The sequence below is a fragment of the Nomascus leucogenys genome, chromosome 12, assembly GCF_006542625.1.
Source record: "Nomascus leucogenys isolate Asia chromosome 12, Asia_NLE_v1, whole genome shotgun sequence".
In the NCBI taxonomy this organism is placed as follows: domain Eukaryota; kingdom Metazoa; phylum Chordata; class Mammalia; order Primates; family Hylobatidae; genus Nomascus; species Nomascus leucogenys.
The window spans coordinates 52005845-52077933 of record NC_044392.1 but is presented as its reverse complement, the minus strand read 5'-3'; the positions used below and the strand labels follow the sequence as shown (position 1 = coordinate 52077933).

Below are 72089 nucleotides of genomic sequence, written 5' to 3'. Positions count from 1 at the left end.
GCAGATAATTTTCATAGCTTCCTGTTAAAATTATATTTTAATGCCCTTACAAATTGTGACTATTTTTAAATAAAGTTCACTAACTAAAATTTTGTATATGACATATGATAAATTCCCCTTCAAGTCACCTTAAATTTACTTAATTTTTATTAGGCAGTGTCTGTCTACCACCCAATATTATTTGGGGATTCTCCCTCCATTTGCACAGGCATCATAGCTGGGGAAATAGGGATTCACAAGACACAGGCTCTTTCCTGCATATTTTTCCTCCTCAGACATCAATTCATCAGTCAATCAAGTCATGCGAGAGGGGAGGCCATGTATTTCCTATTATTCCTGGGCACTCTCTTCCAAGGAGGAAAAGGCCAGGAGGTCCTGTTAGAGGATGCACTCTGAGAGGCCAAGCTCCCTAAGGTGTGAGAGCTCTAACCAGCAGGTGTGGACTTTTCAGGAGGGGGAAATGAGGCAGACATTCCAAACCTGGAGCTTCATCACCTTTTGTTTCATCTCAATTCTGAGGGGCTGTTTTGGAACGTGTCTGGAAGGTGAACGTTGAAGAAGAGTATGGGCCTTGATGTGACTCAGATGAGGTCGTTCATGGGGAAGCAGGAATTCAATGCCCAGAATCTGGGCTGGTGTCTTTGAGGTCAGTAGGTTGCCTCCTTGTATCCAAGTCCATTGTTACTAGGGAAGAGGCTGGAGATTCTAAACGGCTTCCAGACCCCCTCTCTGATTCTCTTTGGGAGATGGGGTCTGAAAAATACAAAGTCAGTATTTTTTTGAGAAATTCTAGAAAGTCTAATTGGAAACCTGGGAAGATCTCTTGCCTAGTGCCTAAATGCTCAATTTGCAGCTCTAGCCACATAGATGCTTGATAGGCATAGAGCTGGGTTTGCATTTATATCAGCAAAACCTGTCAGAGTTGAAGAAGTAGTCAGGACAAAATGTCTTGGTCGCAGGCTGGGGAACATCTTAAAAGCAAACTTCTAGCCTGCTGACTCTTGGCAATGAGTGTTGGGTCCTGGCCAAAGTGTTTGAATGCAGCATAAGGCCAATTCATAAATCCACTTTTTAATGGAGAAATGTTTATATTTTTTCAGTTTCATGCAATCAGGGTGAAATTTCCATGCTATTCGTTTGTTTACTTTTTATTTAATATAAAATCTAAGACAAAATACATTAAATGCTTTTTTTTTTGAGACAGAGTCTCACTCAGTCGCCCAGGCTGGAGTGCAGTGGCATGATCTCAGCTCACTGCAAGCTCCACCTCCCAGGTTCACACCATTCTCCTGCCTCAGCCTCCCGAGTAGCTGGAACTGCAGGTGCCTGCCATCAAGCCTGGCTAATTTTTTGTATTTTTAGTAGGGACGGGGTTTCACCATGTTAGCCAGGATGGTCTCGATCTCCTAACATTGTGACCCACCCACCTTGGCCTCCCAAAGTGCTAGGATTACAGGCATGAGCCACCGCACCCGGCCACATTAAATGCTTATTGACATATGTATTTATTCTTCACCAGGCTCATAGTATCTGCCTAATTTTAAACTTTCTTTCATTTTGTAGGCTTCAACCTATTTTATTGTAAGATATTTAATACAGGAATTGTCACTTTTAGATATAATTTTCTTTTATTTCATATATTTCCTATTGGAATTTTACATTTAAATTATGGACAATTTCATCATATAAATGTCTTCATTTCTATTTAAAAAATAAAAGTCTTTGGGGTTTTTTTGTCTTGTAATTTCCATATTACATAGTAATGAGATAAACATTAATGTTTTCAGGGTATTTAAAATTTTAGATAATTACTCTTTGTATCCATGTGAAGTTTGTTTTTACTGCATGTATGGTTTGGAGAACTCTTTTCACTTCTGCTTCATCTTTACTGTGATCTCCTCAGAACTCACAGCTCTTGCAGTTGGGGGATTGCAGTTTATCATTCTAATAAATGGGGCAAATTCAGTGATAACATACTACAAATGAGTTTGAAAGCAGGACATGTTTTCAAAGCATACACAACAGGGGCCTACATATGTACAACAATAATAATATATAGTTACAGTTTGGATGGAAAATAAAAGTACAGAAAATTTGTTAAAGTAAATTAAAATGGATATCATGTCTCAATAATCTCTGAGCAGACAAAATTAGTTAGATCTCATAAGTGATCTCAAACTTGCTTGATTTGCAAATACAAACAAAACATAAATTATTTCTTGTAGTTGCCTATTTAAAAAACAGAAATGAAGCTCAAGCTTCCTGATTAGGAGTAGCCAACAACCTTGTATAAATAGAAACTGTCCAACAAGGTAAACAAAAAAAAAAATTAAAAAATTGTGCTACCACCAATCAAATGATTTGTTTCTACATTTTTCCAATAAATACTTCCTTCTTACACTGTCAATGAAACACTAAATATCTTTCAGTCTGATATTTTATAATTTATCAATAGCTCTTACTCAAATAAACATTTACAATTTCATTGTGTCTTAAATTACTTTTTAGCAGATTAAAGTAAACTAGGAATAAATATTACCAAAATGTGTACAGAATATGAGAAAAAACATAGAAAGTTTATGAAATAGTGAATGTAGACATAAGCAAATAGAAAATTTGTATCATATTCTTAGGCAGAAAAACTCAATATTATCAACATCAATTGTCCTTAAGGTAATTTGTAAATTCAATTTTGCTCCTATACTGATACCATTAAATATTGGAAGTACACGTTACTATAAAATATTATATAGATGAAAACACAAATAAGAATAGACAAGAAAACTCTGAAGAAAAAACAAGACTGGCAAGCCCTGTGAAAAGTCTTGATTGATTAAAAAACTCATAGGTCACTGAAACTAAAAATTCAGAAATAGACCAAAATGCCTAAGAAGGATAGTGCATTCAGGCTGCTGTAACAAAATATCATAGACTGGGTAAAGGATAAACAACAGAAATGTGTTTTTCACAGTTATGGAGGCTGGAAAGTGCAAGAATGAGGAATCAGCAAATTTAGTATTTGGTGAGAGCCCTGTTCCCCATAGATGGTACCATCTTGCACAAGGGGAAAGGGCATTCCCTTCAACCTCCTTTGAAAGGGAACTGATTCCATTCATGAAGATGAAGAACCCTTGGCTTCATCACTTCCCCAAAGGTCACATGCTTAAAATTATCCACATATGAATCTGAAAGGGGACATAAACATTCAGGCCATAGCAATAATTTAGCAAGCAATAAAAACTACATGGAGGATGGCATCGCTAATACTTGAGGTGTGAAAATGTGATGTTCTTATCACAAAGGAAATAAATGATTTATTATTCATGGCATATAACAAAATGAACGTCCAATGAAAATAGTTTTTATAAAGATAACTCTATATGGCAAAAAACTAAGTGTTGATAAGGTTAATTCTACAGGTTGCATCAGGATTTTTGAGGTTTCCAGGGATGAGCAAGGCCCCGGAGTTTCCTCCTGTGACATATTCCTGGAAGTTGCTCATGCTCTTATTCACTTCAAAAGTAGATAAAATGTTTGTTTCTGTTCCAATATTTGCTAAATTCAAAATAATAAAGGGTTACTTATGTGTAATTCTCAAACAATCATTCAGTCAGTGCTGCTCTGCTGAGGAAGAGCACAGACACTCACATCCACACATGTACAATGTTCCTCAAATAGAAGACTTCTGCCTGTGCCAGACCCACATATGTTGCACATGTTCAGAGGCTTTCTCAGGCGAGTATTTCTCTGTAGCCTACCACAGACTTAACCCTGAAAATCTGACTCGGAAGGTGATGGATGAACACCCACCCTAGCGTTCTAATCTAAAAGATCCTCTCTTAATAATCCCTTCCAGAGATCTGGTATCTTTCCTGGATTCATCAGCCACACAGAACTAGACCCAAAATTTGGACAGAAGTTTTGATCCTCACTGGCCCTCCTGCCCTGTCCTACCAGTTTCTCTAGAAGTATGCTTCTCTAATTGCTCCTGAGAGACCCCATCTAAGGGTATCTCTCTGTGGCAATATAATTGATCTCACAAAGTGAGAAGAGAAATAGGCAAAAGTCCAGCTATGCTAGAAGCTGTATCTAGGGTTCCTTACTTGATTTATGTCTCTGATTTACCTGAATATTGACAAATACAGATTCATCTCTAGATAGTAGAAAAACAGAAGGAGAAATCCTAGTTCATAGAGGAAGAAGAAAATGCAATCAAGCTGCCTAGAGTCCCGCTTAAGCTCAGCCATGGGGTACTAAGTCTCTTCAGGAAAAAGCATTGGTTGTCCATCATCTGAAAAACTGTGGCCTTGAACCATGGGCACTGAGAGTGCACACTGCCCACTAGGGTTCCATGCCTACATCACAGAGAGATAGAACAGTCTCAAAGGATTCTTAAGGGTAATGTGGGGGACCAAAAGGAGATGAATCCACAGCCTCTGCCTTACCGTCTGGTCTAATACTATTCCGACTCTTTTCAGGGCTGCATAACCTCTTTTCAAGGTTATTCAGAAAGAAAAAAAGTTGTTAATGCCCCAAGATTCCCCATAGCTTCTGAGGTCTTAGTTGTTCATTCCCCAGGTTCCAGGTTGTTGTTCTCCTTCTACCTCCACAGAATTAGTGTGTCTCATTCCAGTACCTATAATCTCACTTTTATACTAGTCGCCCTCTACTTTTTTCTAGACATTTTATCTAGTAGAGCCAGGTAAAATAGACACAAGAATATTTACATAAAACTTAACCAGAACTAAGTTGGAGTCCCATAACTGCTACTAGGCTAGGATGCAACTCAGAGGGTACAAAAACCAGGCTGGCCTAGAATTGCAGTTATGGGAAAGAAAGACACATTTCACCTAGGAATGATCAGCATGAAATCTCAAATTTGTGAAATAGATTTTTAGAGCCCCCAACCATTTCATCCTTATCTTGGAGGCAATCAGGAAGAGATAATCCCCTTTTAGAGAAAACCATACCTAATCAAAAAATTATCTAACCAACATGTGTGGGAAAGGAGGTAACATCATAGAGTTGGCCCGTTTTAGTAGATGTGGTGATAAATGCCACGAAGTCAGAGCTCAAGCAGTCTCAAAAGCCTAAAAGGTGGCACAGATTAACTTCAATGGACATATGGTATGGCTGGAGTCAGCTGACTATTATGCTGAAGATGTCAACGGTGGTGACTGATATCTTAAGAAGTGGGCCAAAAGTCCACTTCTGGTTATTCTGCTAGGTATGGTCTAGGAATTGTTCAACCATGAGACAAATAGATCAACTTTCATCAGCAACCCCAAGTCTGGCTTACAGTATTAGACTCTGCATTAGACACAGATTTAAGCATCTGCATCTGAGATTGTTTCCGGTTTGCAGCCCAAAAGACAATTCGACAGCCTACAGTTTCCACTGTAGATAACCAAACAGATAGAATATGGGCAATTACCCCAAACCCTGAGTTCTGACCATTGAGAGGAGCAACCACTCATTTCAGGTTCTGTATGGCTGGCACAGGTTAAACAGCCACAGCAGCCCAGTGGACGTCATGAGGTATAAGCTTCCCTGACTCATCAGTGAACCAGGACCAGTCATATAGGGAATACTCAGTAAACTGGGGGCCCCACAGAGACAGAAGCTTTGCTTCAGAGGATAGAAGAAGGCACAAAGTTTCTACCAGCTGGGGATGCCCTAGCCCTCTATGGGTCAAACTTAGTTTGGCAGGAATTCTGTAGCAAGCTCTTAGCTGACTTTCAAATCGGTGTAACTAGTAGTAGTGTCAAGATGGCTCTGAGTCCAAAAGCCCAAAGTACACCTCTAGCTGGAGGCTAATGCGTTACTGGAGGCTCCAAATATCAAAATCAAGATTTTCTTGACCTCAGGATGAATTGATCAATGCAAATCTCCCCAAATATTTTCACTAAACCTTAATTGAAAATAAGACTCTAGATTTTTCAACCCTCACACACACACACAGATCTCTGATTTTTTCACCTGAGATCTATGCATGTATGTTGGAGCATGCCTTTACCAATCAGCATGAAGTTGCAACTGTCCTTGTGCCTCTACTTTCTACTTGTGCAGAGTTTAAAATACAGAGGTGAGAGCTTAGAGTTTTCTGGGTCTTTTGCTAAGTATGTGCCTGACCCTGAGCATCCCCATTTCCTTCTCGATCCCCAAGACTATTATCACGGTCCTAATTCCCAGCAGTTTTTCCTCCTACAGCTTTTCAGCATGATTATTTTTAGACCCAGCTGATATCCTTGTTCCTGGTGGACTGGATAGTTCATTTCCATTTAAATGCTTTTACAAAAATTAAGCTATCGATTTAAGATTTCTGTCCTTTTTAAATTAAGTAATTCTGCTGTTAGCTTTCCACAGGATATGGGGGTTACAAAAAAAAGGAAGAAAATAATTATTTAATACAAATAGTATGAAAAAGAGACTGGGGATGACTATATTTATAGCAGAAAAAATAGACTTTTAAAAGTTACAAGGAACAATAAGACATTATATAGTCATAAAGTGTCAATTTGGCAAGAAGATAGAAATATTTTAAACACTTACATACCTAATAATAAAACATTTAGATATAGAAAGCATAAGTTGACAGAATTAAAGGGACAAATAGGCAATTCTAAAATAATAGTTGAAGATGTTAATACTCCACTCTGAGTAATGAATAGAATAATGAGATAGATGATAAATTAGAAAATAGAGGACTTGACTAACACAATGAACCAAATTGATCTAACAGATATAGACAATGTACTCCACCCAGCAAAAGAGAGTACACACTCTTCTTAAATTCACATGGGGAATTCTCCAGGATGGGCTGTACAGTAGATCTCAAATTAAATCAATAACAAAATAAAAGCTAGAAAATTTACAGACTTGAATAAATTAAACAACATACTCTTAAACAACCAATAAGTAAAAGAAGAAATCACAGAGAAAGTAGAAAAATACAGAGGAAGAAAAATGAAAACAAAACATATCAAAAGTTATGGGAAACAGCAAAATCAGTGCTAAGATGAAAAGTTTGCAGCTAAAAAACATTTAAAAAGAACAAAGATCTCAAATCAGTAATAACTTTATCACCTAGCAAATTAGGAAAACAAGACCAAATTAGATGCAAAGCAAAGAGAAAGAAGAAAATAATAAAGATTTTAGCAGAGATAAGTGAAATGGAGATTATACAATCAACAGAATTCCAAAAAAAAAAGTTGATTCTCTGTTCTTCATAAAAATTAACAATTGGCAAACCTTCAGCTACACTAAAAAAAACCCAGCATATTCACATACTAAAATGAGAAATGAAAATGGGACATTACTACTAATTCTAAAGAAATAGAATGTTTAAAAAAGTGTTCTATGAACTATGATAGGATAATAAATTGGAAAACCTAGATAAAATGGGTAGATTCCTAGGTATACAAGACTGGATTACAAAGAACTACAAAATCTGAACGATAAACAACTACTAAGGAAATGGAATCAGTAATTAAAAACATCTTGATGAAGAAAAGCCCTTGTTTTGTTGGCTTCACTAGTGATTTAGATCAAGCATTTACAGAACAAAAATCCTTTCCAAACTCTACCAAATAACTGAAGAAAGCAGTTTCAAACTTATTCCATGATGCCAGCATTATCTCATACCAAAGCCAGACAAAGAGACTACAAAAACCCACAGACTAATATCCCTTATGAACACGGATGCAAAACTACTCAGCAAAATGCTAGCTAACTACATTCAGCAGCATACTAGCAAGATTACACCCATAACCAAGGGGAATTTATTATTGGAATGCAAGGAAGTCTTAGCTTATGGTTGGTTTCAGTGCAGTGGTGTTTACAACTAATTGATCACAACCAGTATAGATTTCTTTATTCCTTTTCCACTCCCACTGGTTCACTTAGCTAGCCTTTCTTAACAAAAGTTCTAGCATATGAAAATTAATCAATGCATATGCCACGTTAACAAAACTTTTTAAAAACATTATCTCATTAATACAGAAAAAGTATTTTACAAAATTCAAAATATTTTATAATAAAAACAATAAATTCAGAATAAAAGGAAACCACCTTTGTAAAATTCACATATAAAAACCCACAGCAAACAACATATTCTAGAGGAAAAGGCCAAAAGTCTTTCCTCTAAGCTCAGAAGACAGAATGTTTGCTCTTGCCACTTTTATTCAACACAGTATTAGAAGCTCCAGTCAGAGAAAATAAAAAAAAGAATGAAATAAACTGCATCAAAGTGTGTTGAGAAAATATATTCTTATATGTAGAAAATCTTATAGATTCCACACAAAAAATGTTATAACTAATAAATTCAGCAGAGTAGTAGCATACAAACTCAACATAGAAAAATAAACTGTATTTTGTGGCCTGCCGTGGTGGTTCACTCCTGTAATCTCAGCACTTTGGGAGGCCAAGGTGGCTTGTTCACAAGGTCAGGAGACCGAGACCATCCTGGCTAACACAGTGAAACCCCGTCTCTACTAAAAATATGAAAAATTAGCCGGGCATAGTGGCGGGAGCCTGTAGTCCCAGCTACTTGGGAGGCTGAGGCAGGAGAATGGTGTGAACTCGGGAGGTGGAGCTTGCAGTGAGCCGAGATCACGCCACTGCACTGCAGCCTGGGTGACAGAGTGAGACTCCATCTCAAAAACAAAAACAAAAACAAAATAAAAAAAAGAGAAAGAAACTGTATTTTATGTAGTAATATAAATAATCTGAGCAGAAAACTATGAAAACAATTCAATTTACAATAGCTTCAAAAGAATAAAGTACTTAGGAAGTAACCAAGAAGTAAAATTCCAATTACTTTTGTGTAGATATAAAAATAATTTTTTTTAAGTTTATGGGGAATCTCAAGGGACCCTAAATTGCAAAAATAATTTTGAAAAAACAATACCAAAGTTAGAGAAGTCACACTTAATGATTTCAAAACTTACTACAGAAATCCAAAATAGCACGCTACAAATAGGCTAATGGAGTAATATAGAAAGCCAATATAAATAAACCCTCATATATATGGTCAAATGATTTTTATGGGAAAGAACTGTCTTTACAACAATTAGTACTGGGGAAATTGGGTACCCACATGTAAAAAAATGAAGCTGGGCCCTTAACTTATACCATAAGAAAAAATTAACTAACTGGACCAAAGACCTAAATATGAGAGCAAAAACTACAAAATTCTTAGTATAAAATATAGGTAAAATGTGTCATAACACTGAATTTGGCAGTGATTTTTTTTAACAGGACACCCAAAACACACAAAACAAAAGAAAAATAGATAAATAGAACTCTATCCAGAATATACAAAGAACAATTCAGCAATAATAAAGCAAGCTACTTGTTTAAAATATGGGCAAAAATCTTAAACAGACATTTCTCTAAAGATTATGTCAAGTGGCTAATAAGGCCATGAAAAGATGTTCAACAAAACTAATCATTAGTAAAATGCAAATCTAACCCCAAACGATATATCATTTAATACCCATCAGCATAGCTACTACGAAAAGAAAAAAAAAAAACAGAAAATTACAAGTATTGGTGAGCACGTGGAGCAATTAGAACCCTTGTACACTATTGGTGGAAACGTAAAATGCTGTAGCTGCTGTAAAATAACAGCTTAGTAACTAAAAAATGTGCAAATAAAATCGCCATATGATCCAGCAATTTCACATCTGGGTATGTAGCAAAAGATGTGAAAGCAAAGACACAAAATAATACACGTACACCTAGGTTCATAGCAGCATTACTCACATCACCCAAAAGCTCTTTGAATTACCCAAGTGTTGTTTGAATTACCATCAATTTAAAAATAGGCAATATGTGATTCATACATACAGTGGAATATTGTTCAGTTATGTAAAATAAGGAAATTCTGACACATGGTACGTCATGCATGAACCTTAAGGACATTGTGCAAAGTGACATGAGCCACTCATGAAAGGACAAATACTGTATCATTCCACTTATGAGATACTTAGAGTAGTTAAATTCTAGAAATGCAAGTAGAAGCGTGGTTCCTAGGAGCTGGAGGGGGAGTAACAGAGGGCTGTTATTTAATGGGTATAGAATTTGGGTTTTGCAAGTCAAAAGAATGTCCCTATGAATGGGAATAATAGTGGCAAAACAATGTGAATGTAGTTAATTTTTCTGAGCTGCACCCTTAAAATAGCTAAAATGGTTAATTTTATGTATACTTTACCACAATGTAAAAAATATTTTTTAAATAAAAAACTATAGCTATCTGCAATAGCATGAATTAATATCATAAATATAAAGTTGCATAGCAGAAAGTGGATGTAAATGTATACATATTATATAATTTCACTTACATAAAATCCAAAAAGTGAACACAACTGAGATTCTGGCTTCCAGTTATAATGGAGTAAAGTAGTTTGTTGAATAACTATTCCACAGATAACTATAATAAAGCTTAATAAAATACTATATTTTGCTATATAGAAAAGCACATCTATATATAATACATATATAATACGTATGTTTAGAAGAACTGAATGAAGATTTTAGCTATGCCACTGTAGAAGAGATAAGGATTGGGGTTTGAATCTATTCAAATTAACTCCCTCTTAAAATAATAATTTCCCAAGAAATACAACAGAATCCAGAGTCCCTGTAGTTCCTATTACATTATTTACAAATTCATAAGATGCATGAAGAAGGATGAAAATGTAATCAATTCACAAGCAGACAATAGAACCTATTCTCAAGATACACAAGATGTTGTAATGTAGTTATGATTTTAAAGACGCTATCGTAAGTATGCTCATGGGGGTAATGGAAAACAGTCTCACGACAAGTGAACAGAGGTGTAACTGTACACTCCCAGGCCTTTGGTCACAGGGCTGCAGGACTACAATCCCAGCATGGACCAGGTTCAGGAACAATGTGCATCACTGGAGGAACAGACGGGGCTGTGTGCAGGCTTGTCGGGGGATGTAGTCTCATAATCACTCCCAGCCCGTTTGTCACAGGGCTGCAGGACTGAGGAGGGAAATTAAAGAAAAATAAAATTAAAAAGAAAGAAAAAGAAGTTTTCTTGATTTAGGCTAACTTGTCCCAGAGGCAGCAAAAGGCACAGCCCAGACCCAGGAAAAGTCTTGATAATATTGTCTAATGTGCTCTGGAGTCTCTCCCAACACTCCCCCAACATAGGGAAAAGAAAAATAAATTTTGCTTTGTTTTATGGAATGAGTTTATAGATTCCTGTTCTCTGTAACTATTGACTTCAATTATTCTGTTTTATCTAAGAAGTACAATGAAGGTCATGAGAAGCCTGAGTAAGACTGAACTACAGCTGCCTGGTCACCATAGCGAGGGTTATAGGATAAGCCATGCCCAGGCAAACCTAGATAATGGACATCTGGGTTGCTTGGCAATGGTCATGTGCAATCCTGTCTTTGTCCTACCTCTGTATCCCTGCTTTCACGCCACTGTAAGCTTGCTTCAAGCTAGCCCACCCCCTTTCGTGAAGTGTTTATAAAAGTCAGGTGCTGTCTTTGTTCTGGGCCCAGTCTTTTGGACGTGAGTCAGCTGGGCCTGAGCTCACTCAATAAAGATTCTCCTGTTTCAACCTGAGGTCTCTCTCATCCTCCTGAATCCCACAACAGGACAATTCCAGCATGCACCAGATTCACGGGACAGTGTGCATCACAGAAGGAAAAGTGGGGCACGGGGTGGCTGGGGGATTGTGCAGCTGTGAGCACCTCTTGGGCTTGTTGGGAGATGTAGCCTTATAAAGACTCCTAGCCCTTTGGTCACAGGCTGCAGCACCACAATCCCAGCATATACCAGAATCAGAGACAGTGTGCATGGCTGAAGGAAGAGGTAGGGCTGTGCATGACTCGCTGGGCTTGCTGGAAAATGTAATCTCATGGACAGTCCTTCACAGACAGTGAGCATCACTGGAGGAAAAGGCGAGGCTGTGCAGGCCTTGCTTTGCTTGCTGAGACATGCAGTCTCATAAACTATCCCAGTCCTTTGGTCACAGGGCTGCAGGACTACAATCCCATCATGCACCGGGATCAGGGATAGTGCACGTGCCTGGAGGAAGAGGCAAAGCTGTGCGTGCCCCGTTTGACTTGCTGAGAGATGAGGTTTCATAAAGACACCCAGACCTTTCATTACAGGGCTGCAGGACTACAATCCCAGTATGCACCAAGATCAAGGATAGTGCGCATCACTGGAGGATGAGGCGAGGTGGTGCACGCCTCGCTGGGCTTGGTGGGATCTGTATCCTCATAAACACTCCCAACCCTTTGGTCACAGGGCTGCAGGACTACAATCCCAGCATGCACCTGGCTCAGGGACAGTGTCCGTCACTGGAGGAAGAGGCGGAGCTGTGCGCTCCTCGCTGTTTGTTAGGAGATGTAGTCTCATAAACACAGCCCTTTGGTCACAGGGCTGCAAGACTACAATCCCAGCCAGCACCGGCCTCAGGGAAATTGCGCGACCCTGGAGAAAGAGGCAGGGTTATGTGCAACTCTCTGGGCTTGGTGGGAGATGTGTTCTTATAAACACTCCCAGCCCTTTCGTCACAGGCTGAAGGACTACAATTCCAGCCCCAGCATGCACTGGAGGAAGCGGGAGGGCTCAGCGCTTCTCGCTATGCTTTTTGGGAGATGTAGTCTCATTAACACTCCCAGCCCGTTGGTCACAGAGCTCCAGGACTGCAATCCCAGCATGCACGCAGCTCAGTGACAGTGCGCTAGCGTAAGGAGAAAGAAGCAGAGCAGTGTGCGCCTTGCTGGGCTTCCTGGGAGATGTAGTCTCATCTCTTCTCCCAGCCCTTTGGTCACAGTGTTTCAGAACTACAATCCCAGCATTCACGGGGCTCATGGACAGTCCGCATTACTGGAGAACGAGGAGAAGGCTGTGCACACCTCATTGGGCTTCCTGGGAGATGCAGTTTCATTAAGACTCTCAGACCTTTTGTCACAGGGCTGCAGGAATACAATCCCAGGATGCACTGGGATTAAAAACAGTATGCGTCACTGGCAAAAGATGCGAGGCTGTGTGCGTCTCCCTAGGTTTTCTGGGAGATGTAGTCTCATAAACACTCCTGGCCCTTTGGTCACAGGGCTGCAAGACTACAATCCCAGCATACAGCGGGTTCAGGGACTGTTTGTGTCACTGGAGAAAGAGATGGAGCTGTGCGTGCCTCGCTGGGCTCCTGAGAGATGCAGTCTCATAACCACTCCAGTCCTTTGGTCACAGGCCTGCAGCACTACAATTTCAGCACACATCCGGCTCAGGGAGAGCGCACTAGTCACTGGAGCAAGAGGCAGGTCTGTGTGCACTTTGTTGGGCTTGCTGGGAGAGGTAGTCTCATAAACACTCCCAGCCGTTTCATCACAGCGCTATAGGACTACAATTCCAGCATGCACGGGGCACCGGGACAGTCTGCGTCACTGGAGGAAGAGAAAGTGGTGTGAGCGCCTTGCTGCGCTTTCTGGGAGATATAGTCTCATTATCACTCCCAGCCCTTTGGTCACACGGCTTCAGGACTACAATCCCAGCAGGCACCGTGCGTCACTGGAGTAAGAAAAAGTGGTGTGAGCGCCTTGCTGCGCTTTCTGGGAGATATAGTCTCATTATCACTCCCAGCCCTTTGGTCACACGGCTTCAGGACTACAATCCCAGCAGGCACCGTGCGTCACTGGAGGAAGAGCTGGAGCTATGCTCTCCTCGCTATGCTTTTTGGGAGATGCCATCTCCTAAGCACTAACAGCCCTTCGGTCACAGGGCTGCAGTGCTACAATCCTAGCATACACCGGGCTCAGGGAAAGTGCGCCTCACTTTCCCTGAGGCAGGGCTGTGCGCCCTTCGCTGGGCTTGGTGGAAAGTATACTCTCATAAACATTCCCAGACCTTTCATCACCGGGCTGCAGGACTACAATTCCAGCATGCACCCAGCTCAGGGACAGTGCGCACTACTGGAGGAAAAGGCTAGGCTGTGGGCGCCTCCTTCTGCTTGCTGGGAGATGTAGTTTCATAAAGACACCCAGAACTTTCGTCACAGGGCTGCAGGACTACCATCCCCGTATGCACTGGGGTCAGGGACAGTGCACGTCACTGGAAAAAGAGGAGGGCTGTGTGCGTCTCCCTAGGCTTGCTGGGAGATGTATTCTCATAAACACTTCCAGCCTCTGGTCAAAGGGCTGCAGGACTAGAATCCCAGCATGCGCCAGTCTCCGGGGCGATGCGCAGACCTGGAAGAAGGGGCAGAGTGGTACACGCCCCACTTAATATGCTGTGAGCTGTAGTCCGTTAACTACTCTCAGTCTGTTTGTGGGTAGGCTTCAGAACTATAATCCCACCATATACTGCGATGCGGGGTGCATTGCTCTGGAGGGAGGGGCAGAGCTGTGTGGGCTTCTCGGTGTCCAAAGCACGGCTGAGTTGTGATGCTAAGCCAACTCTTTGCCAAGGAGAGTGAGTACAGAGGTGGACCTGGAGGGCAGATCTGAGCTGAGCATTGAGGGGGGTATTACCCTACGAAGATACCTTACCTTTGCCCAAATCGGGCGGGTTTTCCTCACCCGATTGGCCCTATCCTTCTCAGGTTACTCTTTCAGCTGCACCCAGGGTTCTTTCTCGAGCATTGCGTCTTCTGCAGCCCAGGGCGCTGCCTTCTTTCCTAAACTGCTGTGGAAACTGTCCTGATGTCCGAGACACTATCTGTTGTGCCGCAGCCCTCTTTTTTCTCTAGCCAGAGCACGTGTTCAACTGCTTTTTAGAGAAGTCTTCCACCTGGCCTGCTTATAAACATCTTCAGAGCTCTGCAGTGGGTGTTGAGGGCTGTGGCTTTCTGGAAATGTCACTCTCAATGGCGCCTTTTTCACGAATGTGAAAGTCACGGCATCAGGAAGGTTAATTATTGGGTTGCACAAGATCTGCCAAGAGCAAAGGAGAAAACCCCATTTCTGAGGCGTGAGTCTTCTGAGTCATTTCGTCAATCCGTTTAAGTGGACAACCTCCAAAATGCAACCTGAAGCTGCTGACTATTTAGGCATTTTACACTTGAAATCATCGGTCTCATCTCAACTCACGCCTGACTTGCCAGTGTCTCAGAGACACAAATCGGACCTGATCCCTCAGGAACAGATAGTGTTCGAGCTTTGTGGGAGCAACTTTTAAGATGTGGAGCACTTGGGAATGTTTGAAACCCTCTAACTTCAGTAGGGATTTTTACTTCCAGAGAGCATGTGCATTTTTATTTTATCTGTCCTCAAGCTGACACTTTGCTCGTTTTAATACTAAAAAACACATTTCTAGGTGGAGATTTAAGATGCTAATGAGACATGCAATGTATGCACAAATATGTACAGCTACTGCATATGTGCACCCAGAAGACCACTCAAAACATGCTTATTGTAACACTTCTTTCCGCCATCTTATGAATAATCATGTCAAACTCCCAGGAGAGTTTCTCCAGTAACAATTAATGTGGTCTCACTTTTATGAGCAGGCTGCCCTGGAATCTCTTTCTCAAACTGTACCGTCTATTCTGCACTTAATTTTCAAAATATTCTTTTCTTTTTTTGTGTGAAATAAATTACTCTGTGCTGTACTTCTTTTGCTGTGTGCTTCTTGTTTAAATTGTTTTAAACTAAGAAGATAAGAACCAAGGTATTACATTAGCCATCAGCATTTCTGGTGCCATGGCCCAAAGAGAGGTTTGTCCGCTTCATTAATTTCAGTTTCCCTTTACTTGCAGTGAATACTACGGCACTTCCAGACTACCTAGTTAACTATCGCTGCTTGTTCAAGTGCTGTTTCACTAAAGTTCTGGGGGAAACGTTTTTAAGTCACACATATTCTTTAGAGAGAGAATATATGTCCGCTCTCCTTTGGCTGCTGCGTCTGTACTGTCCATAAATACACTAACTACATGGGTTGCTCTCAACATTTCATATTCGGGCTACTTTGCTGCTTAGTTTCACACCTTTCTGGCCACCCGTCAGACTCAGCTTATTGTTTGCTGTCCCTTCAGCAATACTCGATCGCCACCTAGTGGCTATTGTAATTTATTTCCTGGTCAGGTTTTCTGCTTACAATTTTGTTTTGTTTTGTTTTGAGTGGAACATTAAAAGAACCCTGTCCCTTAAGGCTTTATGCATTTCCCAGCTCCTTGAAATTTTCCTTCAACAGGCTTTCTTTGCTGAACAAAAGATGCACAGTCATGTAGATGCCCGGTCGTGGGGAATGAATCTGAGTATTGCAGGTGTTATAATTGGGCATTGTAAATGTCAAACCAGTGAATTGGGGAAAGGCGTGTCAGCCAGACATCTGCCCCCCAGCCAGCAGTGGGGGTCATCTCAGTAGGGATGGAGATGTCCAGCGCTGGTGAGAGCTAGAATGGCGTATGGCAAATGCCTATGAGTCCAGTTAATGGGGTTTCGAGGGGATGCGCTGGACACCTTGGTGGTTCCATTTGGCTCATGGGGATGCCCATGGCCTCCTGGACATCAGTACATATTCTGTCGTTGCAGGATTCTCTCGGCACCATGGGAGCCACTTCCTCTACTGTCACTGAAACCCCCCTGGGATATATATTTAAAAATTGAAACAGCTTTTGGTTAGATGAACCTGAAAGGAAAAAAAAAAAACCTTATCTTCTTTTGTAACACTATTTAGCCTGCATACAGATTAGCTGACAAAACATGGCTGGAGAATGAGACTGTGAACTTTAACACCATCCTACCGCTAGATCTTTTCTGTAGAAATCAGGGAAAAAGGTCTGAAGTATGCTATGTGCAAGCCTTTGTGGCCTGACAACAAAACCCAGCTCTATGCAGCACCTGTGGGCTAAAGCCTAGTAAGCCATAAAGCCCCTCAGAACCATTAGAAGATCATCTTTTATTAAGGGGAAGGGACCACTGACCCCACAGCCCAACACCATCTCCAGATAGGGGCCCTCAGGGGCCTACACCTCCTTTAGAGTCCCCAGCATCCCCCACACTGTCAGAGTCTTCTGTAGAATCTAAGCTTGTTTCACCTCCTCCTTATGCTCCTCTCTATCGGCCTTTGCCAGGTACAACAGAGACCAGCCCAGCTGTAGTTACTCACAGTGGAGCTTCACACCATCCAGGGCCAGAGAAATTGCTTCCATTACGCAAAGTCCCAAATGGAGAGAGGACCGTCAGAGTGCTTGTTCTCTTCTCAACAAATAATCTAATCCAATGTAAGCAACTGGCTTACTCTGTAATCCAATGTAAGCAAGTGGCTCTCAGAGAACTTCAGCGCATTTACTGAAGTCTTCCAGGCTCTAACTTTGACCACCATTCAACTTCACCATCCATAAATGCACCCAATGACTGCTGCCAACTTAGCTGCACAAAACTTTTGTTTATTGGCAAAAAATAGAAAAGACTTAAAACTTTTGTTGCTTTCACCATTTTAATGTAAACTGCTTTTGCAGCACAAACGTCACCATAAGGTGGAGCCTTGGGAATCCAGTATAAACTATCTCAGAAAACCTCAATGGGTCCCCAACAAGCAGCAGAGGGCCTCAATAGACTTCAACAATGTCTGGACTCCATGGCCACTGTAGTCTGACAAAACTAAAGAGTCCTGGATCTTCTCCCAGCCGGGCAAAGAAGAACATGTTTATATCTAAACGAAAAAATGCTGTTTTTGAGATCAATCAGTCTGGTTTAGTCCAAGAAAATATTAATAATATCATCACCCAGGCAGAAAAAATTGAATCTCTAGGAACTTCCATGGGAACATGAAAGAAATGTCTATTGCCTGCCTTGCTCTCTTTAACGGTACCAGTCGTTACTAGATTTTCAGTTTTTACTTTTGTTCCAATTTTGTTTAAAATGTTAACTGATTTCTTGCTCTCTTGCTTGCAGCAAATCCATGTTTGCATGATGGTTTTGCAAGGCTTTCAACCTTTGGCTGCCAATATCTTGCCCACTGGTTCTATGAACGATATTGTTTACGCCCAGTTAGATCACACAGGAAGAAACTTTATGGCCCAGGCTAGACAGAAGTAACACCCACTCAGCAGGAAACAGCTCCAGAAAAAATGTCCTAGCCCCTCAACCTCCAACATGATTATTGCCCTAAAATCTCTTAGGGGGAAATTGAGGCAGAATAGATAGTCCAGAAAATGACCATGATCTCAGGATACAGAAACCGTGGTGACTGTACAGCCAACACAATAAGCCTTAGCATTTGCATTATAACTGGGCTCATTCAAGCAAAGCTATCTTCATCAAGGACTTTCTGTTCTAGAGGGCATGTGCATTTTGATTTTATCTGTCCTCGGAATTAACTTTTGCTTATTTTAATAGCAAAAAGTACACCCCCCAGCTGGGCACGGTGGCTCACACCTGTACTCCCAGCACTTTGGCAGGCGGATGAAGATGGATGACTTCAAGCCAGAAGCTCGAGACTAGACTGGCCAACATAGTGAAACCCCGTCTCAATTAAAAATACAAACATTAGCCAGGTATGGTGGTGCATGCCTGTAATCCCAGCTACCCAGGAGGCCAAGGCACTGGCATGACTTGACCTTGGGAGGCGGAGGTTGCAGTGAGTGGAGACCGCACCACTGCACTCCAGCCTGGGTAACAGAGAGAGACTCTGTCTCAAACGAACAAACAAACAAACAGAAATACACTCCAGGGCGGAGATCTAAGATGCTAATGAGACATGTAACATATGAACAAGCATGTAAAGCTACTGCGCATGCACACCCAGAAGACCACTCAGAACATGCTTACTAGCAACTCTGCTTCCCTCCTCCTTATTAATGTAAAACTCCCATAGGGGGGTTTCTCCAGCAACAATCCACACTGTCTCACTCTTATGAGCAGCCTGCCTTGGAATAGCTCTCTCAGAGTGTACTGTATCCTGCACTTAACTTTCAATTTTTTTCTTTTCCAATAAATTATGCTGTACTTTTTTTCTGTGTGTCCCTTGTTTAAATTCTTATAAACTAAGAAGACAAGAATAGAGTTATCACATCAGCTGTCAACACAGCAATAAGTCAGCCTCCTTCCTGTGGGCATAGCCTATGAAGAAAAGCAGAGTCACATCACCTAGGTGCTGGATCCAGAGATATGTCACAATTTATCCCATGCACAAAATTAAGGTCATTGAAGAGAGTCATATTAAATAGTTTCTGGGCCCAGGGGTATGTCACAATGGCTCCTGTGAGCAGATATCAGGCAGCATAATCACATAACCTGTGTGCTGGACACAGTGATAAGCCACCCTTTCATCTGTGGGCATGACCCAAGCAAGAAAGAAGAGTCACAGCATTTAGGTGCTTGCTGTAGAGGTATGTAACAATCTATCTTATGGACAAAGCTCAGGTAAGAGGGAAGAGTCAAATCTCCAAGGAGATTCATGTAGAAACTTGTCACAAGAAACTTTTTAGGCCAGGCCCATGCTGGATCTTCTTATCTTCTAGATATTAGGTCCAGGGATATTTCAGAATACCCAAAATACATGAGGCTCAGTCAAAAAAGGAGAGTCACATCACCCAGGTGCTGGGTCTAGACATATGTCACATCTCTTTTATGGGGCAAGCTCAGGTAAAAAAGCAAGGTCACATCAATCAGTTGATAGGCCCAGAAATATGTCACATTGCCTCCTGCTTGAAGTGTCTAGGCCAAAGACTCACATCACCTTGGTGTTAGGCCCGTGTTCATATATAAACATTCAACCAGAGTTGAAATGGTGGCTCATTTCTAAACTCAGCTTATTGGCAAGGGAGGACTCTCCTATCCTGACCTAGTTAATTGTAATGATGTTGACTCTCACACCTGGGCTTAACGCTACAGGTACAATCATGTGTCCCTACCATTAGGAAGGTCTCAAAGTTGATTACAACTCTCATTCATACTGTATAGGGCCATTGGGTAGTACACAGAACGTGCTAACTGGGCCGAGCACACAGGTGAGATTGTGACACTCATATGCACACCCAGCCAACAGTAACTATTGTCATCCTCTCACATGAACACAGGTCAGTCTGCAGAGGAATTGAGGCTCTCATGCACAAATCCAGTCTGGTGTTGAGACGGTTACTCATGGGCTTAGACCCAACATACAGGAGGTGTTGAATGTCATTCCTACAACTGAGACAGTTGTGGGATTATTAATCTCATTTCTGGACCATTCTGCAAGTTCCACTGTGAAATTTGCCAGTGCCTAGCACCTGAGTGACTTGACACTCTTGCATGGACCCAGCCCACAGATGGGATATTAACATATTGCTGCATCCAGCACCTTGAGGATGTAACTCTATTTTCCTTCCTTGGCACTGCCCACAGTGAGCATTTTGACATATAACTAGACCTTGCACCCAGGTGATGTGCGTCTCCTTTTCTGCCTTGGCACTGCCCATAGGAAGCGTTGTCATATATAGATTGGCCTCCCACCCAGGTTATGTGACTCTCCTGCTTGTGCACTGCCCATATGGGACACTGTGGTATATTGCTGGGTCCAACACCCAAGCGATGTAATTCCTCTGCCTGGGCCCTGCCTACAAGGGGTATTGTGACATATCTCTGTGCTCATCAGCCAGGTAATGTGATTCTCTTCTCCTGCCTGGTCCCTTTACACAGAAGGGATTGTGACATGTTGCTGGGCTTAGCATCAAGTTGATGTTGATGTGAATCTTCTGTCTGCATCAAGTTCACAGAAGGCATTGTGACATACTTCTGGGTCCATTACCTATTTGATGTGACTCTCCTCTCTTACCTGAGCATTGTCCATAAGAGAGATTGTGACATATCTCTGCGTCTAGCACCAGGATGATATGACTCTTCTCCCTGCCTGGGTCATTCCCACAGAAGGAAGTGTGACTTATAACTGGTCACAGCACACAGGTGATGTGATTCTTCTGCCTGGTCCCTACCTACAGGAGTCGTTGTCAAATACCTCTGGGCCCATCATCTAGAATATGTGACTCTCTATTTCTTCCTAGGGCCTGCTCACAATAAGGATTGTGACATATTACTTTGCCCAGCACCTACATGATGTGACTTTTCTCTCATATCTGGGCTCCATCTTGGAGATGAATGTGACAATTAGCTAGGCCTAGACCCTAGGTTGTGTAACTTCTCCTTTTTCAAAATCCTACCCACCAGGGGCATTGAAACATCTCTCTGGGCACTTCACTTAGGTAATGTTACCCTGTTGCCTGAAGCCTCCCCTCAGGGGGTATTGTGACATATTGCTGGACCCAGTACCTATGTGATATTACTCTCCTTTCTTGCCTGGGCCCTGTATATATTGTGTATTGGAATATATGGCTGGGTTGAATGACTTGGTGATGTAACTCTTATGCATAGACCCTACCCACAGGGACATTATGACATTTGTTTAGCTCTGACTCTCCTCTTTTGTCTGCACCCAGCATATTTTGGGTATTGTGGCATATCCTTTGTCTCAACACCTGCAGAATGAAAGGCTCCTGCCTGATACCAGCCATCAGTCAAAATTGTCATTCTCCCACATGAACACAGCCCATAATTGAGGTTCTGAAACTCACACCCAGAGGCAGTCAAAAGTTGGAAAATTGGCTCTTATAAGTGGATATTGTCTGCAAGTAGGTTTGTGACTCCCTGACCAAGATTCAAAACACTTGTGAGGCTGTGACTACACTAAGATAACTCAGTTTTCAAAACGGATTAAGGCTGTCATGGAAAAATCCATTCCACCATTGAGATTGTGACTTATGCACATAGGTGCAACATACAGGAGGCGTTGACTAGCGCTTACTAGCAACTCTGCTTCCCTCCTCCTTATTAATGTAAAACTCCCATAGGGGGGTTTCTCCAGCAACAATCCACACTGTCTCACTCTTATGAGCAGCCTGCCTTGGAATAGCTCTCTCAGAGTGTACTGTATCTTGCACTTTCAATTTTTTAATTGAAATTAATTAATATGCTTCCATTCTCCTGTCTTGGCACTGCCCATAATGGGTATCCTGACCTATCACTGGTCCTGGCACTTTGTTATGTGACTCTGTCCTGTGCTTTGCCCACACGAGCCATTGTGACATATTGCTGGGTCCAACACCCAGGTGATGTAACTCTTGCCTAGGCTTTGCCTACAGGGGGCATTGTGACATATCTGTGCACTGATCACCCAGGTGATGGGACTCTTTTGTCCTGCCTGGTGCCTGTTCACAGAAGGGATTCTTTCAAATCGCTGGGGACAGACTCTAAGCAATGCGACTGTCTTTTTACTGAGTGCTACCCACAGGAAGCATTGCAAAATATCTATGGGCCTCCCACCTAAATGATGTGACTCTTTGCCGGGGCCCATTTCTCAGGGGTATTGTGACATATGGCTGACTTCAGCACCGAGGTGATGTGAGTTTCTTCTACCGCTAGGGCTCTGACCAAAGAGAGATTACAATGTATCACCGGACCCAGCATCTGGGTGATTTGACTCTCCACTCTTGGCTGGGCCCTGCATATATTGTGTATTGTGACATATCACTGAGTCCAACACATAGGTAATGTGACTCACCTGCATGGGCCATTTCCACCTGGGTATTATGATATATCTTTTTGTTCATCATTTAGGTGATGCGACTCTCCTCTTTGCCTTGGGCCCTGCATAATTTAGGTATTGTGATGTATCACTGGGCCAATCCCCTAGACAATAGGAAGCTTCTGCCAAGGCCATGACTACTGGGGGCCTTGTGACATAGCTCTGCATTTATCACCTAGAAAATGTGATCCCCCCCATTTCTGCCTGAGCCCTGCTCACAAGAAAAATTGTAGATATTTCTGGGCCCAGCAAACAGGTGATGTGTTGTCACAGGGAAAATGGTGACATATGGCTGGGCCCAGCACCCGGGTGAGGTGACTCTGTTGCATGTGTCGTGCTTTCAGGACAGAGCAAGAACATATCTCTGGCAGAACACCTAGGGATGTGACTCTCTTGTCTTGTCCCTGTCCTCAGGGAAGACTGTGACATATCCCTGACACAGACCCAGGTGATGAGACTCTCCTGCTTGCTAACTACCCAAATGTGAGATTGTCACATATATTTTGGCCTAGCACATAAGTGTGATGACGACATTCATACCTTAAACCAATGAATAGGAGAGATACTTTGTCTCATAGCCAGGCTTAACAAAACGTGCAAAATTATGGGTCTTCTCTTACCACGAAGGTCAGAGAAAATAAGCACTCTTCAATATCATGTAAAGCACTCAGATGGTACAGTGTCATCACAGGGCCCAGAACACAGGTGAGATTGTGTTCTCTGTATGCACATCCACCAGTCATCAGAATTGTCATTCTTACACACGAACAGAGGTGATTGGGGAGGTCCTAAATCTCATACCTGAATGCAGTCCACAGTTGGAAATGTACTATCATATGTGAACATCCAGTCACAGTTGGGATAGTGACTTATTTCTGAACCCAGTTTACAGCCAAGTAAAGATCCTCTTATCTGGATCCAGCCAGCTGGAGAGATGTTGACTCTCATTCCCAAGCTTATGGCCACAGGTATGATCATAGGTTCATATCAGCAAGAAGAACTCAGAGTGGATTATGTTTAATGCATACTGTACACGGTCCACAGGAGGTACATAGTGTCCTAACAGGGCCCAGCAAACAGGTGAGATTGTAACACTCATGCAAACTCTGGTGACAATAAAAGTTATCATCCTCAAAAATGAGCACAACTGGCCGGGGGCGCCGTGGCTCACGCCGGTAATCGCAGCACACTGGGAGGGCAAGGCAGGTGGATCATGAGGTCAGATCAAGACCATCCCGGCCAACATGGTGAAACCGCATATCTTTACTATTTATTTATTATTATTATTATTATTTTGAGACAGAGTCTTGCTCTGTCACCCAGACTGGAGTGCAGTGGCACCATCTAGGCTTACTGCAACCTCTGCTTCCCAGGTTAAAACAATTCTCTTGTCTCAGCTTCCAGAGTAGCTGGGACTACAGGTTCATGCCACTATGCCCAGCTAATTTTTGTATTTTTGGTAGAAACGGGGTTTCACCATATTGAATAGGCTTGTCTCAAACTCTTGACCTCAGGTGATCCACCCACCTGGATCTCCCAGACTGCTGGGATTACAGGCATGGGACACTGTGCCTGGCCACCCTGTCTCTACTAAAAATACAAAAATTAGCTGGGCGTGGTGGCATGTACCTGTAATCCCAGCTACTCGGGAAGCTGAGACAGGAGAGTCACTTGAACCCAGGAGGCAGAGGTTGCAGACAGCCGAGATCGCCCCACTGCACTCCAGCCTGGCGATAGAGTGAGACTCCGTCTCAAGGGAGAAACAAAAAAGAAGGAAGGAAGGAAGGAAGGAAGGAAGGAAGGAAAGAAAGAGAGAAAAAGAAAGAAGGAAAGAAGGAAAGAAAGAAAGAAAGAAAGAAAAAAGAAAGAAAGAAAGAAAGAGAAAGAAAGAAAGAAAAGAAAGAAAAGAAAGAAAAGAAAAAGAAAAAAAATTGACTCTCATATATGGATCTTGTCCACAGTAGGTTGGTGACTCTCAAACCAAAATTCGTTACATCTATGAGACTGTAACTCTCCTAAGCGGACACCATCAGCCAGAGAAGACTCATTTATGAATCCAGTTCACTGTTGAGATTGGGACTGTTGTACTTAGGCCCAACATACAAATTCTCATGCCTGGAATCTGGACATGTGTGGAGTTGTTCATCTCATCCCTGTTGCTTTCTGCAATTGGGATTGTGACATACATCTCTGCCCAGCTCCTGAGTGTTTTAGCTCTGTTTCTTGTGTCCAGCTCACAGATGGGATTCTGATATATCACTGAAGCCAGCACCTAGGTGGCATGACTCTTATCTCCTGCCTTGGTGCTGCCCACAGGGGACGTTGGGACATATCACTTGGCCTTGCACCTAGGTAATGTAAGTTTTCTGTCTTGCATTAGTGCTACTCACAGGGGCATTGTGATGTATTGCTGGGTCCCACATCCAGGTTATGTGACTCTTCTGCCGGTGCCCTGTCCACAATGGCCATTGTGATGCTGCATCCAAAACCTAGATGATCTACCTCTCCTTCCTGAGCTTTGCCTAAGGGGGCATTGTGAAATATCTATGTGCCCATCACCCATGTGGTGTGATTTTCTTCTCCTGCCTAGTCCCTGCTTAAAGAAGGGATTGTGACATATCACTGTGCCCAGCACCTAGCTCATGTTACTCTTCTTTTGTTTTTTAGGATTTGTTTGGAAGGAGATTGTGATACATTGGTGGGTCCAGCTCCTAGGTGACATTACTCTTTTGACTTTGCCCTGCAAGCAGAAAGCACTGTGACACATTATTGGGCCCAACACCAAAGTGAGTCTCCTGCCTGAACCCCGCCTACAGCAATTTGTAACACATGGCATTGTGACATATCTCTGAGACCATCAACTATTTGACAAGACTCTTCTTTTTTAACAAGGGCTTTGCCCAAAGGAGACACTATGACATAATTCTGAGCCCAGTAAATAGGTGATGTTTCTTTTGGTTTTGCTTGAGCCCCACATTGTGACATATTCCTGGTCCCAAAACCTGAGGGAAGGGAATCTTCTGCCTGGGTCTTGCCTACAGGGAGCCTTGTGAAATATTTCTGCGTTCATCACCTTAAAGATGTGACCCTCCTCTTCTGCCTTGGCCATGTTTACAAAAGGGAGAGTGAGTTATTGCTAGGCCCAGCACACAGATCATGTGATTCTGCATCCTGGTCTCTCCGGAGGGGTCATTTTGAAGTATCTCTAGACCCATCACCTAGATGATGTGATGCTCCTCTTCTCCCTGAGACCTATCCACAGTGGAGATTGTGAAATACAGCCTGGCACAGCACCTACATGATGGTACTCTCCTCTCATGCCTGGGTGCTACCCATAGGGGTGATTGTGACTTATAGCTGGGTACAGTCTTCAGGTGATGTAACTCTCCTCTACTTTTGGGCCCACACACACAGGGCATTGCCACATAGCTCTGCTCCTCTGACCTAGGTGATGTGATTCACCTGTCTGTTACCTCCTCTTAGGGGGTATTGTGATGTATTGCTGGGACCAGAACTGAGGTCATGTGGCCTTTTCTCTTGCCTGGGCCCTGCATACATGGTGTATGGTGACACATGTCTGAGTTGAACACATAGGTGATGTGACTTTTCTGCATAGGTCTTGCCAACAGGGGTATTATGACATACCTTTCTATTCACTGCCCAGGTGATGTGACTCTCCACTCTTATCTGGACCCTTCCAAAAGGGGGATTGTGAAATATCACTGACCCTACCACCAAGGTGATGTGACTCTTTTCTTTTGCCTGGACTTTGCATATTTTGGGTATTGTGACATATTCCTAGGCCCAACACTTAGGGGATAAAAGGTTTATTCCTCTACCTTACCCATAGAGAAACTTGTGATGTAATTCTGCATTCATCACCAAGAAGATATGACTGTCTTCTCCTGCCTGCATCCTGACTACAGAGAGGATTGTGACATATTGCTAGATTCAGCACCCAGGTGATGTGACTCTGCTGCCTGGGTTTGAGGAGTGGATTGCAAAATACCCATGCCTGAGCACTCAGGTAATGTGACTCTCTTGCCTTGTCCCTGTTCTCAGGGAAGATTGTGACATATCCCTGGCCCAGCATCCGACTGATTTTACTCTCCTGCTATCTTCCTATATGCAGGTATAATTGTGGCATATATCTTGGAGCACAAGCTCACAGGTGCAATGACGACTTTCATATGTCAAACCAGCCAATAGGAGAGATACTGCCTCTCCTAGCTACACTTAGGGAAATGAAAAAAAACCCTGGGTCTTCTTGCTAAGATCGTCCACTCTCTCACACATTACATAAAGCCCTCAGGTGGTACAGAGTCTCATCACAGGGCCCAGCACACAGGTGAAATTTGTTTCACGTATGCACACCCTGCACCCTCCTGACCATTATTATTTTTATCGTCACACATAAACAGAACCCATTGGTGAGGTCCTGAATTTCACACATGAATGCGGTTTATAGTTGGAATTGCAACTCTCATATGTAAACATCTGGCCACAGTTGGAATGGGAACTTCGTTACAAACCCAGCTCATAGAAAGGTGATGATTATCTTATCTGGACCCCGCCAGTTGTAAAGATGTTGACTCATATATGGGCTTAGAGCCACAGGTATGATCATGGGTCCATATCAGCATGAAAATATCAGAACAAATTGAGACTGTCATGCATACCATCTAAAGCCCTCAGGTGCAACACAGAAAGTCCTAACAGGGCTCAGCACACAGTAATATAATGACATTGGGATGCATACCCAGGGAACATTAAAGATTGTCGTACTTTCACATGATTATATTTCACTTTTGAGGCTCTGAATCTCACACCCAAAGGCAGTTTCAAAAATTTAAAAGTTGACTCTCATATATGAGAGTCACAGATGTGTTGATGACTCTCAGATCATGAGTCAGCACAACTGTGAAGCTGTGATTTCAAGGGGACAAAGTCTGCAAGAGAAAATGGGGCTGCCATGCACAAATTTAGTCCACTATTGAGATAGTGACTTGTATACTTAGATCAAACATACAGAAGCTGTTCACTCTCATGCCTGAAACCAGAATATGTGTGGGATTAATCTCATCTCTGGACCTTCCTGCAGGTGTCATTGTGACAAACATACACATTTGTCCAGCACCTGAGTGATTAGACTCTTCTGTTTAAGCCCAGCTCACAAATAAAATTGGGACATATCATTGGACCTAGAATATACGTGATGTGATTTTATTCTCTTGCTTTGTTGCTGCCCACAGGGAGCATTGTAACATATCACTGAATTTAACACCTAGGAGATTGGAGGCTCCTGCCTGAACTGTGCCTACCGGGGGCCTTGTAGCATATTTCTGCATCCATCACCAGAGGATATGACTCTCCTTTCTGCCTGCACCTTGCCCACAGGAAAGATTGTGACATGTCACTGGGCCCAGTAATCAGTAATCAGATGATGTGTCTCTCCTGCCATGACCTTGCCCACAGGGAGTGTGGTGACATATCACTGAACCCAATATTCAGGCGATTTGACTCTGCTGCTTGTACTCTGATTTCAGGAGGGGATTGCAACATATCCCCAGTGAGCACACAAGTGGTGGGACTCCCCTCCTAAACTCCGACTTCAGAAAACATTGTTACATATCCCTGGCCCAGCCTTAGGTTTGTGACTCTCCTACCTGGTCCCTGCCATCAGGGAAGATATTGACAGATCTCTGGCCAAGTATCCAGGTGATGTGACTCTCTTGCTCACTCCCTACCCAGAGGAGAGATTGATACATATATCTTGGCCAGCTCATAGGTGTAATAATGACTCTCATACCTCAAACCTGCCAATAAGAGAAACGCTGTTTTTCATAACAAGGCTTTGGAAAATGGGTAAGTCCTAAGTCTTCTCTTTGTATGGTCTTTGAGGAATACCACTCTCTCTTATGTTATACAAAGTCCTTGAGTGGTACAGAGAGTGTTATCACAGGGATATGTTGCATAACCTAGGGGAGGGGCCCAGCTATATGTCACAATTAGCCCCGGGGGGGGCAGGGCCCAGGCATGAGAAGAGAATCACATCACATATGTGCTGGCCTAAGTGATATGTCATCATCCCCATGGTGGACAGGTCTCAGTAAGAACAGGAGAGTCACATCATTCTAATATTGGCCTCAGAGATATGTCACAATGACTCCCCTGGGCAGAAACCAGGGATAAGAGTCACATCACCTGTGGGCTAGGCCCAGAGATGTCACTCTTAATTCTGTGGGCGTGTCTCAGGCTGGAGAGGAGAATCACATCACCTAAGCACTGGACCAATAAATACGTCACAATCTTTCTCATGGGCAAAGCCCAGGTAAGAGAATAGAGCCATACCAAATAGTTCATAGATATGTCACAATGCTCCCTGTGGGCAGGATTCAGGTAGGACACTCACATTACATTGGTGCTAGTTCAGCAATATGTCCCAATGCCTTCTGAGGGCAGAGCCAAGACAAAAGAGTAAAATCATTTTGGTGTTTTACCCATCGGTACGTCACAATCTCCCCCGTGGGCAGAACCTGAAAAAAAGGAAGAGTCACATTAGCTAAATGCTGAGCCTAGCGATAAGTCACAATTCACCCTGTAAGCAGAGACTAGACAGAAGATAGAGTCACATCATCTAGTGGCTGGTGCAGAGATATGCCACCATGCCCTTTCTAGGCAGGGTCCAGAGAGGAGAGCTATGTCACCTGTGTTTTGGACCCAGTAATATGTCACAAAAGCCTATGGACAGAGCACAGGAAAGACAGTCACATAACCTGAATATCAGGTTCACTGGTATGTCCCAACGTCTCCTGTGAGCATTGCCAAGGCAGGAGTGGAGACTCACATTACCTGTGTGCAAGACCCAGTGATATGTCACATGGAGGAGTACCACTGTCTTGCATATTGTGTAAAGTATGATAGAGAAATTGTCACCACAGGGCTCAGCATACAGATGAGATTATGCTTCTCAGATGTACACCCCACCAATATTCAGGATGATCTCTGTAACACTTGGAGAGAGCCCACTCTTGAGGTCCTGAATTACACATGTAGACACGGTCCACAATTGGGATTGTGACTTTCATATGTGAACATCCAGTCACAGGTGGGATGGTGACTCATTTTTAAACACAGCTCATAGGCAGTTAAGAACTCTTATTTGGACCCAGCCAATTAAAAAGATGTTGACTGTCATATCTGGGCTTAAAGCTAAAGGTACAAGGAAGGGTCCGTGCCTGCTTAAGGTTTCAGAGAGGATTGTTACATTCATGCATACTATATAAAGACTTCATGTGGTGAAGAGTGTCCTTACAGGGCCCAGAACAAAGGTGAGATTGTGATGCTTATATGCACACTGAGCCAAGAGTAAAAACTGTCATCTTTTCACATGAACACAGCCCACTGTTGAGGCTGTGAATCTCACACCTGGAGGCAGTTTAAAGTTGAACAATTGACTCTCATAAGTGGATGCGATCCATGTTTGAGTTAGTGATTCTAAAACCAACATTCAGTAAACACGTTAGGCTGTGACTCCATTAAGGGGCCATGGTCCTCGGGAAATATTGAAGCTGTCATGCACAGATCCAGTCCACCATTGAGACTGTGACTTGTATACTTAGACCCAACATACAGAATGTGTTTGCTCTCACACCTAGATATGGGACATGTGCAGGATAGTCAGTCTCAACCTTGGACTGGAGGTGTAACTGTGAAATACATCTCGGCCCAGCTCTTGAGTGATTTGATTCTTCTGCCTAGCCCAACCCATAGATAAAATTGTGACATTGTTGAACCCAGCACCTGTGTGAGGTGCCTCTGTTCTCTTGCCTTTGCACTACCCATAGGGCTTATTGTGACATATCTCTTGGTCTTACACACAGTTAATGTGAGTCTCCTTTTGTGCCTTGGCACTGCCTACAGGCGATATTGTGACATACCCTTGGGACCCACACTCAGGATATGTGACTCTCCTGCCTGCAGTCTGTAACATAGGACATTGTGACATATTGTTGGGTCCAACGCTTAGGTCATGAAAGTCTATGGTGTGGGCCCTGGCTACAAAAGACATTGTAATATATCTTTGTGCTCATCACCCAGGTGTTGTGACTCTCTTCTCCTGCCTGGTCCCTGCTTACAGGAAGAATTGTGATAGTTACTGGGCTCAATTCTTACCTGAAGTGACTTTCTTCTTTCTAGATTCTTCCATCAGAGAAGATTGTGACTTATCATTGGGCCTCTCGCATAAGTGATTTGACTCTCCTACCTGGGCCCTCCTTTCAAAAAGTGATGTGTCTTTCCTCTACTGCTTTGTCTCTGCTTGAGGGTGAATTGCTATGTATCAATGGAACCAGCATCTAGGTGTGACCCTCCTCTCCTACCTGGGTCCTGCATACCTTCTGTATGGCTGGATCCAACACTTAGAACTCTGCTAAATGGGCCTTGCCACCTTTTTATTCATCACCTGGGTTATGTGACCCTCCCTTTCTGCCTGGGTCCTGTCAAAAGGAGGGATTGTGACAAGTCACTGAAACAAGCACCCACATGATGTGACTCTCCTCTTTTGCCTGGGCCCTGCATATTTTGGATATTGTGATATACTGCTGGGCACAATACCTAGGGAATTGATGGCTACTGCCCGAGCCCTGTTCACAGGGGTCCTTGTCACCTCTCTCTGCATTCTTCACCTAGAAAAAGTACCTGCACCCTACCTACTAAGAAGATTGTAGCAGATCACTTGTCCTAGCAACCAAGTGATGTGAGTCTCCTCTCCTGCCTTGATGCTGCTCACAGGGGACATTATAACATATCCCTTGGTTCTGCACCCATGTTTTGTAATTTTTCTGCCAGGGCCCTACAAAATAAGCTATATTGCTGGGCCCAACACCCAGGTTATGCAGCTCTCCTGCCTGGGCTCTCCCTACAGGGGACATTGTGACATATCTCTGCACCCATCACTGAGAATACGTGACTCTTATTTTGCCTGTTTCATGTTTACAGAGAAAATTGTGACACATCGCTGAACCCAGGACCTAGCTGATGTGGCTCTGCTCTTCTATGTTCTGCCAACAGTGGGGTGGGGGGAGGAGGGAGGGACAGCATTAGGAGATATACCTAATGCTAAATGATGAGTTAATGGGTGCAGCACACCAACATGGCACATGGATACATATGTAACAAACCTGCACATTGTGCACATGTACCCTAAAACTTAAAGTATAATAATAATTTAAAAAACTTAGAATGCTTTAACTGTAGTTATCCACATTCTCTTTTTGTCCAGTATTTTAGTTTCTTCATTGTTTTTATACTTTCCACATTGGTAATTACAGCTATTATTTTTATCCAGTAAAAACTTGTTAAAAAAAAAAAAGATTGTGACTTATTGCTGGGCCCAACACCAAAGCGACATTACCCTTTTGTCTTAGCACTGCCCTCAGAAGTCGTTGTAACATATTGTTGGGCATCGTAACATATTGCTCAGCAAGGTGATGTGAGTCTTCTGCCTGGATCCTGCCCACAAGCAGTATTGTGAGATATCTCTGAGCACATCCACCTTTTGATGTGATTCTTCCCTTTTACCTGGGCTTTGCTCATAAAAAAGATAGTAACGTATCTCTGGGCACTCCACTTAGGTGATGTGATTCTCCTCTTTGGCCTGAGTCATGCCCACAGAAAGAAGAGTAACCTCATTGACAGCAGCACACAGTGATGTGAATCTTCCACCTGGTTTTACCTCACAAAGCTTCTTGTGACATATCTCTAATTCCAGAATTTAGATAATGTGACTTTCTTCTTCTTCCTGAGACCTGTCCAGAGTGCAGATTGTGGCCCGGGAAATATGTGATGTGACCTTCATCTCATGCCTGGGTCCTGCCCACTGGAGTGATTATGACACTTAGCTGGACAAAGCTTCTAGGTTAAGTGACTCTCTTCTTCTTCCTGAACCCTATCTACAGGTGGCATTATTAAATATCTCTGGGCCTCCCACCTAGGTGATGTGACTCTCTTTTCTGGGCCCTCCCCTAAGGGGGTATCATGACATATTGCTGAACCCACCACTCAGGTGTTGTGCCCCTATTTTTTCCCCTGGGCTCTGCATACATTGTGTATTATGACTTTTTTGGTTCAAAATATAGATGATGTAACTCTCCTGCAGTGGCGCTGCCCACATGGCATTATGAAATATCTTTTTATTCAACACCTAGGTGACATGACTCTCCTCTTCTGCCTGGGACCTGCCCAACAGGGAGACAGTGACACATCACTAGAACCAGCACTTAGGAGATGTGACTTTCGTCTTTTGCCTGGGCCTTGCATATTTTGGATATTGTGCCATATCACTGGGCAGAACACCTGTGTAATGTGACTGTATTCTCCGGTCTTCGTGCTGCCCCTGTGTGCGTAGTGACGTATTGCTGGGCCTCGCTCGCCGGTGATGGTTGTCTCCTCTCCTAACTTGGCACTGCCCACAGGAGGCACAGTGGAATATCACTGGGCCCCGCATCCAGGTTATGTGACACTACTTCTTGTGCTCTGCCAACATAAGAGGAATCGTCACATACTGGTGGGTTCAACACCCAGGTGATGTAACACTCTGGCCTGTGCCCTGCCTAAAGAGGGCATTGTGACATAACTCTGCACCTATCACTCAGATGATGTGACTTTCTTCTGCCAACTAATTCCTGCTCAAGTGGGGACTGTGACAGATCAATGGGGGCAGCACCTAGCTGATGTAACTATTCTCTTCTGCCTAGTTTCTTCCTGCAGTGGAAATTGTGACATATCACTGGGCTTAACACAAAAGTGACATTAGTTTTTTGCCTTGGTTCTTCTCTCAGAAGACATTGTAACATATTGCTGGGCTCAGCACCAAAACGATGTGAGTTTCCTGTCTGGACCCTGCATACAGGTGTCACTGATATATCTCTTGACACTTCAACTACTTGATGTGATTCTCCTCTGTTCCCTGGGCTTTGCCTATAGGAAAGCAAGAGCCTGGGCCCCAGAGTCAGCCACCCATCTGTGCACAGACAAGGAGAGGTCTCCTTAAGCTTCAGCGCAGTCTGGGACCCTAGCTTTTTTTGTAACGATTTGTTCAACATGAGGCCCAGTCACGAGGGCCCTTCTTGACTGGACTCAAGGAACACTAAAAGGCCAACTTGTTTTTGCGATTGTTTTTGCTATTTTCTGATGAATGCCTCAAGGGGCTCACACAACCTGTTCCGGGACTTAGTGACCATTGTTTGTATCTATGTTCATTGAGTTCAAATTTAATATTTAACTTTTCCTTCACATTCAGCCTCAATTTGACACCCAATTGTAGGAAAATATTTTTACAGATATACGGGCAAGGCACAATTGGTATAGATTACAGATACATGATAAGCAGAGGAGAATTAAAAGCACAATTAATAAAAACCACACCCACCATGGCCAACGCCAATGCCAGTGTGACAGCCAATCCATGATGGGGTCCTGACAGTTAGATTCTAACTGTTTTACTTGTCCTTGCATGTCTTGGACAAGAAATTGTGAGAATTGTCAGGGATATACACACAACATTCAGTATGCAGCAAGGTTCAAATTCCTCCTTGGGGTGTGGTAAGCATACCTAATGCCATTCGATTTTGCAACACAACAGTACACAGCTGAGCAAATTCATCTGATAACAATAAAAGTCCAATGCTACTATCATTAAGAGCTTTATCTACATGTAGGCTTAATATTTTACTTTGTTGCTGAAACAAGATTGTACCGGGGCAGGGGAAGAATACTGTGATAGGGTACCACCACCAGGGAGTCTGGCACATTCAAAACCAGCGATGTTTGTCTAAATTACTGGGGAGGAGAATATTGTCCTGGACGGTGAATGGAATTAATGGCACCCCCAAGTGCATCTCCCCATCCAATATAGGGCCAGGTATTGCCACCAATAGGATCTGCATACCCAGAGGGGCCCCCAGGAGACTACAATGGTTATACTATTATTATAGTGTATTACGATGTTATTAAAGTAGCAAAGGAAGTCCAGGTTGGATTTCCAGTGTTATTGTTGTGGCCCCATTGGTAGCGACAGAGCCATTCAGAAATGTTGGCAGGGACAATTCTCCATGGTAGTCCATTTCCTGTGGCCTCTGGCAATTTGACGCAAAGCCAGCATTGACTGCAGTTGGCTTCTGTTGCAGTGGTGGCTGCCCAGTTGATGAACTCATTCTTGGCATCAGACATGATGACCCAGGTACTGATTACTAGCGGACAGGTTATTCTCTGTAATAACAAAAGTGGAGAGAAACATGATATTGCTTTTCATTTTTAGGAAATTGTACTATCCCTTTATTTTCTGCTCCTATAGCTACAACGTGACCAGCCTTAGGGGTGGGATCTGATGGAGGCTGTATCCATATTTTGGATCCAGGATTTAAGCTACCTATACTAGTGGATCTGAATTTCCCAGTTCTGTATGTAGCCTCTGTTGGGGCGAGATCTCCTCAGGGGTTAATTTTTAACAAGGTACCACTGACAATTGAGCAACCCGCATCAGCGGTCTTGTAGCAAAAGAATCTGGAGTGGTATTGTGTAAAGTGAATGTTAACTCTCCCCGGTAATCACTATCAATTATACCACCATACATTATAATGTATCTCATTGCCAGGCTTGAATGTGTTGTAATCCATTCATCCACATTCAAGTTTGCATTTATGGTGGAAATTTTGGCCTGTCGATCTGCCTGCTGATTAATATTCTGTCAAGAGAAAGCAGAGATGCATGAGCATCAATATGGAAAACAGCGATAATGGTAGTGTGCACCAGGATTCAGATATAGTCCCAGTATTGTTTTCTCCAAACCTCTTTATTCCTAATTGACCATTTGTTTCATTGCCATTCAGGCATCTAGGTAGTAAGACCATTTGCTACCGACGAAGAGTCGGTATCCAAGTAACAAATCCCTCTGGCCTGCTTCTGAATAGCTCAGAAGATGGCTACTAGTTCAGCCAGATGGCTGCTCACACCCCTCCCTTCATCAGAAATGTTTATATTTTTAACAGGATTATAAGCCATGGCCTCCCAGCATCCAGTCCCACCAATGTATTTGGTGGAACCATCAGTAAACCAAGCACGTTTCTGATCCTCTGGGCTTAGTTCTTTAAAGGATTTGCCCCATTGGGCAGGGGAGGTTTCCTTCCCTATCTGCAAGACTTGCTCAGTGGTTTGCTGTGCTGACAAGTTTTGCACATCTTCATGTAAAAATGATACCCGTTTTGGTTAAGGCTTAGCCTGGTCTTGTATGTACCATTTCCATTTTATGATGCTATTTTCTTGAGTGTACCCTATCCAAAGAGTTTTGAGGGAGCTCATTACCCAAGTCATAATAGGAATTTGGGGCCTCATAAAAACATCATGACTAAAACAAAGGTGTCCTGTTTCCTGTAAACCCCAGTAGCAGGCCAACAGTTGCTTCTCAAAGAGTATAAGCTTTGCCAGCCTCTGACAGCCTCTGGGTCTAAAACCCCAAAGGTATCCTCTTCCCAACTTGTTTCTACCTAACGCTCCAATTAGCATGTTTATCTAGGACAGTTATTTGCAGTTCTACTGGCCCATCCTGTGAGGGCCATACAGTTGCTCTGCTTGTTTGGCTTGTTGAAAAGCCACGCTCTCTTTCTCTCTTCAGTGAAAGTCATAGCATTTTCTAGTGACTGCATGCAGAGGTTGTAAACTGTTATCCAAGTGGGGAATATGATGTTTCCAGGATCCAAACAAGCCAATACAATTTTGGACCTCCTTTTCAGTGGTAGGGCTGCAAATTCTGGTATTTCAGCCTTAGCCTTTGGTAAAATGGACTGTTTCCCTGCATTCCATACGATGCCAAGGAACTTTACAGTTTGTGCAGGTCCTTGAATTTTACTAGGGTTAACTTCCCATCCTTGAGATAGGATTTGGGTTTTTACTGGCTCCAAGCCCCAGCTGACTAGTTCTTCAGTTTTACCCTGACTGGGCCACTCAGACAGCCGCTTTTTTCAGCAATAGGCTGATAACTTTGAGGCTGATCAGTCAAGACATAGGCCTGGCCATGGGCCAGGGCCAGTCTGGAAGTCAGATTAGCATTTTCCTTTTCTGGCTTACATTTCTCTTGTAGCAGCTGATTCCTATCTTGACACATTAACTTATAAGCAGTAAGCAAGTACCATCCATGCCGAGAAATGCCCTCGGAATCCCATTTACCAACTGGGATTCCCTGCAGCTAATGACACACAGCCAATGATTCAAAATGCACTATTTTAGAGTCCCAGTTTTCACAAAGGCCAGTTCCCTTGGACCACTCAATGGCCAAGGGGAAGAACTGGGGGAGTTCCCATCCAAAGATATGGGAAGCCCCCGAGCTCCCAGTCTGGTCCCTGCAGCCAAAAAATGGCATGCTTTTGCTTTCAGATCCTGTTCGTGACGCCAAAAATGTTTTGTGCGGGAAATGCTCAAGGAGAGAAGAAAAGACACACACACAATACCTTTAAGGGTAAACAAACTTTATCCCACATAAATGGCAATGCAGATATAATAAGCAAATGATATAATAAGCAAGTTGCAATGGGACAGGGAGAAGGGAAAAGATACATATATATTTACACTGATCAGACTATGGAGGGTTCACCACCAGACTGGGAAGCAACAGCCTGGGCTCCAGAGTTAGCTACTTGTCCGTGCACAGATAAGGAGAGATCTCATGAAGATTTGGCACAGTCTGGAACCCTAGCTCTTTTTGTAATGAGTTATTTGGCATGACGTCCAGTCAGTAGGGCCCTTCATCACTGGGCTTAAGGAAAACAAAAAGGTCAACTTGTTTTTTGTGATTGTCTGTTGTTTTTCAATAACTAACATATAGGAATAAATTAAAATAGAGATTTATCTGAAACAGCCCTGGATGAATGCCTCAAAAGGCTCACACGACCTGTTCCGGGACGTGGTGACCATTGTTTGAGTCCAGATTCAATTGAGTTCAACTTTAATATTTAGCTTTTACTCCACAAAGTGTCAAAAGTAATTCCTTCAAATGCAGGAAATTATGTAACTACTCACAAACTAAATTTCTCAACCAAAAGTCATAAATTGAGTATAGGAATTTAAAAAAAAAAGAAAATTTAACTACATCTGTCTACCGGGAACTCAATTTATTTCTTTATTTATTTTAGAGACATGGTATTGCTTTGTTTCCCAGGCTGGTCTCAAACTCCTGGGCTAAAGTGATTCTCCCACCTCAATCTCCTAAAATGCTAGGATGACAGATATGAGCCATTGTACTATATAGTAACAAAAACAGACTAAAAGTAGCAAGATGTATCCAAAAAAATTATGCAAATCATAACCAAATGAGGACAGACTATGTCACAGTTATATTATGCAAAATACTTTTTAAATAACTGTCTTAGTTTATAAAATATATTATAAATTCAAATTGTCAAAAAAGGGACAAAACAATAAAAAGGTTTATTCACTGGAAACCTATGACAATTATATACATTTATATAATTGTGTGTATATATCTAATTATGTGTACACACAAATATGTATGCACCTTACATGAGTATTTTTAAATACATCAATAATATCTTGACAGAACACAAGCAAAAAACAGCAACATACTAAAAGTATAATATTTTAATACACCAGTTCTGTAATTAATAAAAAAGCCAGATAGAATATTAAAAAGAAAACAGAGGACATGAAAATACTGTAAAGCAATTAGATATAACAGATGCATAGAGAACACTCTACACAAAAACAAAACTCACAGTTTTCTCAAAAGTTCATGAAACATTCTCCTAAAAATAACTATTAAGACAAAAAACAATTCTTAACAGAATTTTTGAAAAATTGAATGTTACAAAAAAAGTTCAAAAAATCAATGAATCCAGGAGCTGTTTTTTAAAAAAGATCAACAAAATAGATAGACTGCTAGCAGGACTACTAAAGAAAAGAGAGAAGAATCAAAGAGAAGCAATAAAAAATGATAAAGGGGATATCACCACTGATCCCACAGAAATACAAACTACCATCACAGAATATTATAAACACATCTATGCAAATAAACTAGAAAATCTAGAAGAAATGGGTAAATTCCTGGACATATACACCCTCAACAAGACTAAACCAGGAAGAAGTTGAATCTGTGAATAGACCAATAACAGGTTCTGAAATTGAGGCAATAATTAATAGCCTACCAACCAAAAAAAAGTCGAGGACCAGACAGATTCACAGCCGCATTCTACCAGAGGTACAAAGGGGAGCTGGTACCATCCCTTCTGAAACTATTCCAATCAATGGAAAAAGAGGGAATCCTCCCTAACTCATTTTATGAGACCAGCATCATCCCAATACCAAAGTCTGGCAAAGACACAACAAAAAGAGAAAATTTTAAGCCAATATTCCTCATGAACATTGATGCAAACATTCTCAATAAAATACTGGCAAACTGAATCCAGCAGCACATCAAAAAGCTTATCCACCAAGATCAAGTGTGCTTAATCCCTGGGATGCAGGGATGGTTCAACATATGCCTATCAGTAAACATAATCACTAAACATAAACAGAACCAATGACGAAAACCACATGATTATCTCAATAGATGCAGAAAAAGCCTTTAACAAAATTCAACAGCCTTTCATGCTAAAAAAACTCTCAATAAACTAGATATTGATGGAATGCATCTCAAAATAATAAGACCTATTTATGACAAACTCACAGCCAATATCATACAGAATGGGCAACAACTGGAAGCACCTCCTTTGAAAACCGGCACAAGACAAGAATGTCCTCTCTCATCACTTCTATTCAACATAGTGTTGGAAGTTATGGCCAGGGCAATCAGTCAAGAGAAAGAAATAAAGTATATTCAATTAGGAAAAGAGGAAGCCAAATTGTCCCTGTTTTCAGATGACATGATTGTATAATTAGAAAACCCCATCATCTCAGCCTAAAATCTGCTTAAGCTGATAAGCAACTTCAGCAAAGTCTCAGGATACAAAATCAATGTGCAAAAATTACAAGCATTCCTATAATAACAGACAGAGAGCCAAATCATGAGTGAACTCCCATTCACAATTGCTACAGAGAGAATAAAATATGTCAGAATCCAACTTACAAGGGAAGTGAAGGACCTCTTCAAGGAGAACTACAAACCACTGTTCAATGAAATAAAAGAGGTCACAAACAAATGGAAGAACATTCCGTGCTCATGGATAGGAGGAATCAATATCGTGAAAATGGCCATGCTGCCCAAGGTAATTTATAGATTCAATGTCATCCCCATCAAGCTACAATTGACTTTCTTCACAGAATTGGAAAAAACTACCTTGAAGTTCATATGGAACCAAAAAAGAGCCCGCATAGTCAAGACAATCATAAGCAAAAAGAACAAATTTGGAGGAATCACGCTACCTGACTTCAATCTATAATACAAGGCTACAGTAACCAAAACAGCATGGTACTGGTACCAAAACAGATATATAGACCAATGGAACAGAACAGAGGCCTCAGAAATAACACCAAACATCTACAACCATCTGATCTTTGACAAAACTGACAAAAACAAGCAATGGGGAAAGGATTCCTTATTTAGTAAATGGTGCTGGGAAAACTGGCTGGCCATATGCAGAAAACTGAAACTGGATCCCTTCCTTACACTGTATACAAAAATTAACTGAAGATGGATTAAAGACTTAAATGTAAGACTTAAAACCATGAAAACTTAGAAGAAAACCTAGGCAATTCCATTCAAGACATAGGCATGGGCAAAGACCTCATGACTAAAACACCAAAAGCAATGGTAACCAAAACCAAAATTGACAAATGGGATCTAACTAAACTAAAGAGCTTCTGTAAAGGGCCCGCTAGGGGTACCGAAAGCAGGCAGAAGGCTCCTAAGGGGAAGGTAATGCTTGAGGGAGGGCAGGGGAGGCACCTGAGGCAGAAAAAAAAAAAAAAAGAAAAGAAAAAAACTCGCTGCCAAGAAGCGTTTCTGGTTCCCCCACGGAGGAAAGTCCCTTCCCGTCAGTCCCTGCGCTGGGACCGGGGGACTCTGGCGTCCCTGGTTCGAACCCAGGGAGCGACTCAGGCCCGCTAGGGGTACCCCAAAGCGGGCAGAAGGCCCCTGAGAGGAAGGTAAGGTTTGAGGAAGGGAAGATGAGGCACCTGAGGCAGAAAAAAAAAAAAACGCGGCGTCGAGAAGCGTTCCTGGGTCCTCCACGGACGAAAGTGCCTTCCCATCAGTCCCTGCACTGGGCCCCGGGGACTCTGGCGCCCCTGGTTCGAATCCAGGGAGCGACTCAGCCCGCTGGGGTACCCCAAAGCGGGCAGAAGTCCCCTGAGGGGAAGGTTAGATTTGAGGAAGGGGCGGTGAAGCACCTGTGGCAGAAAAAAAAAAAATGCGGCGTCAAGAAGCGTTCCTGAGTCCCGCACGCACGAAAGTGCCTTCCCTTCAATCCCTGCGCTGGGCCCCGGGGACCCTGGTGTCCCTGATTCGAACCCAGGGAGCGTCTCGGGCCCGCTAGGGGTATCGCAAAGCGGGCAGAAGGCCCCTGAGAGAAAGGTTAGGTTTGAGGGAGGGGATGTGAGGCACCTGCGGCAGGAAAAAAAAAAAAATCCGCGCAGCTGAGAATAGGGGCCTGGGTCCCCCATGGATGAAAGTGCATTCCCATCAGCCCCTGCACATGGCCCCGGGACCCTGGCATCACTGGCTTGAACCCAGGGTGAGTCTCGGGCCCACTAGGGGTACCCCAAAGCGGGCAGAAGATCCCTGAGGGGAAGGTAAGATTTGAGGGAGGGGAGGTGAAGCACCTGTGTCAGGAAAAAAAAACAAAACTGCGCCGCCGAGAAGCGTTCCCGGGTCCCCCAAGGACGAAAGTGCCTTCCCATCAGCCCCTGTGCATGGCCCCGGGACCCTGGTGTACCTGGTTCGAAACCAGGCTGCAAACAAAACTATTATCAGATTGAACAGGCAACCTACAGAATGGAAGAAAATTTTTGCAATCTACCCATCTGACAAAGGGCTAATTCCAGAATCTACAAATAACTAAAACAAATTTACAAGAAAAAAATAAACAACCCCATCAAAAATTGGGCAAAGGATATAACAGACACTTTTAAAAGGAAGACATTTATGCAGCCAACAGACATACGAAAAATTGCTCATCATCATTGGTCATCAGAGAAATGCAAATAAAATCCACAGTGAGATACAATCTCACGCCAGTTAGAATGGCGATCTTTAAAATGTCAGGAAACAACAGATGCTGGAGAGGATGTGGAAAAATAGGAACACTTTTACACTGTGGGTAGGAGTGTAAATTAGTTCAACCATTGTGGAAGACAGTGTGGCGATTCCTCAGAGATCTAGAACAAGAAATACCTTTTGACTCATCAATCCCATTACTGGGTATATACCCAAAGGGTTATAAATCATGCTACTATAAAGGCACACACATACGTATGTTTATTGTGGCACTATTCACAATAGCAAAGTCTTGGAACCAACCCAAATGTCCATCAATGATAGACTGGATTAAGAAATTGTGGAGCCAGCCTGCCTGCCCGCCAGCCCGCCCTCCCTCCCTCCCTCCTTCCTTCTTTTCTTCCCTCTGTGGCCCAGGCTGGAATCTAGTCGGCTCGCTGCAGACTCCCTGCCTCCAGCTCCCGTTTTTCTCCTGCCCCAGCCTGCGGGCTACCTGGGATTGCCGGGGCGCGCCACCACCTCTGCCTGCTCTTTCTCCTTTGGCTGGAGGCGCGGTTTCGCCATGTTGGCCAGGCTGGTCTCCAGCTCCTGACCCCGACTGCTCTGCCCGCCTCGGCCTCCCGAGGTGCTGGGACTGCAGACGGAGTCTCACTCACTCGATGCTCGGTGTTGCCCAGGCTGGAGTGCGGTGGCGTGGTCTTGGCTCGCTGCAGCCTCCGCCTCCCAGCCGCCTGCCTTGGCCTCCCAGGGTGCTGGGATTGCAGCCCCTGCCCGGCCGCCGCCCCGTCTGGGAGGTGGGGAGCGTCTCTGCCCGGCCACCCATCGTCTGGGAAGTGAGGAGCGCCTCTGCCCGGCCACCCATCCTCTGGGAAGTGAGGAGCGCCTCTGCCCGGCCACCCATCGTCTGGGAAGTGAGGAGCGCCTCTGCCCAGCCGCCCCGTCTGGGAAGAAGTGAGGAGCACCTCTGCCCGGCCACCCATCGTCTGGGAAGTGAGGAGCACCTCTGCCCGGCCGCCCCGTCTGGGAAGTGAGGAGCGCCTCTGCCCGGCCACCCATCGTCTGGGAAGTGAGGAGCGCCTCTGCCCGGCCACCCGTCTGGGAAGTGGGGAGCGCCTCTGCCCGGCCGCCCCGTCTGGGAAGAAGTGAGGAGCACCTCTGCCCAGCTGCCCCATCTGGGAAGTGAGGAGCACCTCTGCCGGGCCGCCCCGTCTGGGAAGTGAGGAGCGCGTCTGCCCAACCGCCCCGTCTGGGAGGTCTACCACGGAGGCCAGAAGCAATGTGGGGGCTGGACGTGGTGGCTCATGCCTGTGGGAGGCCGAGGCGGGTTGATCACTTCAGGCTAGGAGTTCGAGACCAGCCTGGCCAACATGGCGAAACATATGAAAAATACAACAGACAAACCAACCAACCAAGCCAGAGACAACAAAACAGGTCTATCCTGGAGTCATACTCTAATTTTTTCTATTTTCCTCCCTTTCTGATCCTTTATCCCACTTTCTTTTTCTTCCTTTTCCTTCTCCTTCTTCTTTGTCAAATAGAGGATTGAGTTATTATCATTGATCCATACAAAATCCCTCTCTCATTTATTTTCTTTAATTCCCACTCCCCATTTCTATTCCCTGTCTTCCCATGTGCAACCTTCCTAATATGTTTGATACGCATCTTTTTGTTTGTATGCATTTTTAGAAAATGTTTATTGTTTTGTGTGCAAAAAAAATTAAAAAAAAAAAGAAATTGTGGAGCATATACACCAGGGAATACTATGCAGCCATAAAAAGGATGAGTTCATGTCCTTTGCGGGGACATGGATGAAGCTGGAAACCATCTTTCTCAGCAAACTATTACAAGGACAGAAAACCAAACACCGCTTGTTCTCACTCATAGGTTGGAGTTGAACAATGAGAACACATGGACACAGGGTGGGGAACATCTCACACTGGGGCCTGTTTGGGGGTGGGGGGCTATGAAAAGAATAGCATTAGGAGAAATACCTAATGTAAATGATGAGTTGATGGGTGCAGCAAACAAACATGGCACATGTATTCCTATGTAACAAACCTGCACGTTCTGCACAGTACCCTAGAACTTAAAGTATAATAAAAAAATTGAATGTCACATACTATAATTTCTGACCAAAAAGGATCAAAACTAGAAATCGATAACAGAAGAAAATTCATAAAATTCACAAATACATAAAAATTAAACAATTTACTCTTGAACACGCTTTTGGCATTTGTAAAGGGCTGAACAAAGGAAAAGATAGGCAGTTGTTTCAGGTGTATTTTTAGTTTTGTAAGATAAAAATGTGATATGATAAGATAAGATATGTCGAATAATGACAATGTGCTGAACAAGTCTAAACTTTATAATTATTGTCATTGTAAATTATTGTAAAATGGTAAATAATTGTCAATTTTATATGTTTCTTATAGCAATGTAAACAATAATAATATCTAAGTGAGATACTGTTATAATGCATTTCAGTAATTATCTTCAGGACCTCAGCAAAACCTGAGTGCTGTCCTCTCACTTTCCTCCCAGCACAGAGCGAGCTTCACCACTCACTCCGTACCTTCTCCATCAACTACCTGTCCCTGGGACCTTTCCAGTAGCCCAGCTAAAGCGCTCAGCAGGTCAGCAGTGCGGCGAGCTTCTATGCAGGCACAGGGCTGGGGCTCGTGGATCTTTGTGTCCCATTTCACAGAGATCGCCACCTACTGTCGCCTGCTAGAAGACGGGGAGGGCTTCAATCTTGGTGGTATCTGGACAGCAGCAAATACCTGCAAAGCATCCAAAAGACCACGACCCACAGGATAGTCGATCGCAAAGTGGTGTCTGAGACCAACATCACTGATGTTTTGAGGTGCTGAACCAGCAGAAGCAAGGTCCCTTTGAGGAGCAGGAGACCAATAAAAACTTCAGTGTTCAAAAATATAATTACCTTTGCATCACAGAAGTGTTTTCCTCACGCAAATGTAATATAGATTCATTAATACATAGATGTGGAAATTAGGGCAATTTCCACAACTACTCACCCATAGAGGATTACAAAAATAATTGACCACCAACTAATCAAAGAAGTACACATGACATAAATAAAGTATGAGTAATGTTTATACAGGCAAACGAACAGAGAATTATGTTGGCAATAGACATATGGTTGATTCATATTTGACTTTTTTTCTACACTCTTTTAAAGTGTACACAGTTAAATACAGTCATAAAAATTATAATATATAGGCAGAAACTAAAAACAAATGATGTAAGACAGCCTATCCTAACAGGAAAATACAGGAATATAAAATATTACAAAACAAAATTAAATAAACATTAACCTGTGAAATACTGAATAAACAAAGCATGCAACTGAAGAAGATTCTTTCTAGATAACTGCAATATTCAACCATAACTGGACACCCATAAAGGGCAGATTTTGAATTATTAGCGTATGGTTAGAGCAACAAAATTTCACAACAAATGCATTATAATATTCTATAAAGAACATTTAGAAGAAAATTTTAATGAAGATTTCAATGATATTAGAGAACGGAGTCTCACTCTGTTACCCAGGCTGGAGTGTAGTGCCGAGACCTCGGCTCACTGCAACCTCCACCTCCCAGGCTCAAGCAGTTCTCTGCCCCAGCCTCCCGAGTAGCTGGGATTATAAGCACCCACCGCCACGCCCGTCTATTTTTTTTTTTTTGTAGTTTTAGTGGAGACGGGGTTTCACCATGTTGGCCAGGCTGGTCTTGAACTCCTGACATTGTGATCCACCCACCTCGGCCTCTTAACGTGATGGGATTACAAGCATGAGCAACCTCACTGGCCTATAATTTTTTTTTTAAGTAAAGAAAAGCCTTACATTTTTAAATATGGGAACGACATGAATATTGAAAAATATGCTATGAAACACTACTATATAATAAGCAATTAGAAATAAATTATACTATCATTCAGATAATGTTGAGGAAGTAAATAGAAACACTAATGATAAGTTTTTCTATGCAGTAAACTTAGACACACAAACTAAAATTTCATTAACATGAGGTGCATACTAAGTATCTAATTCACTTTTTATATAACACATAAATTTAAGTATGCTATTCTGAAACCCCTGAAGCTAAAATTATAGGTTAATTTGGGATACATAAAAATCAAAAAGTGAAAACGTACAGATCACAGTCCCACTAAGCTTTATATAAGATTAAATAATAAAATAACTCATTAAGAAATAATGTAACAATTAAGAATTTATTCTATTCTTGGCAGGTTTCTAAGGTCTTTAAAAATTCTTTGAGGTGAGTAGATACAATAAACTATTCTACAGGTGAGGCGCTTGGCATAGAGACTTCATGTTTTTAAGTTAATTTCTACTAAGGAAAATAAACTTTTTGACCTACATTACCAGAGATGAAAAAAAAATAAAGTGAAATAGAAGATTCAACTTTATCATATGTGCTGAGGTGCTTTTGGCTCTAATAAAAGTTTTTCCGTTTTATCTGCAGGATCACATTTGAAATCATAGGACTGAAAATTATGAAGCAGAAACATTTGTCCTTGGTGTTTCCAAAATATGTGAACCAAACCTCAATGTCTGCACTTTTACTCTCAAAAACTTCTGACATGAGGCACAGATTTTTACAAAATAGCTTAATATAGAAGTCTCACAAAATGTGAAGATTTCCCCAGATCCCCAAAAACAATGGAAAAGCACTAAGAGCACAAGGCCTTCACGGGAATAACAGAAAGAAGAGGAGAACTTTGGCTCTCACTGTGAATGCCCTGGAATGTTACTGGAGGGACAGGAGGAGCCTTAGAATATTTACGAGCATAATAAGCATAGGGTAGGAAATGTCCATCTGTGGCAGCAAAAGAAGTAAATCTAGGATTTACTTCTTTTCATTGAAGCAATTTCCTTGAAGCAGAACTTCCCACATCACATTTTTAAAGTTTCCTCCTTGGCCTTTGCACCTCTCATCTTTGTTATTTGTTCATTCTTGCCTACTGGGGTGATGCCTATTATTCTCTCTCTTTTTACATTCCAAAGATATTTCCTTTACTGTAGAACAGGGCCATCCAAAGGAGAATCTCACGATGACCCCTGGTCTGGAGCACCCAGAGTCCACAATCGCTGGGGATGGAGGCGGCTTCAGCCTGGGGTTGTGGTGAGATTCATTGATTGACTGCGCGATGGTGGCTGAGTTGCAAGCAAATGGGTTTCATCACCTTAAATGGTTTTGAACCAAAGAAGCTGTATTCCCTTAAAAAGATGGACAGCCCATCGTGTGAACTATAGAGTTTGTGAACAAATTTATATTGGGTTCATAGTGGAGTCATGCACGCTGACTCCTGCGAGTTCCCCTAAGTTCTTAGAGGACTGCTTTGCCTTTTGATCTGTTAGAGGACTGCTTTGCCTTTTGATCTGAGAGTTGCAAAGTTCCCTAAAGAATGGCCCCTGTGGATAGGTGCTAAGTCAAGAGACAGCGGTTGGACAGAATTTGTGAAGGAATTCGCCCCCAGATCATGAAAGGCCCCCTGAACACCCGCCCCGTGGTGGCGCTGCTGGATGGCCGCGACTGCACTGTGGACATGCCCATCCTGAAGGACCTGGCTACCGTGGCCTTCTGTGATGCTCAGTCCACGCAGGAGACCCACGAGAAAGTTCTAAACGAAGCCGTGGGTGCCATGATGTACCACACCATTTCCCTCACCAGGGAGGACCTGGAAAAGTTCAAGGCCCTGAGAGTGATCTTGCAGGTAGGCAATGGCTATGACAACGTGGCCATCAAGGCTGCTGGCAAGCTCGAAATTGCTGTGTGCAACATCCCGTCCGCAGCCGTGGAAGAGACAGCCGACTCCACCATCTGCCACATCCTCAAACTGTACCGGGGGAACATGTCGCTGTACCAGGCACTGCAGGAAGGCACCTGAGTTCACAGCGTGGAGCAGATCGGCGAGGTGGCCTCAGGAGCGGCCCGCATTTGTGGGGAGACGCTGGGCCTCATCGGCTCGGACGCAGGCAGCAGGAGGTTGCAGTTCGAGCCAAGGCCTTTGTAGGATGGGATCGAGCAGTCCCTGGGCATGCATAGGGTCTAAACCCAGCAGGATTTGCTGTATCAGAGCGACTGCATCTCCTTGCTCTGCAATCTCAACGAACAAAACCACCACCTTATCAATGACTTTGCCATAAAGCAGATGAGGCAGGGAGCATTCCTTGTGAAGGCAGCCAGTGGTGGCCTCGTGGACAAGAAAGCCTCAGCACAGGTCCTCAAGGAGGGCAGGATACGAGGGGCAGCCCTCGGCGTGAATGAGTCGGAGCCCTTCAGTTGTTGAAAGATGCCCGGAATCTCATCTGCACTCCTCTCACTGCCTGCTACAGCGAGCAAGTGTCACTGGAGATGAGGGAGGCAGCTGCCACTGAGATCCGCCGAGCCATCATAAGTCACATCCCATGAAGCTTAAGAAACTGTGTGAACAAGGAATTCTTTGTCACATCAGCACTTTGGTCAGTAATAGACCAGCAAGCAATTAATCCTGAGCTCAATGGTGCTACCTACAGATACCTGCCAGGCATGGTGGGCGTGGCTCCAGGAGAACTTCCTGCAGCCATGGAAGGCACCATCCCTGGAGACATCCCAGTGACTGACAACCTCCCGACAGTGGTACATCCTTCCCAAGGGCCCTCTCCCAACAGCCCACAAAACATGGGGACAATCTTGAGCACCCCAATAAGCAATAGCAGAGAATGCCGGAAGGTAATCATTCAGATACACTTGGGAACAAGAGACAGTGAAAAATAGATAATCTAAGAGAAAAAGAATCTGACGGCCTTTTTAGCTGATTCTGGACATATGCATCATTGTTGTTGCAGTGTTAAAACTACAAGAGCTAGAAAACTGAAGATGTCGTCTGCTTACGGAAGCTCTGAAAGACTAGGGTGTGATTTATTAACGACCAACTTCTACTATTGTGTGTCAAGTTTTTCATCTGTGCATCAAATCACAAAGAATAAATAGAACTTTTCCCTTTATCAGTCCCTTGGGCACAGCAGGTCCTGAACACCCTGCTTAGATGTTGCATCAAATATCAAAATAAAAGCCATGAAGAGGAAATCCCCATCCTGTGACTTCAGTCTTCAGTCTACGGGGACTGGTTACCGCTTTTTGCTAATACGAAGATTACATTACTAGAAAATGTGGAGTAAACTGTTTGCCTGTGGTAGACACCTGCACGCATAGGATTGAAGACAGTACCGGCTCCTGTACAGAGACGCATCTCTCACATCTGAACTGCATATTGAGCAGCAAATTGGTTGTAAGTTCAGTAAAAGCCTCTGGTGATGCAAAAAAAAAAAAAAAGTATTAAGTTTCACAAACTGTTAGTAATCAAGTATATTTTCTCAGTTTCAGATCCTCTGCTATTTTATTGAGTGGAAAGTCTTGCGCTAAAAGGGTTCAAGAAAAATAATATTGCATTTCCTTATGTCATAGGAAACACTTTTAATGGTAACTTGTCAGACTATGAATAAACCCACTTTTTAAGATATTGATAAAGTCTTCTTTTCTTCACATGATATTTTATACAAGAACACTTCAGATGTATTGGATGTGGATGATTTTAACAAATCCTATTAGATTTGTATCAATTAGTTACATGTTCTATTCATAGTCTTTTGTGAATCATTGCCTTTTTGTTTAAAAAGATGGCCTATTTTGAGCCTTTGTATAAGTACATTCCTGTTTTTGTGACAAAAGAAAAACTTTAATGGCTATCAGAAGTATGTTTTGTTTTAGTGTGAGTTACCATTACTGTATTCGTGTATTGTAAAGGTGGACATTTAGCATTCAGTGCAGTTTTCAATGAAATGTAGTTAGAAAAAACTTCTTAATGAACAAAAACAGAACATAGACAACAAAAGAATATTAGAAGAAGTGATGCATGAAGAAAACGAGACATCAGTAAAAAGATTTTTAAAAACCAAGAAAAATTGTGACTCTGAAGAACAGAATAACTATATTAAAAATTTAATCAACAGTCACAAAAGCAGACTTAATAAAGCACAAAAATTAGACAGTTGATAACATTGTACTTATAAACAGAGTCATGAAAACAAATTTTTTAAACAGAATAGAAAAAAAATGAAAAATGGGACTTACTGCACACCATCAAGTGGACCATTGTATTTATCAAAGGCATCTTAGAAAAAGAATATAGGAGAAAAGTAATAAAGAGATTATTTTTAAAAAGTAGCTAAGAACTCCCTAGATGACAAGGTAATTAAACAAGAAGAAATACTGCCAAACAAAAACCTCCAACTGTAATAATTTCACTTCAGAAAAAAAAAATTAAGCATTTCCAAAACAAATAAAAGTTGAGTGTGTTACTAACCACTAGAACAGTGCTAAAGGAAATGTAAAAGAAAGTCTATCACGTCCAAAAATGACAATATATGCTGCACAGCATCATAAAAGGATATGCAAATAGAAAGCTCTCTATTAAAAGTAAATACATAAACAAGTATAGAAATCTCTACTGTCATAATGATGGTGCACAAAACTTTCACATTATTGCTATGGAATTTAAAAAATGAAGCATAAATCTGCATAAATATGTGTTACAGATACTCAATAAGAAAAGATAATATGTGATATTAACAACAAAGTGGGGGCATAAAGAGGTACAGCTTTGCATTCCATTGAAATATAGTTGTTATATATTGTCATAACTTTAAGATGTTTTATGAAGTCTTTATTTCTCAAGATGATTAAAAAAACCTGTAGATGGTCTGCAAAAGCAAATGAGAAATTGAATCATGCCACTACAAAATCAACAAGGAAAAATAAAGCAGTAAGAGAAAAAATGATAAATAACACATCTACAAGAAACACAGAAGACAATTACACATAATAATAGTAACTTCATGAACTTCAGTAATTACTTCAAATATAAAAAGTTAAATACCTTAAAGAAAATGAATAAAATAATTTAACGGATTAAGAACAAAGACGATCCAGCAATGTGCTCTCTACAAGAGTCACTTTAGCTCTAAGGACTCAAATAAGGTGAAAGTAACAGTATAAAGAAAATACATTTTATGCAAAGAATAGCTACAATTGGAGGTCTACAATAGCTACAATTACATGGTCATAATTAAACAAAATATATTTTAAGTCCAAAATTTTAACAAGAGACAGATTGGTATTATGTAACGGTGAGATGGATTAACTTGCAAGAAATCTATAACAATAATTTATAAATCATATATATAATTTGAAAAATCTGCAAAAACATACCATTGGGATTTTGATAAAAATTACATTAAATTTTTATACTACTATAAATAACACTGACATCTTTCTTTTTTTTTTTTTTTTTTTTTTTTGGAGACAGAGTTTCTGTCTCCCAGGCCGGAGGGCAGTGGCACGATCTCGCGATCGGCTCACTTCAACCTCCGCCTCCCAGGTTCAACTGATTCTCGTCTTTCAAATAAGTAAAACAAATATTGACAGAAGTGAGGCAAGAAATATATAGCAACACAACAATTGTGGACTTCAACACTCCACTTTCAATAATGACTAGAATAGTCAGATGAAATATCAGTAAGAAAGCAAAACCTGAACATTATAGACCTAAACAGCATTTACAGAGCTCTCCAACACAAAGCAGCAAAATATGCAATATTCTCAATCACACATGGTACATTCTGCTAGGAAACATGTCTTATTAAATTTAAGAAAACTGAAGTCATACAATGTAAATGAAACCAGAAATCAAAAGCAAGAAAAAGTGGCAAATACGTAAATAAGAGGAAATTAAGCAAAATCTTTCATATAGTCTTGCTCAAGTGTCAGGTGACTTAATATTGTTAAGATGTCAGGGACGGTGCAGTGGCTCATGCCTGTAATCCCAGGACTTTGGGAGGCCAAAGTGGGTGGGTCATGTGAGGTCAGAAGTTTGAGACTAGCCTGGCCAACATTGCAAAACCCCATCTCTACTAAAAATACAAAAGTTAGCTCGATGTGATGGTGCATAACTGTAATCCCAGCTACTCAGGTGGCTGAGACTGGAGAATTGCTTGAACCTGGTATGTGGAGCCTGCAGTGAACACAGCTCACACCACTGCCCTTCAGCCTGAGTGACTGACTAAAACTCCATCTCCAAAAAAAAAAGAAAAAAAGTTGTCAGTACTGCTTATGATGATATAAAAATGTAATGTAATTTTTATCAAAATCCCAATGGTATGTTTTTCTGCAGAATTTTTGTGTATAATTCTAAAAGTTGTTTAGGAACTGTGACTAACCAAAGGCCCTTTAAAAGAACAAAGAGGCATTACACTTTCTGATTTAAAATTATGATACAAAGCTACAAAAATAAAAACAATATGGTACTGCCACAAAAACAGATACATAGATGATGAAACAAAATAGACATCCCAGAAATAAACCCTTGCATACATGATAAAATAATCTTCCATAAGTTTCCATGACCACGCAATAGAAAAATAAGATTCTGTTTAACAAAGAATTTTCAAAATTTAATATTTATAGAGAAAAAATAAAGTTGGATGCTTCCTTTGTACCATATATAAAAAGAAAAGTTTTTTTAATGGATTCAATACTTAAACATAAAAACTAATAAAATGCTTAGAAGTAAACATAGGGGAAAAGTTTATGACATAAGTCTTAAAACTCTTTGCTTAAGTATGACCTCAAATTCATAAGCAACAAGGAAAAGAACAAAAAAGGGACTACATTAAGCTTCAAGTATTCTACACATCAACGAAAACAGTGACATATAAATGTCACCTAATAAGTGGGTGAAAGCTGGGCATGGTGGTTCATGCCTATAATTCTATAACTTTAGGAGGCCAAGGCAGAACAATCACTTGAGGCCAAAAGTTTGAGATTAGCCATGAAAACATAACAAGACCCTGTCTTGTATAGGGTTATATATGTGCATACATACATACATATAACCAAAAAGAGTAAAAATATTTTCTAATCACATATTTGGTAGGTGTTAATTTTCAAAATACATAAACGCCTAAAACTCAACAACAAAAAGTTAATAACTTGATTAAGAATGGGCAAATATTTGAATGGGCAAGGAAGACATACAAATGGCCAGGCATTTAAAAGGATAATCCATATTACTCTTTTAGAAAAATGAAAAGCAAAGTCACAATAATCTATCCCCTCAAACCAATTTTTAAAATAGTATGAAAGCTCTTCAAAAAATTTAAAATGAGATTATTATATAATCCAGCAAACCCCCTTCTGGGTATGCATTTAAAATATGCAACACATGATCTGGAAGAGATGTTTGCACACCCAAATTTATTGCAGCACTATTAACACAAGCCAAAAGGCAGAAAGAAACCCAGACCTCCCTCGACCAATGAACAGATTAATGACAAGTGGCACATACACAAAGTGAAATATTATTTAGTCTTTAAAAAGTCACATTATATGATAATTCTTGAGAATATCATGTTAATTGAAATAAGCCAGGAACAAAGTGACAGTGTATGATTCCATTCATAATCAGGTATCTTAAGTAGACAAACTCATAGGAACAAAATTTAGAATGGTGTTTGTGAAGGGCTAAAGGGATGTTAAAATGGGCAATTGTTTTAACAGGCATTTAACTTTAGTTTTGCAAGACATAGAAGTTCTACAGATCCTGGGGGGTGGAGCCAAGATGGCTGAATAGGAACAGCTCCGGTCTCCAGCTCCCAGCCCCAGCGACACAGAAGACTGGTGATTTCTGCATTTCTGCTTGAGGTACCGGTTTCATCGCACTAGGGAGTGCCTAACAGTGGGTGCAGGACAGTCGGTGAAGCGCACTGTGCGCGAGCCGAAGCAGGGTGAGGCATTGCCTCACTCGGGAAGCGCAAGGGGTCAGGGAGTTCCCTTTCCTAGTCAAAGAAAGGGGAAACAGACGGCACCTGGAATATTGGGTCAGTCCCATCCTAATACTGCGCTTTTCCAATGGGCCTAGAAAACGGCACACTAGGAGATTGTGTCCCGCACCTGGCTCGGAGGGTCCTATGCCCACGGAGTCTCGCTGATTGCTAGCACAGCAGTCTGAGATCAAGCTGCAAGGTGGCAGCGAGGCTGGGGGAGGTGCGCCCGCCATTGCCCAGGCTTGCTTAGGTAAACAAAGCAGCCAGGAAGCTCGAACTGGGTGGAGCCCACCACAGCTCAAGGAGGCCTGCCTGCCTCTGTAGGCTCCACCTCTGGGGGCAGGGCACAGACAAACAAAAACTCAGCAAGAACCTCCACAGACTTAAATGTCCCTGTCTGACTGACAGCTTTGAAGAGAGTAGTGGTTCTCCCAGCACGCAGCTGGAGATCTGAGAACTGACAGACTGCCTCCTAAAGTGGGTCCCTCACCCCTGAGCAGCCTAACTGGGAGGCACCCCCCCAGTAGGGACAGACTGACACCTCATTCAACCGGGTAATCCTCTGAGACAAAACTTTCAGAGGAACTATCAGACAGCTGAATTTGTGGTCTCACGAAAATCCGCTGTTCTGCAGCCACCGCTGCTGGCACCCAGCCAAACAGGGTCTGGAGTGGACTTCTAGTAAACTCCAACAGACCTGCAGCTGAGGGGCCTGTCTGGTAGAAGGAAAACTAACAAACAGAAAGGACATCCACACCAAAAACCCATCTGTACATCACCATCATCAAAAACAAAAAGTAGATAAAACCACAAAGATGGGGAAAAAACAGAGCACAAAAACTGGAAACTCTAAAAAACAGAGCACCTCTCCTCCTCCAAAGGAACGCAGTTCCTCACCAGCAACGGAACAAAGCTGGATGGAGGATGACTTTGATGAGTTGAGAGAAGAAGGCTTCAGACGATCAAACTACTCTGAGCTACGAGAGGAAATTCAAAACAATAGCAAAGAAGTTAAAAATTTTGAAAAAAATTAGAAGAATGGATAACTAGAATAACCAATGGAGAGAAGGGCTTTAAGGAGCTGATGGAGCTGAAAGCCAAGTTTCAAGAACTACGCGAAGATTGCAGAAGCCTCAGTAGCAGATGCGATCAACTGGAAGAAAGGGTATCGCTGATGGAAGATGAAATGAATGAAATGAAGAGAGAAGGGAAGTTTAGAGAAAAAAGAATAAAAAGAAATGAACAAAGCCTCCAAGAAATTTGGGACTATGTGAAAAGACCAAACCTACGTCTGATTGGTGTACCTGAAAATGATGGGGAGAATGGAACCAAGTTGGAAAACACTCTGCAAGATATTATCCAGGAGAACTTCCCCAATCTAGCAAGGCAGGCCAGCATTCAGATTCAGGAAATACAGAGAACGCCACAAAGATACTCCTCGAGAAGGGCAACTCCAAGACACATAATTGTCAGATTCACCAAAGTTGAAATGAAGGAAAAAATGTTAAGGGCAGCCAGAGAGAAAGGTCGGGTTACCCACAAAGGGAAGCCCATCAGACTAACAGCTGATCTCTCAGCAGAAACTCTACAAGCCAGAAGAGAGTGGGGGCTGATATTCACCATTCTTAAAGAAAAGAATTTTCAACCAAGAATTTCCTATCCCGCCAAACTAAGCTTCATAAGTGAAGGAGAAATAAAACACTTTACAGATAAGCAAACGCTGAGTGATTTTGTCACCACCAGGCCTGCCCTAAAAGAGCTCCTGAAGGAAGCACTAAACATGGAAAGGAACGACCGGCACCAGCCACTGAAAAAACATGCCAAACTGTAAAGACCATCGAGGCTAGGAAGAAACTATAGCAACTAACGAGCAAAATAACCAACTAACATCATAATGACAGGATCAGATTCACACATAACAATATTAACGTTAAATGTAAATGGGCTAAATGCTCCAACCAAAAGACACAGACTGGCAAACTGGATAAGGAGTCAGGACCCATCAGTGTGCTGTATTCAGGAAACCCATCTCACGTGCAGAGACACACATAGGCTCAAAATAAAGGGATGGAGGAAGATCTATCAAGCAACTGGAAATCAAAAAAAGGCAGGGGTTGCAATCCTAGTCTCTGATAAAATAGACTTTAAACCAACAAAGATCAAAAGAGACAAAGAAGGCCATTACATAATGGTAAAGGGATCAATTCAACAAGAAGAGCTAACTATCCTAAATATATATGCACCCAACACAGGAGCACCCAGATTCATAAAGCAAGTCCTCAGTGACCTACAAAGGGACTTAAACTCCCACACAATAATAATGGGAGATTTTAACACCCCACTGTCAGCATTAGACAGATCAACGAGACAGAAAGTTAACAAGGATATTCAGGAATTGAATTCAGCTCTAAACAAAGTGGACCTAATAGACATCTACAGAACTCTCCACCCCAAGTCAACAGAATATACATTTTTTTCAGCACCACACCACACCTATTCCAAAATTGACCACATAGTTGGAAGTAAAGCTCTCCTCAGCAAATGTAAAAGAACAGAAATTATAACAAACTGTCTCTCAGACCACAGTGCAATCAAACTAGAACTCAGGATTAAGAAACTCACTCAAAACCGCTCAACTACATGGAAACTGAACAACCTGCTCCTGAATGACTATTGGGTACATAATGAAATGAAGGCAGAAATAAAGATGTTCTTTGAAACCAACGAGAACAAAGACACGACATACCAGAATCACTGGGACACGTTCAAAGCAGTGTGTAGAGGGAAATTTATAGCACTAAATGCCCACAAGAGAAAGCAGGAAAGATCCAAAATTCACACCCTAACATCACAATTAAAAGAACTAGAAAAGCAAGAGCAAACACATTCAAAAGCTAGCAGAAGGCTAGAAATAACTAAAATCAGAGCAGAACTGAAGGAAATAGAGACACAAAAAACCCTTCAAAAAATTAATGAATCCAGGAGCTGGTTTTTTTGAAAGGATCAACAAAATTGATGGACCGCTAGCAAGACTAATAAAGAAGAAAAGAGAGAAGAATCAAATAGATGCAATAAAAAACGAAAAAGGGGATATCACCACCGATCCCACAGAAATACAATCTACCATCAGAGAATACTACAAACACCTCTATGCAAATAAACTAGAAAATCTAGAAGAAATGGATAAATTCCTCGACAAAAACACCCTCCCAAGACTAAACCAGGAAGAAGTTGAATCTCTGAATAGACCAATAACAGGTTCTGAAATTGTGGCAATAATCAATAGCTTACCAACCAAAAAGAGTCCAGGACCTGATGGATTCACAGCTGAATTCTACCAGAGGTACAAGGAGGAACTGGTACCATTCCTTCTGAAACTATTCCAATCGATAGAAAAAGAGGGAATCCTCCCTAACACATTTTACGAAGCCAGCATCGTCCTGATACCAAAACCTGGCAGAGACTTAACCAAAAAAGAGAATTTCAGACCAATATCCTTGATGAACATTGATGCAAAAATCCTCAATAAAATACTGGCAAACCGAATCCAGCAGCACATCAAAAAGCTTATACACCATGATCAAGTGGGCTTCATCCCTGGGATGCAAGGCTGGTTCAACATACGCAAATCAATAAATGTAATCCAGCATATAAACAGAACCAAAGACAAAAACCACATGATTATCTCAATAGATGCAGAAAAGGCCTTTGACAAAATTCAACAACCCTTCATGCTAAAAACTCTCAATAAATTAGGTATTGATGGGACGTATCTCAAAATAATAAGAGCTATCTATGACAAACCCACAGCCAATATCATACTGAAAGGGCCAAAACTGGAAGCATTCCCTCTGAAAACTGGCACAAGACAGGGATGCCCTCTCTCACCGTTCCTATTCAACATAGTGCTGGAAGTTCTGGCCAGGGCAATCAGGCAGGAGAAGGAAATAAAGGGTATTCAATTAGGAAAAGAGGCAGTCCAATTGTCCCTGTTTGCAGATGACATGATTGTATATCTAGAAAACCCCATTGTCTCAGCCCAAAATCTCCTTAAGCTGTTAGCAACTTCAGCAAAGTCTCAGGATACAAAATTAATGTACAAAAATCACAAGCATTCTTGTACACCAATCACAGACAAACAGAGAGCCAAATCATGAGTGAACTCCCATTCACAATTGCTTCAAAGAGAATAAAATACCTAGGAATCCAACTTACAAGGGATGTGAAGGACCTCTTCAAGGAGAACTACAAACCACTGCTCAATGAAATAAAAGAGGATACAAACAAATGGAAGAACATTCCATGCTCATGGGTTGGAAGAATCAATATCGTGAAAATGGCCATACTGCCCAAGGTAATTTATAGATTCCATGCCATCCCCATCAAGCTACCAATGACTTTCTTCACAGAATTGGAAAAAACTACTTTAAAGTTCATATGGAACCAAAAAAGAGCCCGCATCGCCAAGTCAATCCTAAGCCAAAAGAACAAAGCTGGAGGCATCACGCTACCTGACTTTAAACTATACTACAAGGCTACAGTAACCAAAACAGCATGGTACTGGTACCACAACAGAGACATGGATCAATGGAACAGAACAGAGCCCTCAGAAATGATGCCGCATAGCTACAACTATCTGATCTTTGACAAACCTGACAAAAACAAGAAATGGGGAAAGGATTCCCTATTTAATAAATGGTGCTGGGAAAACTGGCTAGCCATATGTAGAAAGCTGAAACTGGATCCCTTCCTTACACCTTATACAAAAATTAATTCAAGATGGATTAAAGACTTAATGTTAGACCTAAAACCATTAAAATCCTACAAGAAAACCTAGGCAATACCATTCAGGACATAGGCGTGGGCAAGGACTTCATGTCTAAAACACCAAAAGCAATGGCAACAAAAGCCAAAATCGACAAATGGGATCTCATTAAACTAAAGAGCTTATGCACAGCAAAAGAAACTATCATCAGAGTGAACAGGCAACCTACAGAATGGGAGAAAATTTTTGCAACCTACTCATCTGACAAAGGGCTAATATCCAGAATCTACAATGAACTCAAACAAATTTACAAGAAAAAAACAAACAACCCCATCAAAAAGTGGGCAGAGGACATGAACAGACACTTCTCAAAAGAAGACATTTATGCAGCCAAAAAACACATGAAGAAATGCTCATCATCACTGGCCATCAGAGAAATGCAAATCAAAACCACAGTGAGATACCATCTCACACCAGTTAGAATGGCCATCATTAAAAAATCAGGAAACAACAGGTGCTGGAGAGGATGTGGAGAAATAGGAACACTTTTACACTGTTGGTGGGACTGTAAACTACTTCAACCATTGTGGAAGTCAGTGTGGCGATTCCTCAGGGATCTCGAACTAGAAATACCATTTGACCCAGCCATCCCATTACTGGGTATATACCCAAAGGACTATAAATCATGCTGCTATAAAGACACATGCACACGTATGTTTATTGCGGCACTATTCACAATAGCAAAGAGTTGGAACCAACCCAAATGTCCAACAACGATAGACTGGATTAAGAAAATGTGGCACATATACACCATGGAATACTATGCAGCCATAAAAAATGATGAGTTCGTGTCCTTTGTAGGGACATGGATGAAACTGGAAAACATCATTCTCAGTAAACTATGGCAAGGACAAAAAACCAAACACCGCATGTTCTCACTCATAGGTGGGAATTGAACAATGAGAACTCATGGACACAGGAAGGGGATCATCACACTCCGGGGACTGTTGTGGGGTGGGGGGAGGGGGGAGGGACAGCATTAGGAGATACACCTAATGCTAAATGACGAGTAAATGGGTGCAGGAAATCAACATGGCACATGGATACATATGTAACAAACCTGCACATTGTGCACATGTACCCTAAAACCCTAAAGTATAATAAAAAATAAAAAAGAAAAAATAAATAAAAGAAAAAAAAAAAAAAAGAAGTTCTACAGATCCTTTGCATAACTACGCGAATGTGCTTAACACTAATGAAATATACACTTAAAAAGAATTAAGATGGTAAATTTTACATTATGTGTTTTTAACACAATTACAATTTTTTTTTTTTTTTTGAGACGGAGTCTCGCTCTGTCACCCAGCCTGGAGTGCAGTGGTGCGATCTCGGCTCACTGCAAGCTCTGCCTCCCGGGTTCACGCCATTCTCCTGCCTCAGCCTCCCGAGTAGCTGGGACTACAGGCACCCGCCACTACGCCCAGCTAATTTTTTGTGTGTGTTTTTAGTAGAGACGGGGTTTCACCATGTTAGCCAGGATGGTCTCGATCTCCTGACCTCGTGATCCACCCGCCTTGGCCTCTCAAAGTGCTGGGATTACAGGCATAAGCCACCGCGCCCGGCCTACAATTTTTAAAAGAAAAAAATATAGAGTTATAAAGCTTTCCAAAAATTAAATTTTGTTCACAGATTTTCTCTCACACAAAGGAAGTATAGATTTGTAATTATACACATGGTAAAATTAAGACTATTTTAATGACTACTCATCTACACAAGATAAGACAATCATTGAAACTCAGCCAAAAAATATATAAGATAAGCCATAAGCAAAGTTGGGGACATATTTATAGAGACAAACAAACACATATATAATTTAATTTTGAAAACATATGACCAATTTATATTTTAATTAAACCCAACATTAGTTTCCTGAGAGAAATTTGGTTTTCAATTTGGGCAAATGAAGACCTTTCTGGGGTTAAAAGGATTCTTTCTTCTCTGTTCCTTGATATGGGCCTGTGCTGGGGACTGGTCAGCTGTTCAAATGCAACACACTCAGTTTTGGTTCTGTGCCAGGATTAAACCTACAATATTTCACATTTCATATATAAACCCCGATGAAGTGTTTCTAGGAGATGGCTGCCCCATAACCTATGTTTTGCCAAATGTTTACTACGAGTTTCATTATCATCCTCTTGAATATGGTATTGGAACTAAAAATCTTCAGGAAATTCTGCTTTAAACTAAAACCAAGTATATCTCAAAAAACTTTCCTCTCTGATCTGAAATGCCTCTGTCATGTGTTGTCTGCAATCGGCATCCTCTTTTAAAGAAAGTAGAAAGGACAGATGAGGAAACTGATAGTGTTACTGAATGGGAGACAGAGGTGAGGATACACATTGCAGGTGAAAACATGGAAGTTATTTCTACAGCACAATCTTGTAGGCATCTGACTGCTATGCTCCCTTGTGTATCAAATGATGTACCTTTATTGCAAGAGAAAAAACTGTGCTGTTTACCTTGACATTGAGAGGCATTTTGGAATCTGCCGTGATTGCTTAGGACTGAGGACTTAATGTGCTATTTTGTGGAACTCTTAGAAGCAGGAATGGGATTTAGTGACCTTAACTATCACCTATCTGAAAAACCTAACTTGCGATTTTAAATAAAATGCCATGCTGCCTTCGACTATTCCCTTTTCAAAACAGGAGCTGCCCCTGCTTTTAACTTTATGAAGTTTAATCTATGAATAGTTGGTACTATTAAAATTTTTTTTTAAATCCACATTGACTCGATGTGTACAGGCAGAGTTGGAAATTATAACATCCAAAATTATAATACATAGGTAAAGCCCAAAATAACCTCAACTGCTGCACTGGAACCTATTCTAAATAATTGAGACAGTAATATGGAATTGTAAAGAAAATTAAGAAAAACTTTACACATAAAATCTTGTATGCAAACTTTTTTCGTTTGTTTGTTTTGAGACAGAGAGTCTCTGTCACCCAGGCTGAAGTGCAGTGTCGCGATGTCGGCTCATTTCAAACTCCTTCTCCCGGGTTCAAGCCATTCTCCTGCCTCAGCTTTCACTGAGATTATAGGCGCCTGCCACCACACCTGTCTACCTTGTATGCAAACTTGATGTATCATTTATAAAAATATTTTTTCAGATAACTACAATATTCTACTGTGACTGTGAATTCATTAAGTTCAGGTATCTTGAATCATTGGCATGTAGTGTATGACAGTAAAATTTTACAGAAAATGCACCATAGCCATTAATAAAAGGCTCTAATAAGATAATTTTAATGCATAAGAATTTAAAAGACACCATAAATAATTTCGGTTATATTTTTAATATACTGATGCTATTCGTACGCAAAATAAAAAGGCTAGGTAAGCTGTGGTCGTTCACACCTGAATCCCAGGACTTTGAGAGACCGAGGTAGCAGATTGCTTAAGCCCAAGAGTTCATAACAAACCTGGGCAGCATAGGGAGACCCTGTCTCTACAAATAATAATAATAAAAATACCCAGGTGTGCTAATACACATTTGTGGTCTCAGTTACTCAGAAGGCTGAGGCAGGAGAATTGCCTGAGCCTGAGTCGTCAAGGCTATAGTGAGCTGTGATTGTGCCATGGCATTCCAGACTGGGTGACACAGTGAGACCCTGTTTATAAAAACAAACAAACAAACAAAAACTAACAATTAGCCAGGTGTAGTGGCATGCACCTGTACTCCCAGTTACTTCAGAAGCTGAAGTTGGAGACTCATTTGAGCTTGAGAGTTTTAGTCTTCAGTGAGCCATAATTGAGCTACTGAACTCCAGTCTGGGTGACAGAGCAAGGCCTGATAGATAGATAGATAGATAGATAGATAGATAGATAGATAGATAGACAGACAGACAGATAGATAAAATATAGCTAGAGAAAGAGTAAATTTTAAAAAATGTAGTATGATGTAATTTTTAAAATAAACTGTATGTGTATACTTAGAAATTTATAGAACATAGCCAGAAGAATAAAAAACAACTCTTAACAAAACAAAAAAGTGAGTTTGAAGAGAAGGGAACAAAGGGGAGGCTTTCAGTTTATTATGTTTTTACTTTTTGAGGCAGGGTCTCACTTTGTTGCCCAGATGGAAGTGCAGTGGCACGATTACAGCTCACTGCAAACTTGGCCTCCCAGGATCAAACAATCCTCCCACCTCAGCCTCCCTAGTAGCTGGGAATACAGGTGTACATCACCACAACTGGCTAATTTTTGTATTTTTTGTAGAGAGAGGGTTTTACCATGTTGCCCAGATGGGTCTTGAGCTTCTCAGCTTCTGGGCTGAAGCAATCCACCTGCCTTGGGCTCCTGAAGTGCTGGGATTGAGCCACTGGGCCAGCCAAGGCTTTTTGTTTTGTTTTGTTTTGTTTTGTTTTTTTGAGATGGAGTCTCACTCTTGCCCAGGCTAGAGTGCAGTGGCACGATCTCAGCTCACTGCAACCTCTGCCTAATGGGTTCAAGCAATTCTCCTGCCTCGGCCTCCTTGGTAGCTGGGACTTCAGGCACTCTACACCACGCCCAGCTAATTTTTGTATTATTTAGTAAAGACAGGGTTTCACCATGTTGGTCAGGCTGGTCTCAAATTCCTGATCTCATGATCCACCCACCTCAGCCACCTAGAGTGCTGAGATTACACACGAGCCACTGCTCCCGGCCACCAACCAAAACTTTTACTTTATAAAGATATTTATGATGTGTTATTTTGTTTTTACAGTATGTGTTGCATTTATAATTGGAGATACAGTAAAAGGTGATTGTTAATGTTTGGCAGCAAGGAAGTAATATTATGTTCATCAATATTTGCACTTCATTAGCAGGAACCTGTAAGAGAAAGCCCAGACAAAACTTTAAGGCAAAGAAATTACGCTTGTAAAAAGTGAGAGGATTATCTTTTTATAATAACCAATATTCCAGGTGAGGACTGGTCAGGATCTACCACTGCTCCATCTCACTCGATAACTCTCACACCTGCCAGGATAAGAAGGAGCAGAGAGAAGGAAAAACGCCAGTGAGTTTTCTTTCCACTAAAGACCTATTTGGCAAGTTTCCTATCATCAAGTAGAAGATGGACTAAGAATAAAACATGTGCCCTTGCAGACGCTAGTAGAGAGGCACAAAATAGAAAAGGAGGTAAGCCCACATGCTGTGTTGTGTAAAGTTAAGAAAATTACTCAAAATCCTGGAGCATTAGTTTCCTCCCCTGTAAAATGGGGATCATGTGCCTACTTCATAAGTTGTTTTGACAATTAAATTCACAAAGACATTTAAAAGTGCCTGTTATGGCAAGTGTCCACATGAAGAAAGTGGTATCAAACTTCAAAATATGGGAAAGGTATTTTGAGTAATGTCAATGAGGCCAAAGACAACATGCCCAGCTTCATAATCAATCCCAGCAGCATTAGACTGAGGAGATCTACAGGTAACTATACATCTTCAACAAATTCCATTGGAGAGGAAGAGCGTGGAGTCTGACAACATGACACAAATGTGACCAGTGTACAGTGACTTAGGTAATGAGGGTGGAATCCCTACATATTCTCTGAATTGCCGTTACACAGTGAGTTCCCAGGAAACAAATGGAATAGAAAAGGCAATACAACAGATGCTACCATAAATGGGGTGAGCAGAGCAGGTTCACCACCACAAATCTAAGCACGAGACTCAAATCACAAGGAGCACCTAGATCTGTGAACAACAGCTGTGGTGGCATCAGGTTCAACATTCTGAGGCCGCCGCTGTGGGCAGTGTCTTTGCTGGCACATACTCAACAGCAGTGTATCTGAACACAGATCCCAAGGTTCTTCTCTTCATTAATTATTAAGATGACAGATGATGGTTACAACATCCTCAACGCTGTGGACAAGTGAATTCAGAAACCCCCACCTAAATACACAGTGAAGAGTAGGATGAGAATACTGCAGGATAGGGTAGGAATGTGGGCACTCGACCCCACAAAGTCTATTTAAAATAAAAGAACAGCCCTAGTATTGTGCTGTGGTTTCCCTATACATAATTCCTTATTTTTTCCAATTGCATAAGTCCCATGCAGTTTTTCTTCCTTTCTTTACAAATGTGATGAACCTATGTGTATTTAATCCTGGAGGGGTTAATTCTTCATAAAGTACAGTAACATAATTCAATTGCTATGACGAGGTTTTTCAGGGGTTTTTTTATAGTGTTCCATACTCACGAATCACAAATGAAAATTATAAGAACATGCAATATGAACAAGGTATTTTTTTCACACAGAGTAATACCCAGGTTTGTACAGATTAGATGCATCATGAAAGCTGGTACCATCTGGGAATCAAAGGAACCATCCTGAGGACATAAGGAACTTACGGCCATCGATTATTAAGAAACCACCTGCAAGTAGAAGTTCTTCTGGGTTTCTATTGTCAAGACAGGAAAATTCAACGGATAAGCCCCAGCATATTAAGGTACATCCCTAACGGCTGTGGGTGATTAACTTTCCATCCAAAGCAGAGATGTAAAAGATGATAGACTTCAAATGCTGCCCAAGTGCTCCATACCTTGAAAGTCATTCCCACAAAGCTGGAGCACCACCTGTTCCTGAGGGATCAGGTCTCCAATTGTGTTTTTGAGACACTCGACAGTCAGGAATCAGTTGAAACAAGGCTGGTGATTTCAAGTGTAAGATATCTAAACCATCATCTTTAGGTAGATTCTTATGCCTGGGAATTGTGGTTTTCTCCTCTGCTGTTAGCAGATACTGGGTAACCCAGTAAATATCCTCTCTCATGCGTCAACTTCTATATCACAAGAAAGGCGCCGTACAGGGTGACATTTTTACGAAGGAGTCACAGCCCGCATCACCCCTTGAAAGCTCTGAAGTTGTGCGCCGGCCGGCCACGCAGCAGATGGATGTCTCAGTTCCCATAGAGTTTAGCACAGCAGGCGGCTCCCTGGGCTGGAAGAGGCGCGATGCTCTGGAAATCTCCCCGGGTGTGGATGGGAGAGGACACAGAGATGTGCAGCAGGCTGTGCGGTGAGGACCAGACCCCTTCGATTTGAATAAGGGAGGCGCACTTCGCAGCGTCACACCGTCGTCACCGCCCAGCCCAGACCTGCTGCTCAAGTCCTTCTTCGGACTCCCTTGGCGAGGGTGTGACACAGAATCAGCAGGCGGCATCGCTTAGGAAGGGGCGAAGTCCACACCGCCCTGTCCCTCTCTCCAGGGCTGCGCACCACGGGGGAGGACGGACAGTGCATGCTGGGATTGTAGGCCGCAGGTCGGCGGCCAATGGGCTGGAAACCTTTAAGAGACCATAACTCCCAGCACGCCTAGCTAGGGACGCGCCTCCCTATCCTTTCCTTTGATACTACACACCACCCCCAAACCCAGTGCATGCTGGGATTGTAGTCCGGTAGCCCCGCGACCCATGGGCTGGAAATAGTTAAAGGACTATGACTCCCAGGATGCCTTGCGAAGTACCCACCGTCCCGATCCTTCCTCTAGGGCTGCGCACCGCCCCCAAGGCCAGTACATGCTGAGATTGTAGTCCGGTAGCCCTGCGACCAATGGACTGGAAACTGTTAAGAAACCATAACTCCCAGCATGCCTGGCTAAGGACGCACCTCCGTATCCTTCCCTCCAGTGCTACACACCGCCCCGAAGCCCGGTGCCTGCTGGGATTGTAGACCGCAGGCCGAGGGACAATCGCTGGAAACCGTTAAGAGACCATAACTCCCAGCATCTCTGGCCAGGGACGCGCCTGGCTATCCTTCCTTGCAGCGTTACACACCGCCCCTATCCCGGTGCATAGTAGCCCTACGACCAATGGGCTGAAAGCTATTAAAAGACTATCACTCCCAAAATGCCTTGCGAGGATCCCACCCTCCCTAACCTTCCTCTAGGGCTGCGCACCGACCCCAAGCCCGGCGCATTCTGATACATTAGTCTGGCAGGCCGACGACCAACAGGCTGGAAACTAGTAAAGGACTATAGCTCCCTGGATGCTTTGCAAGGTACCAACTGTCCTGACCCTTCTTCCAGGGCTGCGCCCTGCCCCCAAACCCGGTGCATGCTGGGACTGTAGTTCGGTAGCTCTGCGACCAATGTGCTGGAAACTGTTTAAGTACTATGACTCCCAGGATGCCTTGCGAGGGGCCCACCCTCTTGACCCTTCCTCTAGGGCTGGGCACCGCCCCTAAGCCCGGCGCATGCTGGGATTATAGTCCGACTGCCGCGACCAAAGGCTGGTTTTGGATCTGAGACTACAGTTCCAACACTCCGGGGAAACTCTCCTCTTCTCTGCCTCTCCATGTTTCCAGTGCAGTTCTGCCCTGCTGAGCGGAGCCTTTCTGTTCCCAAACTTCTCCTGCCTGTGAGGAGACAGCGTGGCCAGGGCAGGTGGTCTCACTTGTAAATGTGACACAGTCTCCCCGGGTGCCAGTTGCATGGCTACTTGTTCCTGAAGTTTGGTTTCTCTCTGACATGCGAGAGCCCGGGAGCCTCTCACAGCCTGCCCAGGGTTGCCATAACTCTTGCTCTAGGTGAGCTGGGCGCGCCCAGCCCTTTGCAGGGCCCCTCCCTCAGCCCTGACCCTTCTCCTCGCCCCTCCAGTGCCACGCCCCTTTAGACCTGCAGGGTGCAGCCATTCAGTGGTAGGGACCCAGGGCCCGCGGGCTGGCAGTTCTTGGGCTTCTCAGGATCCCTTTCAGAAAGCTGCCTTGTGTATGAAACCACTGCCATAAATGAAAATGCCTGGTGCCTTGTGGCCTGGCACTTGCTTTTTCAAAGCCACCTTTTCTTCTTTCTCACTCAATGGACCCCCGGGCTGGCTGTATGGCTCATACCTGGGTCAAACCTCTCAGAGGGATGCTCCTGCCACTGTAATAGAGAAAACGTCACAGGGGAAAGACCTGACCCCTTCTTCCTACAGCTAGGAAACCCAGGACTTTGATATTCTAGTGTGGACCTTTTGGCCATACTTAATACGAGCCAACAGAATCAAGCCCCTTGTTGCTTCTCAAAACATTTGGGAAGTTAATGTAGTGAGGTAATATACAATGTCTACAGTTATGCCCTGAATAAGGCTCCCTTGTAAACTCTTAATTTTCCTTTTAAAATACACTTTTGGAAGCACTTTTTTATAATTTTCTAGTGGAACTTAACAGGGATCATTCTCAATTTATCTTTCCATTTAGTTTTTCAGGTTAATTCTGAGTACTCCATGGCTACATGCTTCTTATTCTGGAGTAGGCGCAGCCTCTGCTATGTGCAGGGAAGATGCACAAGGGTAGAATATCTGTGAGACGTCTTTCTGAAGCATCAATATTACTACACGATTTGGAAAAAGCAAATTTAAAGAGTTTCCAAAGTAAGAAATGAAAAACTTAACTTACAAGAAAGCAGGAAAGTCATCTGCCTTTAATAACGGTCATCTCTGCAAAAAAAAAAAAAAAAAGACTTTGAGAATAACCTATCTTCCATTCTATTTACTATTTATTTCCATAATATCCATTAATAGTAGCAATTAGAAATCATAGCAAGTCAAGCAAAAGCCCTTCCTTGCCAGTTTCATAAACCACAATATGGCCTTGCTCTGGTTTTATTTGTATTTTGTTTTGTATTTATTGACCTTTTGGATACAAATATCTAGGTATTTGGACAGTTTTTGCAAGTGTTCTTCTATTGTTGATTTACTTTTGTTCCCCATTTAATTTTTTTGTCTCTCCCGTCTCCTCAGACTCAGTCATTCCACAGGTCTCGAAAGCTCTGTTCATTTCTTGTAAACTTTTTGTACTGTTTTTTTTTTTTTCCAGACTGGATAATTTCTATTGCTGTGTCTTCTGTTTTAAATCTGTGGATAAACTCAAAAGTTTTTATTTCATTTATTTATCTTTCTATTAGGTTTCTGTTGTTGTTTTTCTTTTTGTTATATATAACTTCTATTTCTCTGCTGAAGTTCCACATCTGTTTATTTATGATGAGAATTTTTTTCGCCATGGACATATTCATAAAAACCGTCTTCAAATTCTTGTCTGCTCATTGCAACATCTTGGGATAGCTTCTACTGCCTGTTTTGATATTGCATAAGGATTACATTTTCACGTTTCTTTACATGTCTTATGAATTTTAAAATTGTGTACTAGTAACTATAAATGATAATTATAGAGACTCTGAATTTTGTTGTTTTACCTCGAAGAATTTTGTTTTATAAACAGGTTTCATTGGGCTAGCGACAAGCCAATACTTATCTCCCCTACAGTGGGCATAGCTGAAATCCTCATTCAGTTTTTATACACACATATCGTATATGTATTATGCATAGATGTTTTTCTATAAGAATATATTTTATTCAAGTTTCATCATTGTTATCTGTGACAGTTCAACAAGCTACTCCACCATTAGTGGAAGTCGGAACCTCAGTTTTATTTGATTGTTGCATTTTATATAAATGAAATTATATAGTATGTATACTTGTACATCTATTTTCTTTCTTTCATTTTCTTTTTTCTTTCTTTCTCTCTTTTCCTTCCTTCCTTCCTTCATTCCTTCCTTCCTTCCTTTTTTCTTGTCTTGTCTTGTCTTGTCTTGTCTTGTCTTTGCTCTTTTCTTTTCTTTTCCCGAGCTTGGTGTGCAGTGGCATGATCTCACTGCAACCTCTGCTTGGCAGGCTTAAGACATCCTTCCACTTCAGGCTTTGGAGTAGCTGGGACTGCAGCCGTGCACCACCATGCCCGGCTAATTGTTTTCTATTTTTGGTAGAGACAGGGTTTCACTATGTTGCCCAGGCTGGCACATCTACTTTCTTTTATGCAACAATTACATTTGTGATATTCACCCACTTGTTGCAAATAGCTATAGTCTGTTCATTTTAAAAAGTATTTTTTACATTTTATTAAAATATAAAAATACATAAAATTAACCATTTTAGTAAATTTTTGTGTGCAGTTTAAAGAAATTAAATACATTCATATTGTTTTGCAACCGCTGTCCATGTTCATAGGAAACTTTTTTCACTCTTTCGAAACTGAAACTCTGTACCCAGTAAACAACACCGCCCCCGCATTGCCCTTTCTGTAGTCCCTGGGAACTACTGTTCTACTTTGTGTTTCTGTGAACTTAGCTACTCTAAATACCTCATATGAGTGGAAACATACACTATAGCAAAAAAACATGAGAAAGAATAATACATACTATATTACATATGTTTATCTATTTGAATAAAAATGCCAGGAGAGATCAGTTCATGGTGATTATAGAGAAAGATAGGTAAAAGTGAAAAGGGGAATAGGTGCATTACATTTATGACATGGTGCCTCAAGTGCCAGAGCAGGTCCCCCAGTTCCTCCCCAGCAGCTGGAGTTAAGGTGCAACAGGACCTGGCGTCGGCAAGGGAACCATGGCCACAGGCTGTGTGAAGCTGGCCACAAGAGAGGGTCTCCTCCTTTTATTCTGCTCATCTGCTAGGTCTTTGCCCTTTATTCTGATTGTGCTGCTCCAGACACTGGAATCATACCTGAAATTCCTCTTGAGTCTGAAGACGTTGATTGTTTCCAGCTATCTGGAACCGCTGCATCTACTGGAGGACTTTAATCTTCTGGAGCCAGAGGGAAGGACAGGATGTTGACAGGGCCTGCCCAGGCTGATTTCTGATTTCCACCTCCACCCTCTCACAAAGTGAGGACTCCAGCTACTGCTCACCTTTCTGTTTTTCTGAGTTTTGTTCACATTTCTCTGGAAGACAGCCAAAGACCATCAGAAAGGCCCCCTGGTCCATGACTAGCCTCCATTTCCAGTGCTTCCCAAGCTTCACCACCTCCAGGGCCACCAGAGTCAAGGGCTGTGCACAAAAGAGGCCTTGCAACTCTGCAGCTTCATCACTCAGGGAGTGGGACTGGTGGCTGCTGTGGAGCCTGTATCACTTGTGGGTAAGATACCCCTGTTTGCGGTGTGGGGAGGGCTGTGAGGCCCTCGCAAGGGAAATTTTGGCAAGGGCTGAGATCTACGAGCTCAGTTCAAGACTCTCTTCTCCCAGGCCTCAGGATTCTGGTCCCTGACCTGTATGCTCCAGGCGCACTCACATCCACATACTCCTTCATGGCAGTGTCCAGCATCACCAGGTCAGTGAGGAATGTCCCCAGAGAGGGCATGACACCTGGACCATCAGAGTGGTAGTGATGAGGAGCACCTGCTCTCAAGTGCCCACCCAAGTCCTGTCCCCTGAAATCTCATAAACCCCTGCCTTCTGGACCACTCTACCTAGGTCTCCCACTTGGAGTAGCTGACAACCCTCAGCTGCCTTTTCCCAATTCTCCATGTCTTCCCATTAGCTGGCCTCTATAGCCACCAAGTACCCCATAATTACCTCCTTGGTGGGATTTTAACAAGCCACAAGGTCACGTGGTCCTGGCTCCACCTGTTTCAAAACCCACACAGAGCCCACCTCTCCCAGGCCCTTGCTCTGGTCTCTCTAATGAAGGCATTTTAGGCACTGTGGCCCCAGGAGGAAAGTGCTGGAGTGGAAAGGCCCTCTGCTCTTTTGATTTGGAGGTCTCCAGCTGGGCCACAGGCATATCCACCTTCTACTGCCACAGCCTCATCTGGGCTCTCTGGGGCTCCTCTACAGGGTAGAAAACTTGTAGGTCTCTACCTGAGAGGGTGAGGGACAAGGTCAGTGAAAATATATTTCTTCAGTTACGACTCAGCCACTTGGACACTGGATAAGTGGCCTGAGTCAGCTGGTCCAATGCTCTGACCACCTCTAGGGAGCTCTGATTCTAGACTCACTCCCAGCTCCAACACTCACTGGGTGTGTCATTTTGGGCATGCAGTCGGGCTTCCCTGAGCTGTTTCCTCAACTGGAAAGTGTGGTGGGAGGCAAACTATCTCACAGGGCCTCTTAACACCTCAGTTTCATGTGGCTGTCACTATTGCTGTCACCATCATCCTTCTCAGGATGAGCCAGACACAAGACCCTGAGATTCTCTTTCTTCCTGATCCCCATCATCGCCTTGAGAGGCCTGCACAACAGGCTCATCATTCCTACATTTTCGACATAAGAAAACAGAGGCCCAAAGGGGCAATGACCTGCCCAGGGCCCCACAAGAGAGGCCGACTCCTCCCTCAACCTGGAGGGCCTGTCCCAGCTGCCTTCCCCCAACACCCCAGCATCACAACTGACCAGCATTCCATCCTCTAAACGCTATGGGTGACAATATTCCCAGCCAGGCCCTGTGGCGGTGGACATGGTTCTGATAATTGGGAATGTAATGTGTAGGAAAAGTTAAATATTAAACTAGAACTGAAATGAACATGGACACAAACTTCCCTTTCTGATAAAAACTCTCAACGAATTAGGTATAAAATAAATTAACTTCAACCCATTAAAGGCCATGTATTACAAATGAATAGCTGGCGGGGCATGGTGGCTCATGCCTGTAATCCCACACTTTGGGAGGCCGAGGCGGATGGATCACCTGAGGTCAGTAGTTCAAAACCAGCCTGGCCAGCATGATGGAATGCCATCTCTACTAAAAGTACAAAGTTAGCCAGGTGTAGTGGCACATGCCTGTAATCCCAGCTACTTGGGAGGCCAAGGCAAGATAATCCCTTGAACATG

General features: G+C 42.5%; 1 pseudogene; it reads left to right on the top strand.

Annotated features, from left to right (window-relative positions):
• Nucleotides 1–47224: 47224 nt before the first annotated feature.
• On the top strand, nt 47225–48515 carry LOC100580381 (annotated as a pseudogene).
• Nucleotides 48516–72089: the final 23574 nt, after the last annotated feature.